This window comes from Stegostoma tigrinum, unplaced genomic scaffold (genome assembly GCF_030684315.1).
Source record: "Stegostoma tigrinum isolate sSteTig4 unplaced genomic scaffold, sSteTig4.hap1 scaffold_110, whole genome shotgun sequence".
Taxonomy (NCBI): Eukaryota; Metazoa; Chordata; class Chondrichthyes; order Orectolobiformes; family Stegostomatidae; genus Stegostoma; species Stegostoma tigrinum.
Genome location: NW_026728061.1, coordinates 558,065 through 630,153, shown reverse-complemented (window position 1 = coordinate 630,153; position 72,089 = coordinate 558,065). Strand labels below are relative to the sequence as shown.

The following is a 72,089-nucleotide window of genomic DNA, read 5'->3' as shown; positions in this document are numbered from 1 at the left end:
GGTGAAGTATAATTTCTAACGCAGACCCTTCTCTCACGTCACCCTGGTGCATACTGTGTGGTTACAACAGAGGCAGAGACAGGCTGCTCATACCCCTGCTCCCACTGCTCATGTGCTTTTGATCTCCATGTTGTACGTTTGCCAAATACTGTTTTATCTTTACCAATGTTGAAGAAACCTAAACCTGCAGATTCACTTCCAGTCAGGAACGGATCATTGATTTACGCTAATCTCTGATTTGAAGCACATTTCCAGCATTCACCGTTGTACTTCCCCTGACTCTAAACCCAGTTGGAAACGAGATTCTGTTCCGTGTCAAGGAGCTGTGAGCCATGGAAGACAGTAGCTGGGACACATTTCTTACACACAGCAGGATTAATCCACACCGTGGCTTGGTTGTCAGTGAAGAGAGACGCGAAAGATTAAAGTGCCATCTGACCCCCTCAGTGTGACCCTGAAGGATTTGCCCCGACTGAAGCTCTGTTGCTGCCATTCGATTGCCCCCCTCGCCCTCCCTCCCCCACCCTGAGATTGTCCTTTCTGAACTCCAGGTGCTGTTCAACCCTGAGGACAAATACAACAATCTACAGTGATGTGTTTGAAGCAAAGCTGATTTATTTTAAACTTTAGCCCAATTTGAGAGATTATAAACATCATCAGAAACAAACTCCAAATTTCAGAACAAAACTATCAGAAAATTACAGCACAGACTAAGACTATCTTTAAAAATGTATTTGTGAGATGTGGGTGTCGCTGGCTGGCCAGTATTATTTGGCCCATCATGTTTGTGTTCGTTGAGATTGAAACACACATGTTTACAGCTTTCTGGATTCACCATTGAGAAGAGCAATTTCAGGCTGTGAACTCTGCCCCTATTTGTTTGCATTTCTTGTTTCAATTTGTTTCCGTGTTTTCTACACACCAGGTTCCAGGCACATCATTTTTAAAACAAAAACAGTGAAATTGTTTCAACATTGAGCATTTTGTAACCCTCATTCACAAATTTGCGTCATTATAGCTAAGCTGTGATCCTTTCAGAGTCCAAAAATGTGCAGGTTAGGTGGACTAGCCACGCTAGATTGTCCCCTAGTGTGCAGGTTAGGTGGATGGGTTAACCCTGGTAAATGCTGAGTTATGGGAGTAGAGAGTCAGTGCAGTGATGGGCCGAATGACCTTCTTCTGCACTATAGGGATGAGATTCTAACCAGTTGTGATCATGGTCACATTTTCCTCATGACAGCCCACACATCACCAGGTTCATTCAGCTCAGGCTGTCATGCTGCCTTTGTGTTTTTGTGGATTGGTACTCAGACATTTTATGGTTTACACAGTCTATTTGAAGGTAAGAGTGAATTTGTAACTAAAGATCACTTGCAGATTAGGAAATATTTCTGCTGCTGGCATCACTCACAAGGATCGGGAAAATAAAGGGTCATTCACAAATCTTACAGAACGCAGGTTGTAATTACCAGGCCAGACTGAATAGCATAAAACTCTTTTCTAAAGAAAAGAGGAGGCCAAGAGTTAACCTGATACAAATTGGAAGCTTTGTCCCTGTGAAATGAAGTCATTGGATCTGAAACAAAAAATGGGAATCAGTTCTGAGGAAGAGCAATGCGACCTGAAACATTAAACATTAATTAATGTGCTGAAACATCCCTTTACCCAAATTCATCAATCAGTCAAATTCACTCATTTATCAATCCATCCAGGATTTTCCCATTTCAGCAAATTACAGAAATGTGAGCCTTAGGTCAGTAGTTGGGAAATTATTGGAGAATCTTCTTTGGGACAGAATTTACCAATTTTTGGAAAACATGTTCCCTTATTGTTGGACTAAAAAAGAACAAAATGTGAACAGTTTTTGATGTCACTTATGAATGACTTAACATTCATTTTACACATGTACAGAGCTAACAAGTGTAATGTAATTATTTCAGTGAAATCAATGTGATCATACAGTGAAAAAAATCATTAAAAACTAACTACAATGAATGAGCTGAATAATATGTGATTATTGTACCAGTTTTTGCATTGATAATTCAATCTTATTTGATGCCTGTGATATTTTATGCTATTAAGTGTAACTCCACAACAAAGTAATGAAAGGATGTCAGAAAAGGAGCTTCAGTTGCAGCTTCATGGACCGAAGGAATACTTGTACACAGAGTTGGATGATTGCACTGGAAACTGTTAAATACACAATGTCAGTGCGGACATGAAGAATAATTTCCTTTGCAAGGTGTTCCTCACTCAGAATAATTAGAAATTTATTGTGATTATGAAACTACCATTTTAAAGATAGTTACTGTGATTGACTGAAAAAAGTTAGATTTTACTTAGAAAATTAGACTAAGCAATATACAGGTTGTAAATGTGTTTATTCAACGGAATATCTAGATTGTCCCAGGAACTAATTATACATACACAACTCATAATAGCTTTAAAAACACATAGAAACAGTGATTATGAATTGAGAAAGACATGACAGTTGTATCGGGCAGTTCAAATGTCTCACTATATTGGCAACATGTTTATGTTGTTCAAACAGGCAGCATGTTTGTCAAAGCAGCAGATTTTCATTTTGGGATGTACGTCTGTTTAACTAGAATCCGTTCTGTTCTCATTGTAAGAAGCTCTTGTTGTTGTGTGCGATGGACTGTCACTAACAGTGTAATTTGCTCGATCAGCTTTCCTTTGTCTGTAAATCAGGCGGCCAGTAAACTATACACCTGCTTTTCATAGTTGAAGCACAGAATCATTTCTGAGCGAATAAGTGGCAGATCACAAAGTTATTTCACTGAGAAAAATTTCTCGCACACATCATCATCAGCATTTTCTGGTAAGATTTGCTGTACAATTCTGATCTCTACCTGTAAAACTGATGATACCTGTGTTGCTTGTCAGATTGAGGATTCAGTGCCTTTATTATGAGCTGTTTTTATACAGGAGGTTGTTTCATTATGAATCTGCCAAGTTCACATTCTCCTTTGACTGTAATTCTGTGAGATTACTGATTCAGAGAATATTTTAATCTGCAGAAAGTAATGTTCAGTCACGTGCCACTCCATAATCCCAAAATGCAATTGTGAATCTTTCTCGATCTCACTTGAAATGTGTGATGATCTCTCTCTATTCTTGTCTATCTGTGACTCTGTCTCTGTCACTGTGTCTATCTGTCTCTCTTTGTCTGTCTGTCCCTGAGACTATCTGCATCTCTCTCTTTCTCTGTCACTGATAGACAAGGACAGAGAGAGAGATCATCACACATATAAAGTGAGATCGAGAAAGATTCACAACTGCATTTAGGGATTATGGAGAGGCATACACAGGAACACACAGGGACAGAGAGCACGGGCGGGTGCACAGAGGATACAGAAGGATAGAGTGAGAACACGAGATAGAGGCAGTGTCACAAATGTAGGATGAAGACAATGACAGCCTTAGGCAGGGAGAAATGGAGAATAAGACTAAGACTGTGTGCAACACCTTTATAACTCCACCCCTCCACCATTTGTTCAGAAGGACAGAGCTGTGCATTATTTCCAATATTCCCATCAGAGATCACTTAGCACTGTTTCCATAGAATTCAGAGTATGCCTACAGTATGGAAACAGGCCCTTTGGCCCAAGAACTCCACTCCGACTCTCAGAGTATCTTACCCAGACACATCTCTCTGCAACCCAACTAATCTACACATCCCTGAACACTGTGGGCAACTTAGCTTGGCCAATCCACCCAGCCAGCACATGGGAGGAAACCAGAGCACCCGGAGGAAACCCATGCAGCCACAGGGAGAACATGCCAACTCCACACAGACAGTGTCTGTCTCTTTCTCTCTCTGTCCCTATGTCTTTATCTGTCTCCATCTTGACTGTTGTGTCCATCTGAGACTCTATCTCTCTGTTTCTGTACCTGTGTTTATCTGTCACTCTTTGCCTGTCTCCATGTGACGATATCTCCCCCCACACCCCCGGCCCTGTGCCTGTGTTGGTCCTGATGTTAATCTGTGACTGTCTGTCTCTGTCTCTGTGCCTATCTGTGTCTCTGTTTCTCTTTGTCTACTTGTGATTCTGCATGTGTCTGTCTGTCTGTCTCTCTCCCTCGCTCTGTGTTTCTTCCATTTGCTATGTGTATATCTCTCTGTCTCTATCCCTGGGTCTGAGTCTTCATGGCACCCTGTGACTATCTGTGTGTGTCTCTCCCTCCGTCACGACATAAACTGTCTCATTGATGTAATGTTTACAAGTGTAATCGTCCTCTCTCTCTCTCTCTCTCTCCTCCTTCAGAGCAGAGGGTCAGACAAGTGTCCCACAGCAAAAACAACGGAAGCCACACTACAAAACTCATTCCCAGCAACTATGTGACCCTGCCCTGCCCGCCCTACACACCCTGAGAATGACCAGGGCAACAGAAGGGCAGAGAAAGGACCCACCTCACAACAAAATGTGCCCCTGCAAGAGGCACAGCATGCTGCCTGTGAACAAGGTGAATTGTTCCTTTCCTGGCACTGTGCCCCTTCCAGGAACTACCTCCGAAATCACACTGTGGCATTCCCTCAAATAGATGGACTGCACTGGCTCAACAAAGCAGAGTGCCATCACCTTCTCGAGGGCAGGTGGGAAAGGGAAATGATAGCTGGCTCATCGAGTGTCTCTTAGATCCCATGGAGCAACTTCAGACCCGGCCTGTGATTCGCTCCCTCGCTCGCGCTCTCCGTCTCTGTGTGTATCTTTGAACCTCCCCTTGTCCTTGTGTGTTTGTCTCTCTCTCTGTCCCCCTCTTCCAGTGCCCAATATTCTTCCAGTTCCTTCATGGGATGTGAGTGGCCATTAGCCAGTGATTGAATCCTTTGCAGCCCATGCGGTGTAGCTCACCCACAGCATTGTGAGGGTGGCACTTCCTGGACTCAGTCAAGTGACAGTGTCAGAATGGGCATATCATTTGGGCCAGCGTGCACTGTGTCTGGGAGCAGAGATTGGAGATGGTCATGTTCCAGGCATGGACTGCTCTTGTCCACTCAGGAGTAGTGGGTGCTGCTTTGGAAGACCATTTCTGGAAGGAGATGCCGAATAATCCAAAGTGATCTCTGGAGGTCCTTGGAAATGAAGCACAACTCTGTCCCTCTGAATCGATGGTGAAGGGTGTTGCTCTCATTTTCATTTGTCCCTGTGTAAATCTGTCATTCTCTTCATCTTACATTTGTGACTCTTGCTCTCTATCTTGTGCTCTCTCTCTCTCTCTCTGTCCATCTGTGAATCTTTTTGGTCTCTCTCTGTCCCTGTGTGTTCCTGTACATTTCTGTCCATATCCCTGAAGGCAGCTGTGAAACTGTCTCTGTCTCAGTTCATGTGTGATGATCTCTCTCTGTCACTGGGTCAATCAATTTCCCTCTGTCTCTGTATCTCCCTCTGTCTCTCACTCAATCGTTTTGTGTGTGTGTGTGTGTGTGTTTCTCCCTTTCTGTCCCTATTTCTCTCTCTCCCTTACCACACCCTGCTGCCCCAAATATCTACAAATATCTCTCCCTCCCTCACTACATAAACTCTCTAACTGATGTGACATTTACAAGTATATTCATCCTCTCTCTCTCTTCTTCAATGCAGAGGGCCAGGATTGTGTCCCACAGCAATAACAATGGAAACAACATTCCTGCACTCGTTCCCAGCAACTATGTGACCCCTCACCACCGAAAATGACCAGGTGACAGAAGCACTTGGAATTCATCTGCCACCCACCTGCATGTGTCCCTGCAAGAGGCACAATGTCCTGACTGTGATCAAGATGGTTGCTCCTTCCCTGGCACTGTGTCTCACCCAGGAACTCCCTCCTAACTCACGCTCTGGCCTTCCCTAAACTAGTTGGACTGCTTTGTGTCAGTGAAACCAACCACCATCACCTTTCTGAGGGCAGGTAGTGAAGGGGAATGACAGCTGGCCCATCGAGTGTCCCTCAGACCCCACAGAGCAACTTCAGACCAAATCTGTGTGTGTGTCTTTCCATGTGTGCATGTCTATCTCTAGCTCTCTCTCTCTCTTCCTGAGTAGACCTGTGTCTCTCTCTGTCCCTGTGTGCATTTGTGATCCTCAGTTTCTGACATGACCTGTACTGTGTTTGTCTCTTTCTATCCCCATGTATATATTTCTCTTGTCTCTCTCACTACCGTGTCTCTGATTCTCTCTGCCCCGGTGCTTATTTATTTTAATCACATCTGGGATGGAAACATTTCTGGACAGGCCCGCATTTCTTGCCCATCACTGACTGTGCAGAGAGCTGTGGGCCTGGACTCCATGATAGGCCAAACCAGACAACGAGCATTACTGAATCAAGTGTTTTCTTTTTCGCAAACAGTGACAATGGGTTCAACATCATCGTTGCATTCTCAGCTCTGAATTCTTTAATGAACTTAAATTCCACCCTCAGTCGTAGCTGGATTTGAACCTGGGTGCCCTGGACTTCGGCTGAGTTAGTGTGTTAGCAGTATTGATCATACGATGAGGCCTATTTCTCTGTCCTTTCGGATTTCATGGTTTGCCTCTTATGTAGCTGTGTGTTTCTGTGACTGTCTCTGTCCCTGTGATTATCATGTTGTGATTGTGTTGAAGGATCTGCTGGAGACTGTGTGCTGAGAGTTCCCCTACGATTATCCAGGATTGCAGTCAATGAGCTCTTTCACTGGATTGAGGCTGTGCTTCTTATTCTGACTATTCCCCAGCATTCCTGAAAAGTGGGAACTGGGCACAATGAGACTGTGGGGGAGATGCACTCAGAAAGCGTAGCAGTGAGTCATTGGCAAGCTTTCAGCATCTGTGTCTCCTTGTCTTTGTGCCGAAATAAGGGGGAGGCCATTTCGAACAGTGTTGAGGAGAAACTTCTTCACCCAGAGAGCGGTGGATACATGGAATGCTCTGCCCCAGAAGGCAGTGGAGGCCAACTCTCTGGATACTTTCAAGAAAGAGATGCACAGAGCTCTGAAAGACAGTGGAATCAAAGGTGATGGGGATAAGGCAGGAACAGGATACTGATTGTGGATGCTCAGCCATGATCATAATGAATGGTGGTGCTGGCTTGAAGGGCCGAATGGCCTACTCCAGCACCTGTTGTCAATTGTCTATTGTCTATTGTCCATCTCCAGCGTCCAATATTCTTCTACTTCCTTCATGGGATATGAGTGACAATCAGTCAGGGTGTGAATGCTTCACAGTCCATGAGATGTAGCTCACCCACAGTGTTGTGAGGGTGGCACTTCATGGATTCAGACCCACTGACAGCATTGCAATGGGAATATCGTTCGGAGTCAGTGTTCTCTGTGTCTGGGAGCAGAGAATGGGGCTGGGGATGTTCCCAAAAGGATGAAAGCAGTCAATCCTGTGGGTGCTGTTGTGGAAGATCATTTTTGGAAGGAGATGCTGAATAATCCTGAGTGATCCCTGCAGGGACCTTTAGATGATGTACAACTCTGTGCCACTGTACTCATAGTAAAGGGGAGAGAGTGTCTGTCTCATTCTCCATTTCTCCTTGTGATAACAGTGTCATCGTTTTCATCTTAGCTTTGTCTCTTTCTCTATCTGTCTCATGCCATTTCTTTGTGAATCTGTTTGTCTGTCTCTGTTTCTGTGAATCTCACTCCATGTTGCTGAATGTAGCTGCGATGTCTCTGTGATCAGTTCATAAGTGTGATAATCTCTCTCTGCTCCATGTGTCTATCTGTGGTTCTGTTTGTGTCCCTATATATATCAGTAATCTCTCTATGTCCCTGTGAATATCTGTTTCTTTCATTCATGGATTCCCTACAGTGTGGAAACAGGCCACTCGGCCCAATAAGGCTATACTATCCTTCAGAGCCTCCCACCACAACCCCATAACCCACTTGTTATACACATTGCTGAACAAGTTAGCACGGTCAATCCACTTAGCCTGTACACCTTTGGACCGTGGAAGGAAAACTGAGCACCCGGAGGAAAGTCACACAGACTTGGAGACCATGTGCAAACTTCACACAGTCACTCAAGGATGGGAGACAACTTGGGTCCCTGGTGCTGTGAGGCAGCAGTGCTAGCCACTGAGCCATGGTGCCTATCTATCTATCTCTCTGACCCTGTCTCTATCTGTTTCTCTCGCTCTTTCTGAGTCTGTGTCTATCGATGGTTCTCCCCCCTCTCTCTCTTTCTCTCTCTGTCTTTCTTTCTCTCTCTCTCTCCCTCTCTGCATGCGTCTATCAGTGATTCTCTCTGCCCTGTCACTGTGTCTATTTGTGATTCTCTCTGTCATTGCACCTATCTGTGTCATCCTTTCTCTCTGTCTCCCTCAAAACCTGTGAAAATCTGTGTCTCTCCCACCCTCACTGTATAAATTGTCAAATTGCTGATACACTTACAAGTGTAATCATTCTCTCTCTCTCCATCTCTGTGTCTTTCTGTGTGTCTCTCTCTCTTTCTTTTTGTCCCTGTGAATAAATGTGAGTGTGTGTATGTGTGTATGTACAAGACTGTATGTGAGAGCGTCTGCACGCACGAGAGAGTGTGTGATTGAGAGTAAGGGACAGAGTATGTTTGAGACCCTTTACTGGGGCAGGGGAAGAAACACATGATTTATAGACAGCCACATAATGAAATTACAGGATGGAATCATTGACACAAACTTTGCAGTCCAATGGACACACTCACATGCATGGTCTTTCTTTCTGATGCACGCACATACACAGAGCCTCTCTTTGGGTCTCTCTCTCTCTCTCACATGCGCAAACACACGGAGACACGTGCGTGCAGACACACAGAGACACACACGCGCACAGGTACACAGAGACACACACAGACACACACGCGCAGACACACGCGTGCGCATACACACGGAGACACACATGCACATGCACATGCTCTTTACCTGGATGTTGCTGATTATGGTCGATTTGAGATACAAAGAAAGGCCGGATATATTGGAATATTTTTCACTGAAGCGTAGGCGCTTTAAAGGTGACCTGATAAGGAGTTTATAAAATAATGAGGGGTATCGATAGAGGTAATGGTAGCTGTCATTTCCCTAGGATGGGACATTTCAAGACTAGGGGACACAATTTTAAAGGCGAAAGGAGAAAGATTCAGAGAAGGCATGAGGGGCAAAGTATTTACACAGAGGGTGGTAAGTGTGTGGAATAAATATCCTGAGTAAGAGGTGTGTGTGGGCCAGGAGCAGGCAGGTCAGACTAGTTTAGTTTGGGATTATGTTCGGCATGCACTAGTTGGACCGAAGAATCTGTTGTTGTGCTGTCGGACTGTATGACATGCAGATACGCACATGCACATGCACACACTCACACACACACACACACACACACACACACACACACACACACACACACACACACACACACTCACACGTACACACGCTGACACAAACGCACATGCTCACACATGCAAACACTCACACACATGCACATGCACATACTCACATACACACACACACACGCGCACTCACACACATATGTGCGCTCACACACACACTTACACACACACACACACATGTGCTCATACACAAATGCGTGCGCTCTCAAACACATGCACACACACACACGCACCCACATGCGCGCTCACACATGCACACAAACACACACATGCACATGCACACAGGTACATGCACATACGTGCACACTCACACAAACACACACTCACACGTACATGCACATACTTGCACGCTCACACACACACACACACACACACACACACACACACACACACACACACACACACACACACACACACACACACACACACACACACGCTGACCCCTTGAGCTCAGAGCCTCACTGACTACAGCCCCTGATAAAACCTGTATAAAGTGCTCCCATGTTCTCCACAGTCCTGTGCTGGGGGCAAAGTGGGAGCGGAGATGGGGAAATGTGGGTGTTTGAGGGGCAGAGATATGATCAATGCTTTAAATTCTCAAACTCTACTGACATTTTCAGGAGGAGGAGAAGAAACAAAGTTTTGAATGTCAAGTTTGAAATGACTGTCTGTCGTGCAGGCCAGGGAGAGACAGGGGCAGAAGAGAGAAAGAGAGAGTGAGAAAGAGATAACAAAGTGGGAAGCTGGATGAGCACAGCAGGCCAAGCAGCATCTCAGGAGTTTGATTCTGGGAGCCACACTGACAGCAGAAAAATCCTGACAGATCCTCAGCAAATATCCCCATTATCTTTCTATTCCTGTCTCTTGGGGCATCTGCAGTCCGGCTCTTAGGTGCTATTATGAGACCAATGTTAAATATTTTCAAGCTGCACTGACAGAGATAACATGGCTTTAAAAAGGTTTCAAAGAACAAGGAATGGTAAATCTTTGCTGCTAGAGAATTAACATTTCAATGTCCAGGAAAATCCAACAAAAGACTCCAATCCTGGGAATTACCATCTCTATCACACAGAGGCCTCCTTAATGAGCAGACTGAGGGACATTGCAATGTGTCAGAGGTGGAGTCTGCAAACCATTCACTGAGAAATGTGTCAGATTTATCCTGACACAATGTGTAGTGAGCAGCTCTCACTGTTTGATTGAGACGGTGTGTGTGTATGTGTGTTTATTATTATTTTAAACCTCTGTTATATTACCAGCTTATGATTTATTTGGTAGTTTGATGTTGCTATGATGTTTTGTAATGCTGTGAAGGTGGTGTAGTGCAGATAAGACTGGCCTTTTGTTGTGTAATTTTGCTGCAAAATGCTGTAGCTCCCCCTTTCAAGTAATCTTTTCTGTTTTATCCCCTGGAATTTCTGGTTTGGAAAGTGACAATGTGAAGATCCAAAATGTCTGGGGCCAGGAAAGCTTTGAAAAAAAACAACTTCCAGAGGGGGACAATATTGGCCTGATGCCTGTTCCCACTGCATCCCATGAGGGGCCCATATGAGTCCTGTCTCTTTCTGACCCTGAAGTTTATATGGGTTATGGAGGAGGGCAGTGTGATTAGATGTGACAGTGAGAGAAAGATTTGAAGAATTGAGAGAGCAGGACAAACAGGAGAGCCAGGGAGAGTATTTGAGATTGTGAATTAACTGTAATGTCAGATTCTGGGGTCACAGGAAATAATTAAACTGAGCCAGCATCACAGATGGGGAAAAAAATCAGATTATCTGGCTGCTGGGACACTGCTGCATGTGGGATCTTGCTGTGTATTAATTGTCCCGGTGCCATTGTTACAGGCTGTGACTGTTTTAATCAGCTCACCCATCATTTCAAAGCTTTACGAAGGGACTGGCATGGAAACTCAACGCACCACCCTATCTGTTTGTGTTCAGATGTTGCCAAGAGATTGTCCATGTGACAGAGAGGAAATCCCACGATCTTGCTGCACTGTCTCTGCTTTGCCTTTCAACTAATGCTGTCTCTTTTTTTTCTCCAAAAGGATCAGTTATTTTTTGAAGAACCAAAGGGGAGGTTTTTGGGGCCCACAACGCATAGAACAACGGCTTTCTCCGAAGTGGGATATCATCCTGAGGCTTATTGGACAGGCTGTGCCCCAGGGTTTGAAGCTTGGGGTTAAAGTAATCGGGGCCATGGGATTTGGCACAAACATGTGTCAGGACTCCCCAAGGAGGAAATCAAAATTGTCAATGTGAAATCTCACAAAAGACATGTTCTGATGTCAGAGTAATAATGTGAGAATGTGAAGTCGACATTGGGATTGAGAGACAGACTTGCAACATGGAGAGGGGCAGAAGAAAATGGAGAGGGACGGAGTGAGAGGCATTTGAGATTCTTAAGTATCTGTCACGGTGGTGCCTGGGGAATGCAGAAAATATTTACCATTTAAATATATTTACCATTTAAATATATTTACCATTTAAAAATATTTACCATTTAACCAACATTGGGTTTATCTTGATCCTGACACATTGCTGGCAGTGGGATCTTGCTGTGCCTCATTGTCCTGCAGCAATGCGACTGTCTCGATAATCTCCTCCTTTTAACCTTGCCTGATGGGTCTGGGAACTCCCCACCTACATCCATGACACCACCCAGTCCCTCCACCTCCTCCAGAACTTCCAACTCCCCGATCCCCAACACCTCATTTTCACTATAGGCGTCCAGACCTTATACATCTGCATTCCCCATACAAATGGCTTAAAGGCCCCCTGCTTCTTCCTGTACTGCAGACCTGACCAATCCCCCTCCAACGACGCCCTCATCCGCCTAGCCGAACTCATCCTCACCCTCAACAACTTCTCTTTTGATTCCTCCCGCTTCCTACAAAGGGGGTGGCCATGGGTACCAGCATGGGCCCAAGCTATGTCTGCCTCTTTGTAGGTTACATGGAATAGTCCCTCTTCCATACTTGCACAGGCCCCAAAACCCACCTCTTCCTCCATTACATTGATGACTGCATCGGCGCCGCCTCTTGCTCCCGAGAGGAGCTCGAACAGTTCATCCACTTCACCAACAGCTTCCGCCCCAACCTCAAGTTCCCCTTCGGCCATCTCCGACACATCCCTCACCTTCCTGGACCCCTCTGTCTCTATTTCAGGCAACCACCTAGAAACCAATGTCTATTTCATCCCACAGCTACCTATAATACACCTCCTCCCACCCACTGTCCTGCAAAAATTCCATTCCCTCTTCCCAATTCCTGCACTTCTGCCGCATCTGCTCCCAGGATGAGGCATTCCACTCCTGTACATCCTAGATCTCCCCGTTCTTCAAGGACTGCAACTTCACTCCCGCCCCACCACCACCTCCCCACCCACACCCCGCAGTGGTCGAGAACGCCCTCATCCATGTCTCCCGCATTTCCCACAACTCATTCCTCACATCCCGTCCCTGCAATAACCGCCAAAGGAGAATTCCCCTAGACCTCACATACCACCCCACCAACCTCCGGATACAACGCATCATCCTCCGACACTTCCGCCATCTGCAATCCGACACCACCAACAAAGACATTTTTCCATCCCCCCGCTTGACTTCGGGAGAGACCGCTCTCTCCATGACTCGCTTGTCCGCTCCACACTCCCCTCCAACCCACCGCACCCAGCACTTACCCCTGCAACCACAGGAAGTGCTACAATTGCCCCCACACCTCCTCCCTCACCCCCATCCAAGGTCCCAAGATGACTTTCCACATTAAACAGATGTTCACCAGCACATCCGCCAATGTGCTGCATCTGCTGTACCCGTTGTGGCTTCCTCTACATTGGGGAAACCAAGCGGAGGCTTGGGGACCGCTCTGCATAAACCTATGCTCGGTTCGCAATAAAGAACTGCACCTCCCAGTCACGAACCATTTTAACTCCCGCTCCCATTCCTCAGATGACATGTCCATCGTGGGCCTCCTGCAGTACCATAATGATGCCACCCGAAAGTTCTAGGAACAGCAACTCATATTCCGCTTGGGAACCCTGTAGCCCAATGGTATCAATGTGGACTTCACCAGCTTCAAAATCTCCTCTCCCTCCACCACATCCCAAAACCAGCCCAGCTCGTCCCCGCCTCCGTAACCTTTTCTTCCTCTCACCTATCCTCTCCTCTCACCTCAAGCCGCACCTCCATTTCCTACCTACTAACCTCATCCCACCTCTTTGACCTGTCCATCTTCCCTGGACTGACCTATCCCCTCCCCACCTCCCCACCTCCCCACCTATACTCTCCTCTCCACCTTTTCTCTCCATCTTCGGTCCGCCTCCCCCTCTCTCCCTATTTATTCCAGAACCCTCTCCCCATCCCCCTCTCTGATGAAGGGTCCAGGCCCGAAACATCAGCTTTTGTGCTCCTAAGATGCTCCTTGACCTGCTGTGTTCATCCAGTTCCAGACTTTGTTATGTCAGATTCTCCAGCATCTGCAGTTTCCATTATCTCAGACAAGCCCAATAGGTCTGGCAGCATCTGTGAAGAAAAAAAGAGTTAATGTTCTGAGTCCAGTGACCCTTCCTCAGAACTTTGTTTTTGTTCTTGCTTCACAGCATCTGCAGTTCTTTCAGTTTTTATGTTTTTGTTCTTGCTTCACAGCATCTGCAGTTCTTTCAGTTTTTATGTTTTTGTTCTTGCTTCACAGCATCTGCAGTTCTTTCAGTTTTTATTTCATATTTAACTCACTGTCACATCTCTTCCAGGCATGCCCACCTTGAAGAATTTCTGCTCCTCTCTCCAATGGGATGTCTGTTCCGATCTTTCTTCTTGTCCACCGACATCAATTTCACTGTCACTCCTGGTGTTTGCCCAAGTATTTGCTAAAACTTCCTCGCACGGCCATATCACATTCTTCAGTGACTACCTCCAGCTCAGACTTCCCTCACGTGGATTCCAGCTGAAGTTTTATCCCTAATGTTTTGAATCTTCCCACTGTCATAGATCTCTGAGATGTTCAACGTTCCATAGATAGCTGCTGTTGCCGCACCCAGAGATCCACACTCACTGCCATGTGGTGCCACATACACACTCTCAACCTTTCTTTCCAATAGCATCGCATCACATGGGCTCAGGGCTGCACCACTCTGTAGTTCCACTTCATCCTCCGGCTTCTTCGTTGTGCTAATAAGAAACTTGTTTTCCTTCGAGGCATCAAGGCCCACAAGATGCAACAACTCAGAGATACCCATGACCCTTTGGAAACTTCCTCTCCTCCCTGTCCCTCAGCCTCCATCTCCTCCCCCAACTCCACCTCCTGGCGGGTATTCACCATCCTGCCTAACCTTCTGCTCTCTGATGCTGAACGCTCTGTACTCAGCAAAGGCCTCAGCTTTATTCCTCTGCGTACTCACCCAGTTCTGAGTAAGGGTCACCGGACCCGAAACACTAACTCTGTTTTTTTTTATAGATGCTGCCAGACCTCCTGAGCTTTTCCAGCAACTTTGGTTGTTCCAGAAAATCTTCAACTGCACCTTCCTGCCTTATCCCCATAACTGCTGATTCCCAAATTAAACAGAAATTTGTTTAATACCAAGTGTGCATTGCCAAAAGAGCTTTTAAATATCTGATTGCAGGGTGTGGTGTATGTGTGTGTTCTGTGGACCTGACTTGCCAAGGTGCTCACATTGACAAGAGACCATTCAGGTGTTCTCACCAAGGGAATAGCTGGAGACGATCATGGGAATTCACTGTCCATATGCAAATTCATACAGCAGGGAGAGAGCCATCATCTGTTCTGCGTGTGGCAAAGGATTCAAATCAGTCATTTACCTCATTATACAGTGACTTGCTTATTTTGATAAGAAAACTTCTCAATATTCTGTGAACAAAGTCTTAAAAGCAAAATGGACTTGCTGTCCACAAAAACCCACTGACACTGGCGGGAGATGATGGGAACTGCAGATGCTGGAGAATCCAAGATCATAAAATGTGAGGCTGGATGAACACAGCAGGCCAAGCAGCATCTCAGGAGCACAAAAGCTGACGTTTCGGGCCTAGACCCTTCATCAGACAGGGGGATGGGGTGAGGGTTCTGGAATAAATAGGGAGAGAGGGGGAGGCGGACCGAAGATGGAGAGAAAAGAAGATAGGTGGAGAGAGTATAGGTGGGGAGGTAGGGAGGGGATAGGTCAGTCCAGGGAAGACGGACAGGTCAAGGAGGTGGGATGAGGTTAGTAGGTAGATGGGGGTGCGGCTTGGGGTGGGAAGAAGGGATGGGTGAGAGGAAGAACAGGTTAGGGAAGCAGAGACAGGTTGGACTGGTTTTGGGATGCAGTGGGTGGAGGGGAAGAGCTGGGCTGGTTGTGTGGTGCAGTGGGGGGAGGGGACAAATTGGGCTGGTTTAGGGATGCGGTGGGGGAAGGGGAGATTTTGAAACTGGTGAAGTCCACATTGATACCATTAGGCTGAGGGTTCCCAAGCGGAATATGAGTTGCTGTTCCTGCAACCTTCGGGTGGCATCATTGTGGCACTGCAGGAGGCCCATGATGGACATGTCATCTAAAGGGTGGGAGGGGGAGTGGAAATTGTTTGCGACTGGGAGGTGCAGTTGCTTGTTGCGAACTGAGCGGAGGTGTTCTGCAAAGCGGTCCCCAAGCCTCCGCTTGGTTTCCCCAATGTAGAGGAAGCCACACCGGGTACAGTGGATGCAGTATACCACATTGGCAGATGTGCAGGTGAACCTCTGCTTAATGTGGAAAGTCATCTTGGGGCCTGGGATAGGGGGTGAGGGAGGAGGTGTGGGGGCAAGTGTAGCATTTCCTGCGGTTGCAGGGCAAGGTGCCAGGTGTGGTGGGGTCGGAGGGCAGTGTAGAGCGAACAAGGGAGTCACAGAGAGAGTGGTCTCTCCAGAAAGCAGACAGGGGTGGGGATGGAAAAATGTCTTGGGTGGTGGGGTCGGATTGTGGATGGCAGAAGTGTCGGAGGAACACACTGGTGAGAAGCGGGTCACCCGCTTCTTGTGTGGGCCAATAGTCACTCAGTCATCTCACCAACTGAGACACTTGTGAGTTCGCCAGTGGCTGCAGGGGTTTAGATCCTCCAGTTAATCACATCCTGGAGTAAATAATGTTCTGATCACTGGGTTTTGCTTTTGCTCATATTGACAATTCTTGGTATTCTAGATACGTGGTTAACAATTCAGTTTTACTGAATTAAAAACATTGTTGTTGATATTCTTTCCCATCTCAGTGTTTAACATCATCTGCTGGAGCTCAAAGGATAATCTGGAGAGGGATCATTGGTAGGAACAGAACCTTAGCCTGGACACACTCCTCGGGGTCACACTGGGAGAGGCAAATAGCACATTGCTCTTTCCCATCTTTCTGTTCTCACAGTAAATTCCCCACGTGGGTTAACAGTGAGGTGTGCTGGAAATGTTTTCCAGCGGTACTTTTTAATGGTTCCAACTCCTAGACACAGAACAGAAGCCACTTTATAAGTCTGTTTCGAGTCAGGAACAACGTTACTGAATCCCAGAAATGTGTGTCAGTTCAGATACTGGTGTCAAACTGTGAACTGTTCCAGAATGAAAGTAAACAGGTTGAAATTTCTAATCTGAAATTGACTTTTGCCATCACAATGTAACCATGCCTGGTGCTAACTTTTAAAACAGACCTGTTGAAATAAGTTGTTCAAAGTCTGCATTAAAATAGCTGGAGGAGAATGTTAACCTCAGACACGATGATACAATTGTCATTTCATCTGCCAGGTGAGCAAGGACTTCTAGTATCTTTCTAGGATTTCTCTGTTTTATTTTGTTAAAATACCAGAATAAAGAAATATACATTAAAAGAATTACAAGTCATAGCAACACGGGAGTAGACTATTCGGCCCATCAGATGGCTCTGCACATGGGCTTTCGTAAACAATGGCGCTTGTCTGAAATGGTATTACGTCCTGTCCAGTCTGTCCAAGGGTCTCAGAAACTGATATTCAGACTTTGAGGCACACGGTGACTACACCTAGAGAAATGGTGGTTAGTAGCAAGAAAACGCCTGAGGTGAAGATCAGCAGCAGGACAGCAGTAAGTGAAGGGCTCAGAGGTGAAACCGAGCAATCAGACTGGAGGGAGGACTGTGGTGAGGACAGCCCTGACTAGACGAGAGAACACCTCGAGATTTGACCTTATTTATTTACTGCCATATGTACGGTGTAAAACCTTGTCTTGTGACCACTACAGGCAAACCATAGTAAGCAAGGATATACAGGTCATAGGATGCTGGCACAGAGTGAGGTGTGTAGCTTACGTCACACAGGAGATGTGCAGAGCAAGATCAACATTTTAACATGATTTGAAGTTAGATAGTCCATTCATCAGTCTAATAATGTCTGGAAAGAAGCTGTTCTTGAACCTGCTGGTGCGTGTGTTCAAGCTACTGTATCTTCTGCCTGATGGAAGAGGTTGTGGGAGAGCATTACACAGTGGGAGGGGTCTTTTATGATGTTGGTAGTCTTTCTTTGTAGGCATGTAGTCCATGGGTGGAAGGTTGGCTTCCATGATGGTGTGGCCTGCGCACACCGTCTTCTACAGTTTGTACAGTCGTGGGCAGAGCAGTTGCCGTACCAGGGCATTTTGAACCTGGGCAGTATGCTTTCAGTGGTGCATCTGTAAAAGTTGGTGATGGTCCTTATGGACTTGGCAAATTTCCTAAGGCGCCTGCAGAAGAAGAGACGTCGTTGTGCCTTCTTGACAATCACATCTAACTGATAAGTCCAGGCCAGTTTGTTGATTATCATCACTCCTAGAAACTTAGCTGTCAATTTCCACTCTGTTGACTTAGATGGGAATGTGTTCTCCTCCATTCTTCCTGAAGTCAATGATTCGTTCTTTTGTGTTGCTGACATTGAGAGAGAGGTTATCATTGCATCATGACACCACGCCTCCAGTCTCCTTTCTGTAGGACACAAACCTCAATTCAAGTGGGCAATATTTTTACACTTCGCCACTGAGCAACTTTCCAGAAGGTCGTGGGCCCAAACAGGCCAAGTAAGGGCAGGGCAACAGGAACGTTTTCAGGCCATTCAGCTCAGAGGCTGCAGAACAGAAATTGTACTGCAGTAGTTACAGGGAATTGCTGAACAAGCACTAACCTCCTTTCAACAGTGCCCCAAATGTACGCTGCAGAGGGAAATTGATACCAGTTAACAGTCTGCACTGGAGGGTTTATTATTGAGGGAGTGGGGGATGGAAGCTGATGGTGGTGCTGGTGCTGGTGCCTGAGTCTCAAATCAGCAATTGTCAATCCTTCAGCTACTTCCTGTAACATTTGGGTGACCACCTGACTGAGAAATTCATCCAGTGGCAATCTCCTCTTGTAAATCTCCAGTAAATCTGCCTCTACCACCCTCTCTGGCTGCACATTTCAGATAATAACCTTCCCCATTATTTAAGATTTTACTTTGACATTCTAGCCCTTGTGTGAAACAATGTGGAACGGAATGTTTGTCAGTGTTGACATGGCGACCTGTCTGCAGTGACATGACTGGGTTTCAAACTTCACCCTCTCCGCCGCTGCCTCCTCAATCAGCCTGAAACTATTTTCTTTCAAGCACTTGTCCAATTTCCTTTTGATTGTTCCTGAACCTGGGCATTGGAAAGATTTCTCGCCAGCGTAGATACTGGTGTACTAGCAGCTTGGATGAATTAATGAATCCCTTCCCACACACAAGAGCATGTGAAAGCTCTCCCCCCAGTGTGAATTCACTGATGTATCGACAGGCTGGATGATCGCCTGAATTTCTTGCTGCAGTAAGAGCTTTGGAATGGGGAGTATCCAATGGGAATGTGCTGGTTCTCCCTCAGTCCACACGGACATTTAAAGCTCTTATCCCAGTCACAGCAATGACACTGTCTCAATTTTGCAAATAAAAATATGTACCTCTTCCCACACACAGAAAAGTTAAATGGCCTCTCTCCAGTGTGAACCTGCTAGGCCATCAGCAAGGTGGATGAATGAAAAAATGCTTCACCACATTCACTGCAACAGAACAACCTCTCTCCTGGATGACTGCGTCAATGATATTCCAGCTCATATGAATAATTGAATACATTCTCACAGTCCCTACATTTATATGGTTTCTCCCCAATGTGACTCTGCTTGTGTTTTTGCAATCCAGATGATCAACTGCAGCCTCATCCACATCCACAACGTGCTGCAGTTTCTTCACTCTGTGAATGGGGTGCTTTCTGTTTCCAGGAATCAAGCATCACTGTCAGATCCTGATGTGATATTTGAGTTTTCCACTTGTACATATTCTCCATCCAATATCTGCTGAAACAAATTGAAAAAAGGGAATGAGAGAGAGAGGGAGAGAGAGAGAGAAACAACAAAAATACAAAATAAAAACTGAAAGAACTGTGGATGCTGTAAATCAGGAACAAAACTGGAAGTTGCTGGGAAAGGTCAGCAAGTCTGGCAGCGTCTGTGAAGATAAATCAAAGTTAATGTTTTGGGTCCAGTGACCCTTCCTCTGAACATCCGGGTCACCAGACCTGAAATGTTAACTTTGATTTTTCTTCACAGAAGTTGTCAGATTTGCTGAGCCTTTCCAGCAACTTCTGGTTTTTAAACAAAAATTCAAAGCAAGATTGTGAAATTGAGCTGAATAAAGCTGCTCTTTCATGGGGTCAGCAGGTGAAAGGGAGAGTCTGAAAGCTGCCAGATTTTACCAACTTACATAAGTGTCCATCAGGAAATGCAACCTACCACCAGGTTTTGGCCAACACAAGAGAAGTTGGGAAGTTAGCAAGGAAGGATTTCTACACTTGCATCTCAATGTGATGTTTGATGGAAACTGTCACCTCCACAAGTTGGAAAGCCAAGAGCAGCAGATCTGTGTAAACATTATCTCCAAATTCCCTTCAAGTCACATTCTGATTTGGACATAAGTTGCTGTTCCTGAATTGTTGCTGATGAAGATTCTATAAATCTTTATCAGAAAGCTTATGGTTGTACCTTCACCACCTTGTCTGCAACAGTTCAACAACAGGAAAACTATCGCCTTCTCAGTGGGGAACTTGGATTAGACAGATCTCCTCAAGTTCCATTTATTGCAATTTTTCTTTGGATTTTGGTTAGTAAGCAGTGTGTTTCCTGTGCATCTGAAATTAATAATTATCTCGTATTACTGTAGCCACAGCAGTTTATTTTAAAACAGGTTTTTGAGGCCTGGCTGTAAATTGGATATCTTTGCGAGCACCACTAACGGATTTTTTGTTCTTCTTAGATTATCTTCTAACCCGATAAGGAAAATAATGGGGCCTCAAGGTTTGATATTTACAAAACTTTCTTTTAAACAGTTGAGCAAAATGCCCATAGCTCAGAGAGAGAGACTTCAGCTTTCACTTTCACTTTGAGTTTTGAGTGGACTTCTGAGGTTATTGGAATAGGAATTCCCTGCAGTTCAGTTCTCTAAATAGTGAAGGAGATATCGTGAACTAGATAACCTTAGAATGAGGAGTTAGAGTTTGCCCCACACCAGACATGTTGTAACTAAACTTTAAAGCTGCTGAGCATATTTAAGCTCGAGTATATAATAGCTCCAGGGAGAAGCTCTAGCATTAAAGCATTAAAGCCAAAAGTGTGTTAAACCTGCAAAGGTGCAGACACAGAGGCTCTGGTGTGAGTACTTCATAACTCTTGGATACAGGCTAGGCCATTTAGGACTGAAATGAAAAACACTTATTCATTGAAAGGGTAGTGAACCTGTAGAATTTTCTCCCGTAGAAGGCTGTGAAGCCAAGTCTGAACATATTCAACAAGCAGATGGATTTTTTTTAGATTTTAAAGGTGTCAAGAAGTGCAGGGCAAAAGCAGGAATGGTGTACTGAGATGAGGATCAGTCACGATCACAATGAATGGCAAGGCAGGCTCAAATGCTGAATGGTCTATTCCTGCTCCCAGTTACTATGTTTCAATGAGTGCTGTATTGGGTAATGTACAAAAGCTATTTTGTTTCTTTTTAATTTATGACTGGGTTTTTGCAATTTGTGTAGTTATATGTTTACTGTGTTTTTAAAAATAATTTTTTTCAAATTGTACTATAAGTAAATGGTTTGTTTTATTCTATTTTAATATTCATCTCTTTTGCTAGTTAGTTTCTATTTAATTGTTAAAGCAAAATCTGCAGCACTATATGCTTATGTTTTAGTGAGAGATAACATTGTTAATCTATTAGATTTCTGCCTGGCTTGTCTAACAATGACTTCAGCTGGGATCATAACATGTGGAGGGTCATGGGGTCTCTTGATGGGATTTTGGAGTTCCTTAGCTCTAAAAACGATCTGTGTCTTTCTTGTCCAAATAACAACTACAGAATAGTTCCAGGGCATAAAGCAGAGTGTAGTGGGCATGTTCGTTGCACAAAACCTAACAATGGTTTAGATGTGGCTAAGAGTTTTCCGGAAGTGAAAGATAATTCACTGATCAATCTAAAATCTTTGAAAACTAAACCGAGAGAATTAGCAAATAAATTGAAGGTAGAAGTACAAGTAGGATCTTGTGAGGATGAGAAACTTCAAGTCATTTTACAACATTTAGAGTTGGAAGAAAGGAAACTTTGAAGCAGGATATCACAGTTGGAATTGGCTGATATATAGTTATAAATGAAAAGAGACAGGACTTTGAGAAAAATATAAATACCTGAAATTATAGAAAATGAAAAATAGAGAGTAATGAAATTAGAAGGCAAAGTGAACAGGGAATAATGGAGACAGAAAAGCAAGGAGAAATGCAAAAGGAGGTGGATTTTAAAAATCAAACTCCAAAGAGATAAAGAATTGGAGAACATGAGTTTGTCAAGGAAAAGGTGAGAATAGAGAAGTAAGAAACAGGTAATACCCTGAAGGGTAATAATGATTCCACTGAGGGAATTGATATACCCAAGAATCTATGCTTTGTATCTAAATTAACAAGGATGGAGCCAAGACATGCTTTACCTCATTTAAGAAGGTAGTTGCACAGATTAAATGACTAAAAGTGATTTGGACTCCCATGTTACAAAGTATTTTGGCACGCTATGACAGTATACACCAGCTTCCCAGGAGAACAGTCTGCAATGTAGGAAATTTTCTAAGTGACAACAATGAATGCTTATCTGCTCGTCTCTAAAGCTTATGAATTGAGGGTGACATTTACTGATACCCCCCTGAAACCTCCATTAGTGTACATGCGCAAAACACACACGTGCAGTACACCAGCTTGTACTGCCAATGAATTCTTACCAACCGGTTGTTAATCTTCAAGCTTACTTGGGCCCCACCGCATTTTGTTTTGTAACTAGTAGGGTTTTCACAAAGTCTGCACGAGTAGAGCTTTCTGCATTGCGTATGTCAGGAAACTCAGCTTTAGTTGAAGTTAGAGAAACATTTTGAGAAGTTATGGGAAATTACCATCATGAAATAATTCAAATAGCAGTCTTTCAAATTTATAAACTTATTTTGATAAGCACCAAGTGTTCATGACCAGTGAAGCAGCAAATCTGGCAGATACTGTTACTATCTCACACAGACACATATGTGGAGAAATGAATGTATGGCGATATTTCATCTCACCTGATTTTATGTCACTGGAGATGTTCTTTTCTCTCTCTTTCTCAGTCAATTCTTGTTGGAACCAAAAAGAATGTAGTATTTCCTCAGCATGAGGAAATCCTTCTAACACACAGCCAGTATGTTATCACACCCAAAGTGATGGTACAGGATTTAGATGATTGGCACACATAAGAAATGTGAGAATTCAAACAGTGTGAAAAAGGTAGTATTTGCAAACAAGAACAAGGGAAGGTCTAAGACTTGAGAGAATGAGGTTTATGGACTGTCATAGAGTCAGATACACAAATGGACTGAAGTTGAAGCGCAAAATGCAGCTTCGATGGTTTGACAGTGACATCACAGGCAGTCTGGCCAGAAGGTGGCCATAACTGGGTGTTAAATATCACAAGTTACAATGAATTTGAAATGAAAATAAAGGATGCAGCAACTGGATAGAAGGAAGACTGGTGCACTGGTACAAAAGAACTGTAGATAATCAAAGCAGTATGGAGATTTCATTTCAATAAAACAAACCCCTGTGAACATTGGAAATTTTAAACTAAAACAGAAATCGGACAAACACAGCAGGTCTGGTAGCATCTGGTGAGGAAGAATAGTTAACATTTCAAACCCTGAGAATGTAGTCCTGTATTCTTTGTTTCCAATTATGCAACGTCTGCAACATTTTGCTTTTATTGGTGGCATGAGGCTTTTCTCCTTGGAGAAGGGAAGTTAACTTGAGATCTGATTTGTGTGTGCAGAATCCTGAGATATCAGAACAGAGTCGATAGTGAGACATTGTTCACTGTGTTGGTGAAATCAGAAGCAGAGGATACCAGTTCAATGAGACTAACAAAGGAATTCTCATATGAGGAGGGTGAAACATCTTTCCCATTGCAAGTGGGAGAATGCATTGTCAGGTTCATTCAGCCCCTTTAGAAGAGAATTGGACAATTACGTGAATGAAAACGATGAGGGATTGGGACACGATGTGGTGCTCATGCACAGACACTGGGGGTCAAATTCTGTCCTTCGATTCTGTAACAAGATGCAGGGAATTCTGGGACTGCATGTGGCTCTCATAACCTCCCCCATCCCCAAACATTCAAATCAGATTAGAGAAATGAATGTGTGCATCACAGGCTGGTGAGAACAAGTGGGTTCAGGGCTGTGTGGGACCAGCACCAGCACCAGCACCAGCACCAGCATGGTGGGAAATGAGGAATTTAAACTGCACCTAAACTGGAAAAATCAGATGCGCTAATGTAGCCTTGATGAAGAGTTCATAAAATGTTCTCAAAATAGTCGCTTTGAACAGCATATTCTAAAGCTGACCAGAGAGCCAGTTGTACTGGACTTGATGTTGTGCAATGACAGAGGTTTAATTAACAACCTCACAGTGAAGGCACTCAGAGGTAGCAGTGACCCTAATCTGATGGAATTTTACAACCATTTTCGGGGACAGGAGTGGGTATCAGACTATTATTTTAAACTTAAATTAGGGCAGTCATGTGGGTGTGAAATCAGAGCTAGAGTGAAGTGGCAATTTAGCTTCAGAGGTCGGTTGAGATACAATGGCAAATAATTAAGGGGATACATCAGTATACACCCATCAGATACATTTGAGTGAGAAAGAAAAGTTCCAAGTCAATAAGTATGCTCCAGTAATCATCACACAGATATGGTGACAGGATGACATGGATTTGGAGCAGGATATTGAAGGATTCATGACATTGGAGGATTGGAAACTGGGAAAAAATGGAGGAAATATTACATCATCTGCGGGTAACTATAAAATGCATTTAAGATGATGTCAACTACAAAGAAGAAGCATACAATTGCTGAAGTATGGGTGGCAGATTAGACAAAGCAGAAGGTATAAAATGGCAAAGAATGACTACAAGATTAATAAGGAGAGAAAAAAAAAGTAGGAGACAAAGTTAGCCAAAATACGAAGACAGTTTAGCAGTTTCCCTGCATATTTAAAACAAAGTTCATAAAGGAAGCATCTGTACTAAAGGAGAAAAGTCTGACGAATTACTAATAGAAAACAAACAGATGGCAGGTGAATTGAACGGGTATTTTTCATTGGCCTTATTCAATAAGCAGGAATTAATCAGGAAATGGAGGAACTGAAGAAAATTACAATCACCAGAGAAACATATTGAGTGAATTGTCGGAACTACATGCTGAGACACGCTGAGTCCTGATGGACAGTATCCTGGAATTTAAAGGAAATGACCAGAGAGTTGATGTGTTGGTTTTGGTTTTGGATTTGGATTTGAAAATTCCCTAGATTTGGGGAAGATTCAGAGATTGGGAAACAAAGAAATTTAAATCCTTTATTCAAATGGGTATAGACATAGAATGCAGGTAACTGCGCACCAATTAACTTATAACGTATTCCCTGTGATGGATGTTATGATCAAAGATGACTTAGCAGGGCATGAAGCAAATTTTAAGGTGAGCAGTCCGTGGTTCGGTAAGAAATCAACTTTAAACAATTTATTGTCATTCTTTCAGGAAGTAACACATTCTTGATGAAAGGGAACCAATGGAGCATAATGGCACAGGTTTCTTGGGATAATTCAAGAGACACTGCAGAAATTCATTCCAAGGAAGAAGAAACTTGCTAAGGTGAGGATGAGACATTCACTACTGCACGGGATGGTGGGTAAAGATATTCCCATTGGTGAGATTGTTAGCTATGATGTGAGAGTGAATTGGGATGGCAATCAATGTAACTTAGAACCAAATAGTACGGAAATAAGTGTAAATGACAAGAATTCCTAAATATTTTCAGGGAACTGTTCAACAGCATTGTTTTATTTATTCATGGATTTGCACTTTATTAACTGGGCTAAGTTTTGCTGCCTGTCCTCAAATGACCTTGACATGGTGGCAGTGAGCTTGTGTGCGTTTGGTTTGGAGACACCCACAATGCTGTAAATGAGGATTTTAATCCAAAATATGTTTTCAGTCCAGCGAGAAAGGATGTACGACTAGACTTGGTTTTTGGAAATGAGGCGGGCTAAGATTATGCAAGGGACCTAGCATTAATCCCAATGGTACACCACTGGACACTGGCCTCCAGTCACACAAACAGCCTCCTCCCATCACCCACTGTCTCATCAGTCAGCCAATTTTGTATCCAACTTATCAAGTTATCCTAGATCCCCTGTACTTTGATCTTTAATTTTATCATGTGGACTTTCCTGTTTGGTCTCACCGGTGAGCTCCTTTTAATGGTTTAAATGTTACTTTACCGTCCATAAATAATATAAGGATTGGGTGGTTGTCCCTGGTGTATTAAAATGTGTAACACAATCTTTTCCACTGCCTGTACCAGGGACCATGCGGAGGTTTTTTGGAGGGTTGAAGAAACAGATCTGATGATCCTGAGTCTGATGAGTAGCGAAAGGGAGTGGGATCCCAGTCATGGGAACAATCTGATTTGGCCAAATTGTCTTGAGCAGTGACAAGAGAGTGAACAGGAGTGGAGAGCTTGATGATGAGCGCGGCAGGCAAGACAGTGATCTTGACCATATCAACAGCTCCCTGTCAACCATCTGACTGGAGTTTAAGTGTTTAGAGATGTACAAATGTTGCATTTCTTCCGCTGTTGCATTATTTCTGAGTTAACTTGGCCCCACGTTAATAATGTCATGGCAGGATATGGGATGTGAAGATTTACTGAATTAAACTTTGAGGTACTCTGTCCTGAAATAAACAGTGAATACTGAACATATGTTGAGTACACGGAGGTATTTGTCAATCTATGGGGTTAACTAGGTCTGAAAAGTAACCAACTGGAAAACCTTTCCCAATCACTTCTTGCACTACTAGAGCAGATAGGCCTTGTGTTGACAGCAAATCAATTGTACTACAATTGTAGAAGCAGTTTAAACACACTGTATGTTTAACATATTTGAATGATTTGACTTTTATTGAGGATATTAATCCCTATAACTGGGATGAGATTTATCCAATATTATCAGAAACAGACCTCAATGAACACTGTTCATCTCCAAATGTGCTTAGCAGCAAATCTCTGTCACGCAAGTAACTTGTGAATTGGCTGGTATCTTAGCAGATTGGATGAGTGAGTGAATCTCTTTCCAAACTTACACCAAATGACAAACGAGAAGCTATCACATTCCAAACTCAGAAGTGCCCTGTGTACCTCAGATTACTCTGAAATGGCAAGGTATCTTAAATTTTTGAGCATTAAATGAAACCAGCTGATTCAAACTGCTACTGCCATTCAGAATTACAGGATTGGTGTTCAACAGTACTGGAATGCTGCTGTCCAACCAAAAAATGTTCTGCCAATCACATAAATGTGTAATATGGGATATGTGTGATGCTAGGCATGTCTGCCATAATCCCAAAGACTGGCTGATCGTATCAAACAGCATTTCCTTTTGAATGTTTGCAATGGCAAGGTACTGACCATACTCAACTAGTCCATGCTTGTAAAATGCAAACGACAGCATTAGATGTAATTCTGCAATTTGACAACATTTTCAAAGTATTTCATAGTTATGAATTACAGTTGCTAATTGCTAAGAATTACACTGACAATCAATTTAGAGTTGTCAGTCCAGCTCACAGTGTGGTCCATTTGCATGCACTGGAATCCATGTGTGTTAGTACACAAGACCCTGTTATTTGTTGAAAGGCAAAACATATACAGATGCCGTACCTGTTTCAACTCAAAAAAATATAGGCATCAGCCATTAGGTGGTTAATTTTTCAGGTCAATGCCAATCACAGGCAATCTGCCTGGTTTAAAGTGTAAACAAAGCTTTGAAATGTCTGCTCCAGCCGCACAGGGTTTAAAATCACAAACAGTTTCCAAGTGAGGCAGAGTTTCAGCCAATAGGGGAGCTCCAGATCCAGTCCCACTCCTCAGACACCCCAAAAGGTTGGAGGAACGGCTGTTCATGCTCAGTCCTCCAACTAAACAAGAGTGTCATGAACACTTGGTATGGGAGTTGGAAAAAAATTTCTTTCCCAATCCTTCCAAATTAATGGGAAAATAAATTATAATTGGCGTTTTCCGCTATTTCTTAAATTCTCCCATTTCTTAGAGTTTTAATACTCAATTGTTTAGTGATAATTAACTGAGCTTTTAAAACTTTTCACTTCTAAGTGACTAAGCATAGTTCGCAAATATTAAGAGTTCACTAGATAGTTAAGTACACAGAGTACTGGGAGGTGTTTCATTCAATAATTCTGTTCTATTTTTAATCTTTCATGAGCTGTGTGCTCACAGTCAAGTTGGGGATGTCCTTACTTTCCAGGTGTTTGTTTTGCTGAGCTCTTCTCATTCTCAGCAGTTATGTTTGTATTTCCTCTGTCACTGATGCACACATTCAGTTCCGCATTTTTAAAAATATAAACTCTATTCACTGAGGTGTATGGGTTTGATTTAAAATGTTAGCGGGATAAAACAGCAGAAAGATCTAAAAGATGCAAGAGAAAAATTGGTTTTCTTTTTTAGTGGAATGTGCTTCGCTAATAAATGCTTGTTGGTTGATCGACAACAGACTAACAGCAAACTCCTATGGTTAAGTGGTTAAGCCAACAGACACAGAGAGAATGATGTAAATATAAATATTCCAATCTGAACCCCTCAGATCTGAAACATTTCTGAATGTGTCGTAATTCGCAAAGGCTAGGAAAGTAAAAGTTCAACCACAAATATCACATGAAGGAATAGGTTATACTCACTAGGAAAGCCTGAAGATCTTTTCCTTGGAAAAGAGAAGGCTGAGAGATGCCATATTAGCAATGGAAGGTTTTGTTCCAGTTTTGTGTTTACTAATGTAGGGAAAGCAGAAATGTGCCCATTAACTTCCAGCCAGGAAAGGTCATCGTTCTACATAAATTTTGATTTGATAGCACATTTCCAGCTTTCATCATTGTTATTTCTGACTTTATACACAATTGTAAAAGGGTTTTCTGATCAAGGGCTAGGATTTCTGTGCCATGGAAGAAAATGGCTTGAACGCACTTCTTGCTCTCCTCAAGATCAACTTGCTAGTTCAGTCCTGGCTGTAATGACCAGCAGCAATACTGTCAGAATCTGACTCCCAGTCAGTTGTGAACTCGCTGATGTTGCAGCAGATTGGATGACTCAGTGAATCCCTTCCCACAAACAGAGCAAGTAAATGGCCTGTCCTCTGTATGAGTGCGTTGGTGTTTCAGAAGGTGAGATGCACATGTGAATTTCTTTACACACATGGAGCAGGTGAATGGTCGCTCCCCAGTGTGAATTCGCTGGTGTGTGACCAGGGTCGATGATCGTGTAAATGCTTTCCCACACACAGAGCAGGTGAATGGCTTCTCTCCAGTGTGAGTGCGTTGGTGTCTCAGCAGGTTATTGCTACTTTTAAAAGTCTCCTCACAGTCAGAACATTTAAAAGTTCTCTTCGCAGAATGAACTCGCTGGTGTCTCAACAGGTTGGATGAATTAATGAATCCCTTCCTGCATGCAGAGCAGGTATATGGCCTCTCCCCAGTGTGGGTGCGCTGATGTACACAGAGTTCAGATGATTTTCTGACTCTAGTCTTGCAGTGAGAGCACCTGAAAGGTTTCTCATTGGTGTGAACACGTTTATGGGACATCAGGTCACCAGAACATTTGTAGCACTTTCCACAGTCTGAACATTTAAAAGGTCTGTCATTAGTGTGAACCCGCTGGTGAGCAAGCAGGTTGGATGACTCTCTGAATCCTCTTCCACACTTGGAGCAGGTGAACGGCCTGTCCCCCGTGTGAGTGCGTCCATGTATTTCCAGCTGGGATGGCCAACTGAATCTCTTCCCACAGTACTCACATTTCCATGGTTTGTCCATGGTGCTGGTGTCTTTGTGTCTCTCCAGGTTGGATGATTTGCTGAAACCTCTTTTACATAAAAAAACGTGTAATTTCTCTGGGTTGAGAATGGTGGAATGCTTATTCAGGCATCGTAATTGGTTAAAGCTCTTTACACAGTCAGTGCACGGTAACATTCTCATTTGGGTGTTTCTGTGTCTCACGATGAAGTTTTCCCCAACAGACAGAAGAGGCAAGCATTTCTATTTCCACATTGAAAAGCTGATGATAATCAGATCCTGACTAGTGATGTTTACTTTGCATTTGCCATTCACAAATCAGCTTCTCCCAATCCTCTGTAAAAGAAATACAGAATGTCAGTATTTTGCAATGATTTGTAGCTCAGGTCGTGGGTGAGATTGTTGACTTGCTCACCTTGAAAACAAAAACAAGCCAGCTCGGTGAGCAAGTCAACAACCTCAATGCCAGAATCATGATCAGTCCATTGATGGCAATTTAGAGTAAATAATTCTAGCTTCTCAGTCAGTCAGATTGATATTGTGAAGAGCCAGTGCAGACACGGCTGGTCAAAAGGTCTCCTTCCACACTGTAATATTTCTGTGACAGAATGTTCTTTCCACTCAAACTAATAAAAGCAAAAATAAAGAACAAAGTCATGAGGAAATTCCCAGCGTCAATGAGACTTTTTTTTACTCCATATTCCTTCCTGGGATGAGGGCACCGCTGGCTAGGCCAACACTTATTGCCCATCCCTAATTGCCCAGACGGCAGTTACGAGTCAACCACATTGCTGTGGGCCTCGAGTCACATGTAGGCCAGACCAGGTAAGGATGGCAATTTCCATCCCTGAAGAACTTTAGTGAGCCAGATGATTTTTCCAACAATCGACAATGGATTCACGGTCATCATTAGACTCTTAATTCTAGCTATTTATTGAAATCAATTTCCACCATCTGCCGTGGCAAGATTCAAACCCAGGTCCCCAGAACAACACCTGGGTCTCTGGATTAACAGGCCAGTGAGAATACCACGAGATGATTGCCTCCCCTTATGCTGACATGTTACCATTGTGGAAGGTATCAAATGTAATGGTTAGCAGTGTGTGCCCAGGGACAGCTGGGCATGGAAGACACTTCTCATGGAGGGCAGGCAGGAAAGTAGAATTAAAGTAACAATCTGATCAGCCATGATCTTACCAGAATGATAGAGAAAGCTCGCTGCGCTGACGACTGTTCCAGTTTCTTAAATAAGAATGCTCAGTAATAATACAAAGGAGGCTAAGAGGGCATTTAATAGAGATATCCAAGATGATCAGAGGATTAGATAGGGTGGACAGTGAGAGTCTTTTTCCGAGGATGATGACTTCAGCTTGTATAAGGGGGCATAGCTACAAATTGAGGGGTGATAGATTTAAGACAGATGTCAGAGGCAGGTTCTTTACTCAGAGAGTGGTAAGGGCGTGGAACGCCCTGCCTGCCAATGTAGTGAACTCAGCCACATTAGGGGCATTTAAACAGTCCTTGGATAAGCATATGGATAATGATGGGATAGTGTAGGGGGAGGTGCTTAGATTAATTCACAGGTCAGCGCAACATTGAGGGCTGAAGGGCCTGTTCTGTGCTGTATTGTTCTATATGTTCTATATTACACAATGCTGTTTTAGCCAGAATTCCCTGACTCACCAACTCTTCTCCAGGTTGAGCAGCCACAGATGAGAAATCAGGGCTGAAGTGACACAAAACGAGAAGTTCAGCTCTTCTACGTATCAGGAGTTGCAGCCACAGCCACTCAACTGAATGTATCCAAGGCCCATGGCAACTCGAGGCTGCATAGGTCAGCTGTGGCTGGGAATGGGTGAAGCTGCTAAAAACCCCATTGTTAATTACGGTTACACGCCTGGCGCTAGGACCCAGCTGAGACCGTTCGAACCCCACTCACGATAGGAACCCAGTCAAGATGGCGACCACTAAACCGGAACCGCTTTTTGGGCAAGGGCCTGGATCTGGAAATACAGCACCTGTAGATTCATTTTTAGTTTTCATTGCCTTCCAGAGGTGTTTAGAAACCCCTCCCGGGCCTCTGTGGTTTCCATCGCTCCCGTCGCACTTTCAACCTTTACCGACTGCGAATATGACAAAAGAACGTCTTTCCCCGTCGCCATTACTCTCAGCGCACACATTCCAAAGAATTCAACGGCATGACGCTTGCGCAGTGCTGTCCTGTAATGTTAATCAGGGACCTTTATCAGCGCGGGGACTGCTGGGTAGAGGCACTGCCATTGAAAACCCTCAATCAATAAAAATTTTACTGTGATGCAGCAGATGGAGAACGGTGCAGGACAAAAAAACGATACAGCACAGAAGCAGGCTCTTCAGTCCTCCAAGCATGCGCTGACAGGTTTTGCCCTTGCATATTAAAACTGTGTTCTCTTACATCCCTCTGTTCCCTTCCTATTCATAGACAATGTATACATAATATTTACTTTTTCAATATTTCAAGTCTGAATCTATAAATAAGATAATTTTGTTAATTTATTGCAGAAAGATGTAAAAGGAACCTAAGGGGCATTTTTTTTTCATGTCGAGGGTAGTGCGTGTATGGAATGAGCTACCAGAGGAAGTGGTAGGGGCTGGTACAATTACAACATTTAAAAGGTATCTAGATGGGTGCGTGAACAGGAAGAGTTTGCAGGGGTGTGGGCCAAATGGTATTAAATGGGACCACATTAATTAGGATACCTGGTTGGCTTGGACGCATTGGACCAAAGATTCTGAATCCATGCTGTGCAACTCTGTGGCTCTAAGTTGGAGAGTGGCAGAGTTGCTTCTGAGACTAAGATCCTGAATTTAAAAAGAGGAAACCATGATGGCATGGCACACAAACCGGCCATAATAAATTGGGGAGTATTACTTCAGGGGATAGAAGTGGATAGGCTAGTGAAAACACTTAAAGAAAATATTGGGAACTGCAACAGTTGTTCATTCCTTTCTGGCACAAAAATGAAATGAGAAATGTGGCCTAGCCATGACTCGGAGGGAAATTAAGAATAGTGATATAGAGTCTTAGGAAATAAGAACATCAGGTGCCGGTGTTGGACTAGGGTGGACAAGGTCACAAATCACACAACACCAGCTTATTAGTCCAACAGGTTTATTTGAAAACACAAGCTCTCGGAACCTCAGATAATAAAATGTGTGGCTGGATGAACACAGCAGGCCAAGCAGCATCAGAGAGCCTCTCTGATGAAGGGTCTAGGCCCGAAACATCAGCTTTTGTGCTCCTGAGATGCTGCTTGGCCTGCTGTGTTCATCCAGCCTCACATTTTATTATCTTGGATTCTCCAGCATCTGCAGTTCCTATTATCTCTCGGAACCTCAGACCTTCTTCAGGAACAGATCGCTCTTTCGCCCTTGAGACTGTTCTGCCATTCATGCTGATATTGCTGATCTAAAACTCAGTACCCTCTCACGTTCAACACCCTTTGATCCCTTTGTCACTCGAAACAATAAGCTAAACCTTCTTCACAACGTTCAATATTTTGCCACAACCACTTTCGTTGGTAATTGAACTCCACAGATTCACTCCTCTCTGAATGAGGAAACCCTCTTCCCGGAATCAGTCTGGTATATCTCCATAGCACTGTGTCTACAAAGACAGTCTATCATTCCTTAGATAAGGAGAACAATACTGCACAGAACACTGTGGCAGCGGTTGCCCTGGTGTCACGCAGTGTTGTTCAGTTCACCGAGTGTGGGTTACATTGGCTCCGCCCCAGCACTGTGACACTTGGAACGAGTTTCAGCCAATGAGGAAGAGCTACATAAACTCTCGCCCGTCATTCACTCCGATTGGTGGGAGGATCGCCCGTGCTTTGTTGGTCACTCCTGTGTCCTCCCACCCAACCTTCACATTGACAGCAGCTCGAGACCAATCACATGGGCCGAGTTGTGACCCGGAACATGCGCAGTGCGGGCTTTGCAGCAGATCGTAGGTGGTGCCAAATCGGAGGAGAGGCGTCACATTTTTAGAAGCTCTCCAGGCCCAAGCAACAAAATCCCTGTCCTGCTCTCGAGGCAGGGTAGGAATAGAAACCATCGGGGGTTGTTGCCTGGGCAGTTTATAATCGCGTGAGGGAGGCCTGGGGACCCGAGTACCAGGCCCACGGATCACTAACCGCCATCTTGGCTAGGTTGGGGACGGGAATTCTCTCCAGATACTTGGCCACCATCTTCGTAAAGGGAAGCCACGTCCGACTTGGGGAGAAATCGATGAGGCTGTGACTAGGAAAGAAACCCTAGACGTGTGTGGGGAGGATTCACCAACACCTGCTGGAGACTCAAATCCTGAATCAGACTCATTGGTTTGATTTTCAGTCAGCAGACAGGAGTTGGGAACTTTATCCAGAGAGGAGAGGACGGAGAAAGGGAGAAAACTGGAAGAGGAGAACAGAGATAGGGGGATAGATCTGGATTTCCTCTGGAAGGAGGGTACAGCCAGGAATTTACAGATTTGAGAAATAAGAGAGGAGAATAATGGACTTGTCTGTTCTGAATTTCTAGCCTGCAATGACAGTAAATGTCTTTTGTAAACTCCTTTTGCAGGATATTAGAAAAGAAGGGTTTGCAGATATTAAACACAAATCAAAATTCCTGCTGAGACTGGTTGACTCATGCAATTTACAAGGACCTGAGTACCTTCAGCCTCTGAATATGGAAGGAGAAATGTTTGACCTGCATGTAGGTGATACACACAATATTCAGCTGAGAGAGTGTTGCAGCGAGTGGACTGCATAAAAGATTTACCCTGTTGCATGTCCCAAGTGGGAGCATTCCAGTGAATTTCCAGTGGAGAGAAATTGAACCAATCAAGCAGGTTGGGAAAACATTTACACCATTCACAGTGGGGAGATACTGTGCTCGATCAGTGTGCTGTCAAGGCTTCAGTTGATCAACCATTCTGAAGTAATACAAAGGTGACAGCACTGTGGAAATATGAGGAGTGTAGTAAAAAGATTCAATTACCCATCCCAGCTGGAAATCTATCAATGAATTCACACCAGGAAGAAGCCATTTACCTGCTGTGTGTGGGGGAAGGAACTTAATCAAAACAAACAAACTCATGTCACACCAGAGAATTCACACTGGGGAGAGACTGTTCACCTGTTCAGAGTGTGGGAAGAGATTTACACAAACATCCTAGCTCATGTGACATCAGTGGATTCACACTGAGGAGAGGCCCTTCAGCTGAATTTACTGTGTTAAAAGGCTCATATCTTCATCTGACCCGAATATACACCAGCTAGTTCATACGGGGGAGAAGCCATTCAGTTGTTCTGTGCATGGGAAAAGATTCCCTCATTCATCTGGCCTTCAATCACACCAGCAAACTCATACCGAGCAGAAACTATTTGGCTGCACCTCCTATGGAAAGAAGTTCAGACATGCATCTGCCCTCATTGGACACCAGGGAGTTCACGCTAGGGAAAAGCCATTCATCTGCTCTGTATGTGGGAAGGGGTACAGTCAATCATCCAGCTTGCTGAGACACCAGTGAGTTTACCCTGGAGAAAAGCTGTTCAGCTGCACTGCCTGTGAGATAGATTTTTGGCAGTCATCCACCCTGTTTGCACACTGGCAAAAAACCGTTCACTTGCACTGTGTGTGGAAAGGGATTCTTCATTTTGTCCACAATCGAGTATCACCGGCTCATTCACACGCAGGAGAAGCCATTTGGCTGTACTTCCTGTGGGAGTAGTTTCAGGTGTTTATCCTCTCTCTGCTCGCCAGCGAGTTCACACCAGAGAATGGCCTTTTATCTGCATGTGCGGGAAGGGATTCATTCAGTCCTTCAACCTAGTGATACATAAGTGAACCTCAATAACCTTTATTGTTCAACAAGGAAACTCACCATCATCTTCTCCAGGGCGACTAATGATGGCCCAGCCAGAGATTTCTGTATCTTATGAAAGATTTGAATTCTGCTGTTATTGATCACTTCCAAAATTAACAGTCTGACAATATTAGATTTGTTTCAACTGATGTTAACACACCTAAAACTGGCTGCAGTTTGGTAATCTGGATATATTGCTGATGGTTTGGACAAGTGTCCCTTTTAAAAGCACCAACGGTCATTCTAATTCAAGATTGTGTTTGGAGAAAGAAACAGATGCCTTGTGGAAGGGAAAGCACAAAAATCATCAATTTGTAGAAAGAAAGCTGACAAAGTGATGGCTTAAAAAGCTTTGTTCATCAATGCTTCCAGGGCCAACTGCTCCTTTCATTGCCCTGTATTGCACAGATTAACAGCATCACATCTGAGAGGTCCAGGGTAAAGAATGAAGGGAAACTGGGCTGTGTCGGAACCCCAACTTTGTTTCACATTTTCTTCTTCATTCTCTCAGCCTTGACATTCCCCTCTGAAATGAAGAAGTCTACCTGTATACCTGGTCAGGCAGCGAGCTCGACTCTCAATCCAGACTGAACACAAAAGACAAAAATAAAGCTTGTCTTCAAATCTCTACCGTACACTGATGACAGTGCACTGGTCCACTCAACTTTCTTTACCACCTTATCCAACTGTGTTCAGGGAGCTATATGGAATTGGACCCCAAGATCCCCCTTTATACCAATGATCTTAACGGTCCTGTCATTTACTGTATACTTTCCTCTTGCATTTAGCCTCCCAAACTGCATTACTTCACTCTTCTCTGAATTAAAGTCCATCTGCCATTTCTCCATCCAACTTTCCGATTGATCTACACTCTGCTGTGTCCTCTGACAACCAATCTCATGATCCTCAGCTGCACCAATTTTCACTGCATTAGCAATCCTATTAAACAGACAACTTAGATTTTCATCCAAATCTTTTAAAAAAATTACAAACCTTGTGGAACACCACTGGTCACAGATCTCCAGTCAAATGCTTAGGTAGAGTACATGCAGACAACATCCACTGTGCTGCCTTCAATCATCTTCGTCAGTTGTTCAAAAAACTCAATCCAGTTTGTGAGACATGACCTTCTCTGCAGGAAGCCGAGATGCATGTTATCCACATGAAGTTTAGCAAGGCCTTTGACAAGGTCCCTCATGGCAGGCTGATAGAGAAGTTTAAGTAACCTAGGTTACACTGAGTTGGGTACAGAACTGGCTTTGTCATAGAAGATGAAGAGTAGCTATAGATCTGTGACCAGTGCCTTTCTGTAGGAATCAGACCCCTGTCGTTAACATATTTATTACAAAAAAAATTTGGAGGAGAATGTAGGTGATCAAATTAGTAAATATTTGAATGACAAATATCTGGGGAGCTGTGAGGAGTGAGGAGGAATGCCAGAGGATACAGCAGGATATAAATTGACTGGAGACTTGTATGGAAAAATGGCAGGTGGTATTTAATCCGGACAAATGTGAGGTGATGCATTTTGGACGGTCTAATGAAGGAGCAAAGTGTACAGTAAATGGCAGAATTCTGAGAAGCACAATCATAGAGCAGTATCTAGGTATACAGTTTCACAGTTCCCTGAAAATGGCAACCGTAGTGGAGATGATGGTCAGGGCAAAGTGCATAAAAATTGGGCATGTTGCAGCTCACTAGAACTTTAGTGCGGCTACATTTGCAATGCTGCGTACAGTTCTACTTGCCAAACCACCATAAGGATGTGTGGCTTTGCAAAGGGTACGGAAACAGGTTACCAGGATGTCACCTTGTTTGGAGGATATTAGTTATGAGGAGATGTTGGATAAATTTGGTTTATTTTCTTTTGAACATCAGAGGCTGAGGGGCAATCCGGTAGAAATTTACAAAACTGAGAGAGACATGGATAGTTGGCATCTAGAGTAGAAATGACAGTTTGTGTAGGGGACATAAGCTGAAAGTAAAAGGGAAAAATGTACAGGAGGTGTGAAATGTAAGTTTTTACACACAGGACAGCATGTGCCAAGAATGCATTGCCAGAGGAAGTGGGACAAACAGATACAATCACAATGCTAAAAGGACATCTTGATGGATTCGTGAACTGGCAGGGAACACAGAGATACAAACTGTGCAAGGGAAAGAAAGAGATTTCATGATTAGAAAATCATGTGTTAATGGAGGCTTGTGAGCTAAAGGGACTGTTCCTGTTCTAGTGTTCTTTGAGGCCTCAGTTTTTCAAATACAGACTGGAACATTGGTAGAGTAACAGGCAGTGACGGTAAGTTTTCCTGGATTGTATGCACGATAAATCTACGAAAACAGTGCATTCAGTTCAAAAAGAAAGAGCGCTCGTTTGGTCCTACTTCTTGGGAATGATGGGGGCCAAGTAGATCAAGTGTCAGTGGCAGACCATTCAGGAGACCATGATCACGTGTAGGAAGGTGCAGAATAATGTCAGATAATACCCAGCATTAATTCAGGATAAGAAAGCTCAGTTAATGGAGAGTTGTCTTCGACAGAGCAAGGTCAACGCTGGACAGCAATGACTGAGTGGCAGGTTGATGGGACAAAGTATAAATAATAATAAGGGCTACTTTCAAAGAGAAGATGGCTCAAGTACACTCAAAAAGGAAGGGAAGGGCAAATATTCAGGGCTGCTTGTATGACAAATAGAATTTAAGATAAGAAGAAAAGCACTTATGATAGGTGTCAAGGAGAAAAGTCCAAATTGACAGTCACAAGGAATACAGAAGGTTCAGAAGTTGGGGCAAGCAGATGAAAAAGCACACAAGGAAGGGAGACAGTTAGGAGAAAAGGTTGGCAGCCAGTTGAGAGGGGCTGATAACACACTGGCTATAACAATGTAGGAGAGAAACATGCAGGTTCTGGTATCAGACACAGGGCAAAATTTAGGAGCCCCTTGGCCTCATCAGAAGCAGCAGAGGCAATGGATTGATTGTCACCATGAGTGAGACAATGAAGCTCTTTGAGCTCCTCAGTTGTTGTTGTAGGTGAGGATGGAGGATACATGGGGGAGGGGGAGAGATCTTCAATGAGAACAAACTTGTATTCGAGATATCATAAATAAAAAACATACTGCAGGTCACACAGAAAGCTGTTTGATTTGACTCTTATGCTAAATATAAAGACTGAGAACTGGAGTTATTCAAACCAGTGGAAACAGATTCCGTTCAAACGGTTCGGTACTGACTGTGATTGAAAGCAAAGTCCAAACATCCAACAGCTACCTACAAACTCACTTCTGTGTCAGCAACTGAGATAAATGAGTGAATCCCTTCCCACCCTCCTTCCATGTTCAAAATCTGATAATGTTCTGTTCACAATAAACTGAGGGGTCCATAAGACCCTGGGATTATGCCTGGTGTCAATTTCCCTTTGAATACTCTGCAAAATCAATTTAAAACAGAACAATGCGAGTAAGAGAGAGTCCACACAAACACCAGGCTGCCTCTGAACAGCTGGTAATGAATTTGGTAGTTTGTAGGATTAATGATGCACTATGAAAAAGTGACCACAAAAGCCAAGTGGTTCACTATGTCGATTCAGGGAATGGAACCTGCCACCTGGTCTGGACTTACAAGACTCTGGCCTCTTTGTGAGTGGTCAGACGAAGAAAGAATGTGGAGAAAGAGGTGAAATACAGGTATTGACTAAATCCACATCTCAAATCAGGACTTTGACATCATGTCACAAACCCTTAATCTTCACTATTGTGAATGTCCAGTGTGGAAGATCTATATGGAATGCCATCACCATGAGGACCCCCTCCAAGTCACATATCATCCTGACTTGTCCGAATCCAGTGCAGGATGAACAGCAATTTCCTCCAATTAAACACAGACAGCTTCTACACTGACTCCAACCTTCTGTCTAGTAACTGTGTGAAGCTGAACCAGACTGTTCACAACTCTGATGAAATACTTCACATTAAGATGAGCTTTCAACCACATCATCACCAAACCAACTGTTTCCATCTCAGTAACCTCACCTGACTCCATCCACGTCTCAGCTCATCTGCTGCTGAAACTCTATCCATTCTTTGTTACGTCTAGATTTAACTGCCCTGACACTGACCGGTCCCCCACATTCAACCTTCCTGTAATGTTGGAGTGATTCAAATCTCTGCTCTCTCAGTTCGTGTTATTGGCCCAAAGTGCATCACAGGTGCTGAAAAATAAGTCAGCAGATCTGTTAAAAGACTATCCAATTTAGCATCGTGATAGTACCATGCAGCATGAGAAGTTTTTCTCAAAGTGAGAATGGGACCTACTTTCCACAAGACAGTGCAATGGTTACTCTCACCGAATGCTGAGGATGAGGTAACATAGGTTTTCCCCTCCCTCTCTCCCACTGTTCTTCCTCATCCCTGCTGTACCTATTTTGTTTCTACGTCTCCTGTACACTCAAACATATCTGTGTAGCTCCTTGAAAAATAACTTTAATAGAACTTCAAGTATATCTCTTTTTTTTTCTTCACGCAGCAAATTATGCATATTGTCTCCTCTTTTCTGACACACAGCAAAATCCTGTGGAGAAGAAAATGCCACTTGCTCAAGGGACATTCACAGCAGTGAGATTCAAACCCACATCAATGAAAAGACTGGAGTCTTAATTCAGCACCTTAGACTGTTCAGCCACAGTAACTGACAAGTCGTGGTCATCCTTATTGTCTTCGATGATAATGACTCTGCACCAAATTTGAGTCATGGAGCAGGAGGCCTCGAGACTGCATTACCATTTCTCAAATCTCTAATGGGTTCCCAACCTCAACACCAATTTTGCCTCAAATCCCTGCAAAGTCTTCAATTTCTCTCAGGTCACCTCTCAAGCTTTTCTCTTCTCAAGAAAAGAACTTTTTGCTGTTTAACAGAAAGTGCTATAGAAACATAGTAGGTCTGGCAATGTCTAAGACAAGTGAAATCATGTTAGTTTCAAGATCTTACCACTATTTCTCTCTCTCACACCCTCTCTCTGCAGGAATGGCTTCACTACATCCTACACAGTTGTTACAATTTTTAACAATTATGTAGCAATTAAAGTTAAAATTCTATTTTCTTTCTTTATCATTTGCAGCACCAGCAAAGGACTTTAGACCCTTTTCTGTCCTTTTCCATACCAATCCTGAATCAAAAAGAGCTATAATAACTAACTGAGAGACCTGCTGCATTTATCCAGCACTTTTTTTTGGACAATTTGTGTTTCTAAATTAATTCCCCTCAACGTGTCAAATGCCTTAAATACTTGCTCACAAGGTCTTGGTGTCTGTTGTTTGAACACTGCACTGTGAAGACTTCAAAGCCATTTTATAAGAAGCAAGCACACAGAAACTGAAGTCTACACTTAAAAATACAAAAATATATTTCCTTCCTAATCTTTTGCCTGTTTATTTCTTTGTACTGCTTAGCAGTAAGTCATACAACTGCACCAGAAACCTCTGATCCTTAGAATCTTTTTAACCAGTGTCTGAACATGTAGTCCATAACATGAGAATTGGCAAAAGTTGTAGACACACAGAACAAAGAAAATGTTGTGTGAGACTCAGCAAATAAAGGAACATTTCTTATACCGTAGCTGAAAAGAATTGGTTTATTGAAACAGTTTTATTCACCATTTGACCGAGTGACTGGAGTCATACAGGCTGCTTAAAGATGAGGGCAACAACATCACCAAATTAATTTTGAATTTAAATCATGGAGCAAGTACTGAAAATGGATTGCAATGTGAATGAGAAGAATACATTGGAACCTTGGGATTTTCTGAAGCAAACAACTTTTACTTCCTTGGACTGTGTGGCGTCAGTGAAAAACCCATTCATCATCTTATAAAGCAGGATTTGAACACTGACTGTGGGAGGCCAATTTAGCTGAGTTGTCAGAACATATGCTGCTTAAGTGCAGGGTTGTGAATATGAGCCCAACACTGGGCACCACCTATTTATTATTCAGTATTTCCCCTCTGCAAATTCCCTTCCTCCAGCTATTCATGATAGGCTAACCCTTTCATCCCATGAATCAGCTTAGTGAAGCTCTTTTGCACTGCATTCAACGCCAGCATATCCTTTCTTAAATACAAGCACCAAAACTGTAAATAATATACCAGTATGGCTTCACCAACATCCAATTCAGTTGTCACAAGATGTCCTTATCCTCAAACACCAACACCTCGCAATTAAGGCCAAAATTCCATTTACTTTCTTCATAACTTCAGCAGCAGTTTAGGACTTAAGACCCGTCCTTGTCCTTTTCTTACAAATCCTGAATCGAAAAGTTATAATAACTACCTGCAAAATGCCATCCCACTGAAACTTCAACCACTTGCTCGACTTTGTAACCTAAAGTTAAGTCCAGGACCTTCCCCTTCCTTGTTGGGACTTCTACTTAGTGGCTGAAAAAAATGCTGTCCTGGATGTATTTTAAAAATTCTGATAAATCCTTCACACTGTGATGACTACATTAATGTCGAGGAAGTTGAAAGCTCCTGCTACTTTTACACTTGCTCAAAATTTGCCTCCTTATTTATTTGTAGAGTTTTCAAAGATGCCACCCCTCCTTATTGCTGTAATCGATTCCCTAAACAAAATAACAATATCTCCTCCTCCTTTACCACCTCCACTGCCTTGCATGAAGACCCTGTATCCTGGAAGACTGAGCTGCTAACCATGTCCAAGTGACAGCAATGTCTTTATGGCCCCATTAATTTGTATCCTTGAATCATCTGCCTTATTCATCTGACTCCAAGCATTAAATACCATTCACCCTTAAACTCCCTGATACCTTAAACTGGCCTGTGACAATGCCTTCCAGACTCTCGTCTCTCCTCTTTTTGGCCCTTATTATTATTTTGAACATTCTCTCTGGATTTCAGCCCACTGCTAAGTGATTTACAAGACCCTCAACAGTACTGGAAACGCACCCCCACCCCCCACAAGGATGCAGGTCCCATTCTGGTTTAGGTGTAACCGCTGTGTGTAATTCTAGTCTTCCTGCTAAAGGAAGGGTGTTGTAAAACTTGAAAAGGTTTGGAAAAGAATTGTAATGGTTATTATTGTAATAGTGTACCATTAGTACACTAAGTTTCAAGCATTATGGGATGACCCTGTTCCCAATTGCTCATATGAAGTGTACTGACTGTCATTCTGAGTGAAAAATAAAAACCACAGGTTCCTCGCACATGTTGGAGGTGAGGATGGAGGAGTTAGGGGAGATGGAGAGCCTTTCAAAATAAACTAGTCTGCTTTTGAGATGAAGACTCAATGCACAGTAGTTTTATTAAAAGGTTGACTTATATTGTTTTTTTTCTCCCAACTAGGTAACCAGACACGTGGTGTTTTCAAACATCATGAGAAACATGCCCAGATAACATGACGTGGACACAGATAATAGGAGCAACAACAAAAATTCCTACAGATTCTTGGGAACTCATTGGTGGTTATCCACAGTGGCTCAGCGGTTAGCACTGCTGCCTCTCAATGCCAGGGACCCAGATTTGATTCCACCCTTGGGCAACTGAGTGTGTGGAGTTGGCATGTTCTCCCTGTGGCTACGTGGGTTTCCTCTGGGTGCTCTGGTTTCCTCCCATGTGTTGGTTAGGTGGATTGGCCAAGCTAAATTGCCCAGAGTGTTCAGGGATGTGTAGATTAGGTGGGCTACGGGGAGATGTGTCTGGGTGGGATGCTCTGAGGTTTTCTGTGGAATTCTTGGGCCAAATGGCCTGTTTCCATACTGTAGGAATACTCTGAATTCTATAAAAACCAGTCCTAATGAACTAGGAAATCCCTTTTCACAGTGTGCAGGTGGATTGTCTTTACCCAGTGTGAATGTGTTGATATACAGCAAAAAAAGTCATCATTTTCCAAACCGACCCTACAGTTACATAATTGTTATTAAGATTAATGTAAAAGGACTAATAAATTAGACACCATTTATTTCAATGCCAGAGGCCTAACAGCTCAGGCAGATGAACTCAGGGCAAGGTTGGAAACATGGAACTGGGTTATCATTGCAATTACAGAGACAAGGCTCAAGGATGGACAGGGCTGCCAGCTTAATGTTCTAAGATATAGATCCTATAGAAACGATAGAAAGTCAAAAGCGGGAGGGGAAAGCAAAGCAAGAGAGGAGTGAAAAGTGGCTTTTTTGAGCAAGGGTAACATTATGGCTTTACTTAGGCAGGATATATCTGAGAACACATCCAGGGAAGTTATTTGGGTGGAACTGAGAAATAAGAGAGGGATGATCACTTTATGGGGATTACACTATAGGCCTCCCAATAGTCAGCAGGAATGTGACAAACAATTTTGAAAGAAGATCTCAGTTATCTGTAAGAATAACAGGGTTGTTATGGAATGGATTTTAACTTTCCAAACACAGACTGGGAATTCCATGGTGTAAAAGGTTTGAATGGAGAGGAATTTGCTGGGAGTGTGCAGGAAAATGTTGATTCAGTATGTGATGTACCGACTAGAGAAAGTGCAAAACTTGACCTGCTCTTGGCAAATAAAGCAGGACAGCTGACTAGGGTATCAGCATGGGAGGGCGTTGGGGCCAGTGACCATAATACTATTAGTTTTAAAATAGTGATGGAAAAGAGTAGACCAGGTCTGAAAGTTAAAATTCTATATTGGAGGAAGGCCAATTTTAATGGTATTACACAACAGCTTTCAAAAGTTGATTGGGACAGATATTTGCAGGTAAAACGGAAAGGTTCAGAAGTGGGAAGCCTTCAAAAAATAAGATAACGAGAGTTCAGGGACAGTATGTTCCTGTTTGGGTGAAGGACAAGGCTGGTAGGTGTAGGGAATTCTGGATGACTACAGAAATCAAGGTTTTGGTCAAGAAAAAGGACGGACATGTCAGGTATAGACAGCAGAGATTGTCATTATACTCTTATAAGAATTCACTCAATGGTATACTTAAGAGGGAAATTAGGAGGGCAAAAAGGGGACATGAGGTAGCTTCGGCAAATAGCATGAAGGAAAATCCAGAGGGATTCTACAAATAGATTAAGAACAAAAGGATAACTATGGAGAGATAGGGCCCCTTAAAAAGCAGCAATGCCGCCTATGTGTGGAATTGCAAGAAATGGGGAATATAATAAAACAAGTATTATGCATCAGTATTTACTACTGAAAAGGATATGGAAGATATAGACTGTGGGGAAATAAATAGCAACATCTTGAAAATTAGCCATATTTCAGAGGTAGTGACGCCGAACGGCTTAAAATGCATAAAAGTGGATAAATTCCTGGGACCTGATCAAGTGTATCAGAGAACTTGGAGGGAAGCTGGGCAAGTGATTGCTGGGCCCCTTGCTGAGATATTTGTATCAATCGATAGCCACAGGTGAGGGACCAGAAGTTGGCTAATGTGGTGCCACTATTTAAGAAAGGTGGTAAGGAAAAACCACGGAACTATAGGCCAGTGAGCCTGATATTAGTGGTGGGCAAGTCGTTGCAGGGAATCCTGAGGGATAGTACTTGAAATATTTGGAAAGGGAAGGACTGATTAGGGATAGTCAACGTAGCTGTGTGTGGGAAATCATGTCTCACTGACGATTTTTTTTTAAGAAGGAACAAAGAGGATTGATTAGGGCAAAGCAGTGGATGTGTTCTATATGGATGTCAGTAAGGCAGTTGACAAGGTTCCTCATGACTGATTAGCAAGGTCAGATCACATGGAATACAGAGAGAACCAGTCATTTGGATACAGATCTGACTTGAAGGTAGGAGACAGAGTGCTGGTGGAGGGTTGCTTTGTAGACTGGAGGTGTGTGACCAGTGGTGTGCCGCAAGGATCAGAGCTGGGTCCACTCATTTCTGTCATTTATAAAGATGATTTGGATGTGAATGTAGGAGTTATAGTTACTAAGTACCAATCCTTGCAGCATACTGCAGGTCAAAGGCCTTTCCAAATGGCCAGCTCTCCCTGGATTCCATGTGATCTAACCTTGTTAATCAGGCTACCATGCGGAATTTTACTTACTGAAATCCATAATCGAAAACATCCACCGCTCTGCCATCAATCTTCTTTGTAACTTCTTCAAAAAGAAAACTCAATCAAGTTAGTAAGACATAATTTCCTACGGACAAAGCCATCTTGACTATCCCCATTCAGTCCACGCTTTCCAAATACATGTAAATCCTATCCCTCAGAATTCCCTCCAACTACTTACCCACAACTGACGTCAGGCTCACCAAAAGTATTGTTCCCTGGTTTTATGTTACCACCTTTCTTAAACAATGGCACCACATTAGGCAACCCCCAGTCTAACAGCTCACCTATAACTGTCAATGGTGCAAATATCTGAGCAAGGGGCCCAATCGCAAGCCTAACTTCCCGCAAAGTTCGACAGTACACCTGAAGAGGTCCTGGGATTTATCCACCTTTATGCTCTGTAAGGCATCCAGCACCACCTCCTCTATAATATGGAACTTTAAGATACACATTCATTTCTAAGGTCTCTAGCTTTCATATCCTTTTCCACAGTAAATACTGATGTAAAATACTTGTTTTGCATCTCACCCATCTCATGCATTCCCACACATAGGCGGTCTTACTGTGCTTTGAAGGGGTATAATCGTGTCAAAGTTGGCCTTCGTCCCATTTAAAACTTTAACTTTTAGACCAAGTCTATCATTCTCCATAAATATTTTAAAACTAATAGAACTATGATCATAGGCCCCAAAATATTTTCCCCACTAACCCTTCAGTCACCTGCCCTACCTTATTTCCCAAGAGAAGATCAAGTTTTGAGCAGGGACTAGTGACACAAGTACAAACAGCCCAACGATCAAAGTTCATTCCTTGATTTAAGAGCAAAATCCTTCAAATGTGGTTGTGGTGAACTTGCTGGTGTGTTAACAGTTTGCATGATTGAGTGAATCCCTTTCCACACATAGAACAAGTGAATGGTCTGTCCCCAGAGTGAACTCGCTGGTGTCTCAGCAGGTTGATTGAGTGAGTAAATCCCTTCCCACACTCGGAACAGGTGAACGGTTTCTCTCCAGTGTGAACTCGCTGGTGTATCAGCAGGTGAACTGTCTGAGTGAATGCTTTTCCACACTCCGAACAGGTGAATGGTCTCTCTCCAGTATGAAGTCGCTGATGTGTCGGCAGGTTGGATGAGTGAGTAAATCCCTTCCCACACTCGGAACAGGTGAACGGTTTCTCTCCAGTGTGAACTCGCTGGTGTATCAGCAGGTGAACTGTCTGAGTGAATGCTTTTCCACACTCCGAACAGGTGAATGGTCTCTCTCCAGTATGAAGTCGCTGATGTGTCGGCAGGTTGGATGAGTGAGTAAATCCCTTCCCACACTCGGAACAGGTGAAAGGTTTCTCTCCAGTGTGAACTTGCTGGTGTCTCAGCAGGTTAGTTGACGAAATGAATCCTTTCCCACACAGAGCAGGTGAACAGTCTGTCCCCATTGTGAATTCGCTGATGTGTCAACAGGCTGCATGACAAAGCAAATTTTTTCCCCACATACAGAGCAAGTGAATGGCCTCTCTCCTGTGTGAATTCACTGGTGTTTCAGCAGGTGAGATGTCTGCGCAAATCCTTTCCCACACAGAGCAGGCAAACGGTCTCTCCCCACTGTGAACTCGCTGGTGTATCAGCAGGTTGTTTGACTGAGTAAATCCCAGCCCACAATCAGAGCAAATGAATGGTTTCTCCCCAGTGTGACTGCGTTGGTGCATTTCCAGCTCGGATGGGTAAATAAATCCCTTCCCACAGTCTCTCCCCAGTGTGACTGCGCTGGTGTTTGGACATTTCAGATGAATCTTCACAGACTCTTCGACACACAAACAATACGCATTTCTCCCTGGTGTGAACAGTGCTTCTTCCTTCAATGTTCAAAATCCTGAGATAATTAGGTTATGACAAACAGATTGAGTGTCAGATCTGGGTGTGGTTTTGTTTGATTTCTCTGAATGCAATCAAAATTTCAAACAGAAAAGCAGAGAGAGAAACCAGAAGAACACACATAAAGATTGTGAAACTCAGAAATAAATCTGGTCAATTGTGGATCCAACACTTAGGGCCACAGCTGGATTATCAGTAAAACTGAACTGGTTCATTAAATGTCCTTCAGGGAAGGGAAACATTCAGCGTTTGCCCAAAACTACAAAAAGAGATAGAGTTTGGACAGACATGCATTTTATACATCTGAAAATGAATCCAATTCCTGTTTTCTCCCCATACCCTTTGATGCTTCTGAAGGACTAAGATGCAGCAAAATACCTGAAATCTGAAATAAAAACAGAAAAAGATGGAGATACACAGCAGATCTGGCAGCATCTGAAATGGTGATAGATGCAGGAACCATTGCAATCTTGAAGAAGTGTTGAGATGATCATCCATTGCACCATAATACAGGTTACATACCAAGTGCCAGAAAATGGGCCTAGCTTCAATAGGTGCTTGATGGCCAGCACCGATACAATGGGGACATGGTGTTCAACAATTTTACCTGAGTGTCTGACCCCATTTAGTTCCGTGTTTCTCTCCTGTTCTCTTTTAGAAAACAGGCAGCAGCAAGTAGTGAAGAATGCAAATGATATTTCGGCCTTCATTGAGAGGATTCGAGTACAGGAAGAGGGATATCTTTCTATAAGGGCCTTGGTGAGACCACACCTGGAGTCGTGTGCACCTTTGTTCTCCTTTCCAGAGGAAGGATGCCCTGGCTACTGAATGATCGTAAAGAAGGTTCACCAGACCAATTCCTGGGATCACAGGACTGATGTATGAAAAGCGATTTGATCTTGATTAATCCTTCTTTCTTTTAATCTTTCAGCCACCGAAAACATCATGAACTAATTTCACGTCCCATTTGCTGATTTGAGTCTTTTACTGCTAAAGGTATACTTTGGTTCCCATTCCCCTGTCATACGAGTTTAAATCCTCACCAGTGGAACTAGCAAAAGCATCAACAAGAATATCTGTCCCAGCTCTGCCCAGGACAATTGTTCAAGCTTGTGCATGTCCCACCTTCCCCAGAAACAAACAAAGTCTCAATGCCTCAGGAATCCAAACCTTTTAAGTTATAGCTCCAGCCATGCACTCATCTCATCTGTCCTCTTATGCTTTTACTAGCACGTGCATTGTAGCAGCTCACACTGTTACTGGATTAGATCACAAAAGGTCCTGTGGGGGTATAAAAGAGTCCTGTTGAGAAGGAACATTAGGGAATTTACTTGGGTTTCTGTAAACAGACAGTTCAAAACACATAAGCATTTTAACAAGAGGCAGTTTTTAAAGGCCTGGTTCAGCCACAATCACAAGTTTGTTACTTAATAAAAAGTAGAAGCAAAAGTCTGATCCTACAGCATTCTGAACTGTTTAGGTAATTGTAACCAGAAATGCAAACAACCAATTAACGTGAAATGGTTAGTTGAATTCCTTGAGCAAATGTTTGTCAGCAATAAAAGCAGCTCACTGTATCATTATGGAAGGCAAAGCAATAAATGGTGTAAACACAACCTCTAAAAGACCAACAACATAGGAAGGGGCAAAGAAAGGTTATAAAGAGAGAAGTCAGGGCTGCAGAGATAAAACAATTGAAATGTAGATATGGATAATTTGAATAAGTTCTTACATCCAAAGATCAAGGGAAGAGTGACAAAGATGGATTACAAAATCCAAAATGAAGATATGGTTAGTGCCTTAGTTATTTGTGAAATCTAAACAAGTTCTCTTTCATAGATAATGGGAACTGCAGATGCTGGAGATTCCAAGATAATAAAATGTGAGGCTGGATGAACACAGCAGGCCAAGCAGCATCTCAGGAGCACAAAAGCTGACGTTTCGGGCCTAGACCCTTCATCAGAGAGGGGGATGGGGGGAGGGAACTGGAATAAATAGGGAGAGAGGGGGAGGCGGACCGAAGATGGAGAGTAAAGAAGATAGGTGGAGAGGGTGTAGGTGGGGAGGTAGGGAGGGGATAGGTCAGTCCAGGGAAGACGGACAGGTCAAGGAGGTGGGATGAGGTTAGTAGGTAGCTGGGGGTGCGGCTTGGGGTGGGAGGAAGGGATGGGTGAGAGGAAGAACCGGTTAGGGAGGCAGAGACAGGTTGGACTGGTTTTGGGATGCAGTGGGTCGGGGGGGGAAGAGCTGGGCTGGTTGTGTGGTGCAGTGGGGGGAGGGGATGAACTGGGCTGGTTGAGGGATGCAGTGGGGGAAGGGGAGATTTTGAAACTGGTGAAGTCCACATTGATACCATATGGCTGCAGGGTTCCCAGGCGGAATATGAGTTGCTGTTCCTGCAACCTTCGGGTGGCATCATTGTGGCAGTGCAGGAGGCCCATGATGGACATGTCATCAAGAGAATGGGAGGGGGAGTGGAAATGGTTTGCGACTGGGAGGTGCAGTTGTTTGTTGCGAACTGAGCGGAGGTGTTCTGCAAAGCGGTCCCCAAGCCTCCGCTTGGTTTCCCCAATGTAGAGAAAGCCGCACCGGGTACAGTGGATGCAGTATACCACATTGGCAGATGTGCAGGTGAACCTCTGCTTAATGTGGAATGTCATCTTGGGGCCTGGGATGGGGGTGAGGGAGGAGGTGTGGGGACAAGTGTAGCATTTCCTGCGGTTGCAGGGGAAGGTGCCGGGTGTGGTGGGGTTGGAGGGCAGTGTGGAGCGAACAAGGGAGTCACGGAGAGAGTGGTCTCTCCGGAAAGCAGACAGGGGTGGGGATGGAAAAATGTCTTGGGTGGTGGGGTCGGATTGTAAATGGCGGAAGTGTCGGAGGATAATGCGTTGTATCCGGAGGTTGGTAGGGTGGTGTGAGAGAACGAGGGGGATCCTCTTGGGGCGGTTGTGGCGGGGGCGGGGTGTGAGGGATGTGTCGCGGGAAATGCGGGAGACGCGGTCAAGGGCGTTCTCAATCACCGTGGGGGGGAAGTTGCGGTCCTTAAAGAACTTGGACATCTGGGATGTGCGGGAGTGGAATGTCTTATCGTGGGAGCAGATGCGGCGGAGGCGGAGGAATTGGGAATAGGGGATGGAATTTTTGCAGGAGGGTGGGTGGGAGGAGGTGTATTCTAGGTAGCTGTGGGAGTCGGTGGGTTTGTAATGGACATCATTGGGGAAACCAAGCGGAGGCTTGGGGACCGCTTTGCAGAACACCTCCGCTCAGTTCGCAACAAACAACTGCACCTCCCAGTCGCAAACCATTTCCACTCCCCCTCCCATTCTCTTGATGACATGTCCATCATGGGCCTCCTGCACTGCCACAATGATGCCACCCGAAGGTTGCAGGAACAGCAACTCATATTCCGCCTGGGAACCCTGCAGCCATATGGTATCAATGTGGACTTCACCAGTTTCAAAATCTCCCCTTCCCCCACTGCATCCCTCAACCAGCCCAGTTCATCCCCTCCCCCCACTGCACCACACAACCAGCCCAGCTCTTCCCCCCCCGACCCACTGCATCCCAAAACCAGTCCAACCTGTCTCTGCCTCCCTAACCGGTTCTTCCTCTCACCCATCCCTTCCTCCCACCCCAAGCCGCACCCCCAGCTACCTACTAACCTCATCCCACCTCCTTGACCTGTCCGTCTTCCCTGGACTGACCTATCCCCTCCCTACCTCCCCACCTACACCCTCTCCACCTATCTTCTTTACTCTCCATCTTCGGTCCGCCTCCCCCTCTCTCCCTATTTATTCCAGTTCCCTCCCCCCATCCCCCTCTCTGATGAAGGGTCTAGGCCCGAAACGTCAGCTTTTGTGCTCCTGAGATGCTGCTTGGCCTGCTGTGTTCATCCAGCCTCACATTTTATTATCTAAGTTCTCTTTCATGGCTTGGTAAAGCTCTAAAGGTGACTGAATTTCACCCTCGGTGGAATTTGAATAGATGCTTTTTATTAAAACAAGAAAGTAATAATGGAAAGCGCTTAGAGTAGAAAATGAAACTTCAGTTTAAAAATCATTTACAGAATGCAAATCGTTGGGATTGTAAACTGCAGCAAGTCAGAAACACTGTTTGATCTCTTAAGCTGAAGTGAGAGAGGGATTTTTCCACAATTTGTATTACAAAATTGTAACTTTATATCAGAGTTGAGTTTAAAAGACTTAATCACAATTCCTAACAATCCACATTACAGTTAGTAGAGAATTTGGAAAAGTTCTTAGTGAGAAGCTACTATTTTGGTTTTGGCAAAAAATGTGGTGCAGCTGGCAAATGTCTGAGGAGGGATGTAACTGTCAAAAGCATTGCCAGGTCCCAAAGACAGACGAAGTAGTTTTCTAGATAACCTCAGGAGATTATAGGAGGGTTTAGGACTGAACATAGTGTTGTCCACAATTGTTTGAACATAGAACATAGAACATTACAGCACAGTACAGGCCCTTCGGCCCTCGATGTTGTGCCGACCTGTCATACCGATCTCAAGCCCATCTAACCTACACTATTCCATGTACGTCCATATGCTTGTCCAATGACGAGTTAAATGTACCTAAAGTTGGCAAATCTACTCCCGTTGCAGGCAAAGCGTTCCATTCCCTTACTACTCTGAGTAAAGAAACTACCTCTGGCATCTGTCCTATATCTTTCACCCCTCAATTTAAAGCTATGCCCCCTCCTACTCGCCGTCACCATCCTAGGAAAATGGTTTGCTTACTGGATTGGGTATATTGATTTGGGGTGTGTGGCTAACAATGACAACAATATTGCATGTAAATAACACCTAGCGAATGGAATAAAAATATCACAATCAGCCAGGGAAAGTTTGAGTGTCACTGTCCACTCTTCCAATCTGAGCTGTATTTAAGAGGGGAATTAGGCCTCATGTGAAAGCCAGGTTTGGAGCGGACTCTGGCCTCTCCCACACATGCGGTAACAGAGCTCTGAATAAAGGTCACTTGTACAACTGAACACAACACAAACTTCTCCCGACAACAATGTGGCACTGGGTGTAAGCTTGACAATACTACATTTGAGATCTCGTATTTTAGTGTATCTCTTAACTTCCTATCTTCAGCTTTCAGGTCCTCCTCCCTTGGTTTTCCTATGTCACTGGTACAATCGGATGTTCATCCTCCCACTCCAGAATGTCCTGAAGCTGCTCCATGTCATTGCTAATCCTGGCACCAGGGAGGCAACATACCATCCTGGATTCATGTCTCTCTCTATCCCTTACTATCGAATCCCCTGTCTCTACAGTCATATTCATCGTTTCCCTCCCCTTCTATGCAGCGGAGTTACTCCGAGTGCCATGAACCCGACTGATGCTGCTTCCCAAGTGGCCACCCCAACATCACCCCCACCCCCGGACAGTACCCAAAACAGTATATCTATTTGAGGGGGATGACTCAAGCACTTCCTTTCTGAGCCTTTTACTGGTCTGATGGTCACCCATTCCCTTGCTGTCTGTGTAATCTTCACCTGCTGCGTGACCAATCTGTTGAGAATGCGACCACAACCTTCGCAGTTACCATGGATGCTCCATACTGACTGCACCCACAGCTCAAGCTCTGAAAAGCAGTTAACCAGTAGCTGCAGATGGACACACTTCCTGCGCAAATAGCCAATAGGGACACTGGTAATGTCCCGGAGTTTAATGCGGAAAACTGTGAGGTGATTCACGTTGGAAGGAGTAACAGGAATACAGAGTACTGGGCGAATGGTAAGATTCTTGGTAGTGTGGATGAGCAAAGAGATCTCCGTGTCCATGTACATAGATCCCTGAAAGTTTCCACAAGTTGATAGGGTTGTTAAGAAGGTGTACAATGTGTTCGTTTTTACTGATCGAGGGATTGAGTTTCAGAACCATGAGGTCATATTGCAGCCGTACGAAACTCTGGTGCGGCCGCACTTGGAGTTCTGGTCACCGCATCGCAGGAAGGATGTGCAAGCATTGGAAAGGGTGCACAGGAGATTTACCAGAATGTTGCCTGGTATCAAGGGAAGGTCTTATGAGGAAAGGTTGAGGGACTTTAGGCTGTTTTCGTTAAAGAGAAGGTTCAGAGGTGACCTAATAGAGACATACAAGATGATATGAGGATTAGATAGGGTGGACACTGAGATCCTTTTTCCTCAGATGGAGCTGGCTAGCACGAGGGGATATAGCTTTAGATTGACGGGTCATAGATATCGTACAGATGTCAGACATAGGTTCTGTACTCAGAGTAATAAGGGCGTGCAATGCCCTGCCTGCAACAGTAGTCAACTCGCCAAGTTTAAGGGCATTTAAGTAGTCATTGGATAAACATATGGATGATAATGGAATAGTGTAGGTTAAATGGGCTTCAGTGTGGTTTCACAGGTCGACACAACATCAAGAGCCTATGTTCTATTGTGCAAGAGGAGCACACCACAGATGAGATGTCTTCTGTTATGACTTCTCTCCAGATTAAACCAGTTTCTGCCTTAAAAAGAATTTAGTTAAGCTAGGTCCTCCCCCTTAATTTCAAACATTACTATTATAAACCTAAAGCCCCTAACTTCATTTAAGCTAATACATACTTTAAAAACTGTAAGAAAGTTCTTTACGGTATCAAATATCAATTTGAGAGACTTTCTGAACTGCCCAAACTGAGACTGAGCATCACACTCAATCTTTCAGTTTCACTTTCTGTTTCACCCAACTCCAAAGCACTCTCACTTAGCCAAGCAGTACTCACAGTGCAGCCTTTTCATTTTCATTGTCTGCTCACACCCACTCTGATCTCAGCCTCCCATACTGTTTCAACACAGCTCAATGGAAGCTCAGGGAACAGCATCTTCACATTAAATGCAGTAATTTATAACCCTCAGGAATCAACACAGACTTCAGTTTCAGGATCAATGGAGTTGTCAGGAAATGGAAGATTCCACCTGGAGGGGTGCTGGAATTTGTGCCCACAAGGAATTTTAAAAGGAAGTTTGCAGGTATTCAAGAATGAAAAATGTATAGATTAAAATCATGAAGTAGGCGATTGGGACTAAATATGGCAGTTCTTTCAAAGAGACGAGGTGTTGTTTGGACAAATCTACCCCTCTCAGGCCAATATCTCCTTTCTCAGCTGCAGGATATAGAACTGAACACTTGTCCCAGGGGTGATCAAACCAAAAATTTGAATATCCTGCTTTCAAGTTACAAACTTACCAGGAATATTCTCCCACGCATAGAATGGTTAAACCTCTTCCCTTTCCCAGTTAAGTGTCAATGATACTCAGATCCTGATCACTCCGCTTAATGGAGAACTTGCTTTGTGATCCTGGTCTGCAAATTATTCTCAATAAATATCCTGCAAAGCAAATCCACAAGAGACAAATAACAGTCAGCCCTGGACAGAAATCCAGAAAAAACAACAAGATTGTCTGGAAAAGGCAAACATTTCTCTTGGTTTCTGTTAGTTATGTATAAATCCTCCTCTTCAAAGCACCCTGCTCCCCCACACAGAAAAATGCAGAGGTAAAATACACCCATTATTAGAGACTGAGGAAGTCAGACATTAATAAATTTGACCAGGGAGCACAAGGGGACTCAGAGCACTTTCAGTGATTTGATCCCAATCATATGAATACTGGGCAAACGGATATGCTTTAATAGATCATAATATTTAAAGCAGGACTTCCTACAGTGAGAGTGCAACAGGTAACATGAAGTTCTAAGCAAGGGTTAGCGGATCCGAAACGTTATTTTTTTTTCTTTCACAGATGCTACCAAACCTACTGAGCTTTTCCAGCAACTTTGTTTTTGAACATGCAGTTCTGAACGCGTTTTCGGCATTTCTCCTCCATTAAATATCTAACGTATAACTTGCAGCAATTTATACTGCCTGAAGCCAGTACTCCGCCAGTGTCAAAAGTCCTTCCCAGGAAATACACGCCATGTCCCACAGTCTGGGAAAGAAGTCCAGAAAAACAAAAACAAACATTTCTCTTGTCTTAATCTCCCCCTCCCAAACAAGAAAGGCTGCGCTTGCGTTCCACTGCAGATTGCCACCTATAAATATGGCGATCCGGCATGAGTCCCGAAGATCATTGCCCCTAATAAAGATGGTGGCAATTACCTCTGCCTATCGCAGCCTCAGGTCCGCAGCAGTTTTTCCGTTTCCTGCAAAACACGGGGCCGGCATGTTAAAATTTGTTTTCTGACATGCATCAACGGCTATTAAAGCCTCTCAGTCAATACCGAAAGTATTTCCCTCCCGTTTTTTTGCAGCTTTCCTTTTTGTCCCGTGTACTGTACTTTCGGCAAGCAGCTAACCTTCAGTCGCAGGGATATTGCGTCTCCGGACAAAGACGATCACGTGATTTTCAGACAAACATCTCACTCGCTCTCTGATGAAGGGTCTAGGCCCGAAACGTCAGCTTTTGTGCTCCTGAGATGCTGCTTGTCCTGCTGTGTTCATCCAGCCTCACATTTTATTATCTTGGAATCTCCAGCATCTGCAGTTCCCATTATCTCTCACTCGCTCTGATTGGTTGGAGGGTAGGCCGCTTCCATTGGGTCCTCCAAGCCCTGTCCCGTGCTCCTATTGAACCAAAGCTGACATCGCTCACAGGGAGACAGCAATAGCTGCAGGTGTTGGAGTCACAGATGACACAGTGTGGAGCTGGAGGAACACAGTGAGCCAGGCACCATCAGAGGAGCAGGAAAGTTGATGGTTCAGGACCTTTCTTCAGAAGTGGGGGAGGGGATGGGAGCTGAGACATAAACAGAGTGGGGGCTGGGGAAGGTAGGTGGGAAGGTGATAGGTGAGTGCAGGTAGTCAGTGGTGAAGATTTTTCCTGCTGTTCATTAGCTCTGTGAGTGATGGTGAGGGTTCATCCCGAGATGGGGAAAAAAAGGGCCACTCCTGATTCTCCTAATGTACGGCAAAACAGCTTGTATTTTGTGGAAACTTTTACTCTGTCATTTTCCTCGATGTTTTGGCTGTTTCAGAGACTTGGATAGAGCAGGGTCAGGAATGGATGTTGCAAGTTCCAGGGTTTAGATCTTTCATTGAGGTCAGGGAAGATGGTAAAAGAGGGGGAGGTGTGGCTTTGTTAGCCAAGGACAGTACAACGGTGGCTGAAAGAACTTTTGATGAGGTGGTATGGGCTGAGGTCAGAAACAGGAGAGGAGAGGTCACACTGCTGGGAGTTTTTTATAGGCCCCCGCAAAGTTCCAGGGATGTGGAGGAGTGGATTGGCAAAATGATTCTGGGCAGGAGTGAAAAGAACAGGGTGGTCATTATGGCAGATATTAACTTCCCTAACATTGAATGGAAATGCTATAACTCTAGTATGTTGGATGCGTCAGTTTTTGTCCAATGTGTGCAGGAGGGTTTCCTGACTTGGTATGTCGAAGGGCCGACAAGAGGGGAGGCCACACTGGATCTGGTACTTGGTAATGAACCAGGCCAGGTGTTTGATTTAGTGGTAGGTGAGCACTTTGGACAGAGTGACCATAATTTGGTTATGTTTACTGTAGCAATGGAAAGGTTTAGGAGTATGCCACAGGGCAAGAGTTATAGATGGGGGAAGGGCAATTATAATGCGATTAGGCAAGACTTAGGAGGCATAGAATGGGTTAGCAAAATGCAAGGGATGGGGACAATCGAAATGTGGAGCTGGTTGATGGAACAGATATTGCTGTCCTTAATAAGTATGTCCCTGTCAGGCAGGGAGGAAGCGATAAGGTAAGGGAACTGTGGTTTACGAAAGAAATTGTATCTCTTGTTAAGCAGAAGAGGGAGGCATATGTGACGATGAGACAAGATGGTTCAGATGAGGCGATGGAGAGTTACAGATTAGCTAGTAAGGATTTAAAGAGAGAGTTAAGAAGAGCAAGGAAGGGACATGAGCAGACATTGGCAGGTAGAATAAAGGAGAACCCTAAAGCGTTCTATAGGTATGTGAGGAATAAGACGATGTCTCGGGGAGGAATAGGGCCAGTCAAAGACAGAAGTGGGAAGTTGTGTGTGGACCCTGTGGAGATTGGAGAGGTGCTAAATGATTATTTCTCATCTGTTTTCACTGAGAAACAGGAGAATATTGTAGAGGAGGTTACTGAGTTACAGGCTACTAGAATTGAAAGGATTAAGGTTAGTAAGGAGGAGGTGTGATCAATTCTAGAAGGTGTGAAGTAGATAAATCCCCTGGGCCAGATGGGATTTTTCTGAGGATTGTCTGGGAAGCCAGAGAGGAGGTGGCGGAGTCTTTGGCCTTGATCTTTGAGTCCTCATTATCTACAGGTTCAGTACCAGAGGTCTGGAGGATTGCAAATGTTGTGCCCTTGTTCAAGAAGGGCAGTGGGGCTGACCCAGGTAATTATAGACGTGTGAGCCTTACATCTGTTGTAGGAAACATTTTGGGAAGGATTATAAGAGATAGGATTTATTATCATCTAGCAAGCAACAATTTGATTGGAGATAGTCAGCATGGATTCGTCAAGGGCAGGTTGTGACTCCCAAAACTCATTGAGTTTTTTGAGAAGGTGACCAAGCATGTGGATGAGGGAAGGGCAGTTGACGTGGTGTACATGGACTTCAGTAAAGCCTTTGATAAGGTTCCACATGGTAGGATATTGAAGAGAATACAGAGACACGGGATTGAGGGAGAATTAGCAGTTTGGATTAGAAACTCGCGTTCTGTAAGAAGGCAACGAGTGGTGGTTGATGGAAAATATTCAGCCTGGAGTCCAGTTACTAGTGGTGTGCCTCAAGGATTTGTTTTGGGACCACTGCTGTTTGTCATTTTTATAAATGACTTGGACGCAGGCACAGGTGGATGGGTTAGTAAATTTGCAGATGACACTAAAGTCAGTGGAGTGGTGGACAGTGTGGAAGAATGTTGCGGGTTGCAGGGAGACTTGGATAAACTGCAGAATTGGGCTGGAAGGTGGCAAATGGAGTTTAATATGGATTAAATGTGAGGTGATTCACTTTGGCAAGAATAATAGGAAGGCAGAATACCGGGTCAACGGAAAGATTCTTGGTAGTGTGGCTGTGCAGAGGGATCTTGGTGCCCATGTACTAAGATCCCTGAAAGTTGCCACCCAGGTTGATCGTGCTGTTAAGAAGGCTTACGGTGTATTAGGTTTTTTTGGTAGAGGGACTGAGTTCCGGAGCCATGATGTCATGCTGCAACTGTAGAAAATGCTAGTGTGGCCTCGTTTCGAATATTGCGTGCAATTCTGGTCGCCCCATTACAGGAAGGATGTGGAAGCATTGGAAAAGGTGCAGAGGAGATTTACCAGGATGTTGCCTGGTCTGGAGCGTAGACCCTATGAAGAAAGGCTGAGGGACTTGGGTCTGTTCTCTCATTGTAGAGAAGGAGGCTAAGAGGGGATTTAATAGAGACATACAAGATGTTCAGAGGATTAAATAGGGTGGACAGTGAGAGCCTTTTTCCGAGGATGATGACTTCAGCTTGTACAAGGGGACATAGCTACAAATTGAGGGGTGTTAGATTTAAGACAGATGTCAGAGGCAGGTTCTTTACTCAGAGAGTGGTAAGGGCATGGAACACCCTGCCTGCCAGTGTAGTTAACTCAGCCACATTAGGGACATTTAAACAGTCCTTGGATAAGCATATGGATAATGATGGGGTAGCATAGGGCAAGGGGCTTAGATTAGTTCACAAGTCGGCGCAACATCGAGGGCCGAAAGGTCTGTTCTGTGCTGCATTGTTCTACGTTCTATGTTCGAGGTGCTTCACAGATGAGCAAAACATCGATTAAAGATATCAATTTTACGATGTATCAGAAAGAATAAGAGAGAGGTTTAGGGAGGAAATTCCGTAGTTTGGGTTGTCAGCAGCTCCAACCCTGGAGTGTTGTAAGTGGGGTGGGTCAGAAAAATATCTGGAAAGGGGAATTGCAGGAGTGCAAAAAACACATATGGCCTTAATGATGGCAAAGGTTTCAGAGACTGTCATTGGAGAGTACGGATGTCGCATGGAACTTAAGGCATTACTCTGCACTCAATCCATTACAAGTCATGACCACAAAGGTACAGAAGATTTCTGATGCCTTAATCAGGCTGATCAATATTTGTATCGATGGGCTTGCAAAATGTCAGTAATCGCCTCTACCTCAGAGTCATGGTTTTGTTGGGATGCTGCTACAGAAGAGGAGACTGGGAGCAAGGAATGTCACATAAAATGCTCTCCTCTTCTCACTATTTTCACTGCAAAACCAAGGGAGCACCTAACATACCACCTCTATCTCCCGTCACAACACTTTGCCCCACAATAACTGTGTCTGCCCCTGCACAAGGAGAAGTGGGAGTCTTTTCCAGGACCATGTGGCGCCCTGAAACTCTGAGTGAAGACCAAAAGCATCGGAGCGGTGAGAGCAAAGATTTGAGAAGACTGTCTGCACCTTTGCTGAAACTTACAGGAGCACCAGGTCAAAGCAATAGGCAGCATGTGGAGTACAAACTGGAATTGATTAAGTGTGCATCTGTACAAATTTGGACAGGCCGGGGGTTTGGGACACTTGACAAAATTTTCAGTTTCCTTTTTGAATAGTCACCTGAAATGTCTTTTTGGAACCACTTCTAACCCTTATCCTTGCTCAGATCTGGAGGGCCAGGTCACTCTTGCTCTGGTTTCATCCTGCAATTTTATGAAGTCAGCAACAAGATGAGTTTCAACATTGACTTTGAAGATTATTGAAAGCTCACATCGATTGCCATTAGAATGTTTTGATTTTGATTTATGTTGTCTCGTGTACCGAAGTACAGTGAAGTGTTTTTGAGAGCGGTGCAGGCAGATCATAGCAAACAATGATTTACAGATCAAAGTGTGCATAGACAGAGCAAGGCATGCAAGGTTATGCCTGCATAGGAGGTGTGCAAAGCAAGATCAACACTATTTGGAGTTACAGAGTCCATTCATCAGTCGAATAATGGCAGAGAAGAAGCTGTTCTTCAACCCCTTGATGGGTGTGTTCAATCTTCTGCCCAATGGAAGAAGTTGGATGAGAGCATTACCGAGATGGGACGGGTCATTGATGATGTTGGCAGCCTTTCTGCAGCAAAGAGAAGTGTAAATGAAGTCCATGGCTGTTGCCGTTGTGGCCTCCTCTACATTGGGGAAACCAAGCGGAGGCTTGAAGACTGCTTTTCAGAACACCTACGCTTGGTTCACACTAAACAACTGCACCTTCCAGTTGCAAACCATTTTAACTCCCCCTCCCATTCCTCAGACGACATATCCATCCTGGGCCTCCCGCAGTGCCACAACGATGCCACCCGAAGGTTGCAGGAACGGCAACTCCTATTCCGCTTGGGAAGCCTGCAGCCCAAAACGTATCAATGTGGACTTCACCAGCTTCAAAATCTCCCCTCCCCCCACTGCATCCCAAAACCATCCCAGCTTGTCCCTGCCTCCCTAACCTGTCCTTCCTCCCACCTATCCCCTCCTCCCACCTCAAGCCCCACCCCCATCTCCTACCTACTAACCTCACCCTGCCCCCTTGCCCTGTCCATCCTCCCTGGACTGACCTATCTCCTCCCTATCTCCCCACCTATACTCACCTTTACAGGCTCCATCCTCGCCTCTTTGACCTGTCTCCTATCCACCTATCATCTCCTCTATCCATCTTCAATCCGCCTCCCCCTCTCTCCCTATTTATTTCAGAACTCCCTTTCCCTCCCCCATTTCTGAAGAAGGGTCTAGACCCGAAATGTCAGCTTTCGAGCTCCTATGATGCTGCTTGGCCTGCTGTGTTCATCCAGCTCTACACCTGTTATTCTCTGGATAAGAGTTTGGCTTCTGTGATGATTCGTGCTGTGCACACAACTTTCTGCAGTTTCTTATGCCCTTGGGCTGAGCAGTTGTTGCACCAGGCCATGATGCACCCGATAGGATGCTTTGTATGGTGCATCTGTAAAGGTTGGTGAGGTCTTCATGGACATGCAGGACAGTAGATAAACAAAACATAAAAAGTAAAAGTTCAAAAAGATGCCAAGTTAGACATGCTGGGACTTTAAGTCAGATTTGAAACTGTTTTGTGTAGGTAACAGTTAAAGAAAGCTCTTGCAGTTCTTTTGTCAGTGAGTACAGAAGTGCTGGTGAAATAAAGGATTATAGATGTAGCAGCCCTGAGTTAAGAGGAAAACAGCACAGGCATAAATATGCAGAAGATCACGAGGTTGACTAAGGTCAGTGTTGCTTATATGAACTGTGACTGGGCACAGTGGGGAGTTAATCAGATAAGAACCAGGATAAAATAGATCTGTGTCTGTGCAGTGGAGACCAACCAGAATCAGAAGATGAAGGCCCAAGACAGACACTTTGAAGATCAAGGCTGCAAAAACTACCAGAAGTCCTTTTAACACTGTTGTTTAGCCACTGACAGGAACAGTACAACTGTTTGAGTGTAAGTTGTTGTCTGCATTTATCACTGCAGTTTGCCTGACAGCAGATCACCTTCTACTGACTCTGTCTCAATGAAGTTGATTGTTGCTTCACAGCCCAGCTCTGCTGCCAAGCCTGCTCCTGCCTGACAAGTGTAATCACAAAAGAAGATAATGCTTATTGCCAGTCCAGGCAGGCTGTGATTGTGGATGAGTGGGGAGGATGTTCGACAGAATGGGAAATGTTCATTCTGAAGAGATTGACCTGAAACAGTGACCATTAGTCTACTACTTTGCTGCTATGCCTTTCCCCATGTTTGATATGTCAGTTCAAACTGTGGTGGTTTTGCTGAGTGTTCAGATCACAAGACCATAATGCATCCGAACAGAATTGTGCCATTCCGTCATGACTGAATGGTGTGCAGTTCTGGTCTCACTGCTATAGGAAGGATGTTGTGAAAGGGCTGAGGATTGACAAGGATGTTGCCAGAGTTGGAGGGTTAGCGACTCGCTTGTCAAATTGACTTTATTTCTGTGTATTACAATTGTTGTTCTGCTCCAGTTCATATTTTAATCAGATGTCGATAATAATGCCCAGACATACAAGGCAGAAAACGATCTATCTCCATCAGCAGGGTATCAACCCCCTAAAATTTTGAATAAGTTTTTTTTTAATCTCATCTGCTGTCTGGTTGCATATCTCTTTCTGTTTTCTTTTTGTTTTCTTTTACGCCACTTCGTCACTTTACAGCCTGGAGGAACATTGAAATCTATAACTGAACTGACCACATGATATCTGTTCTCCTTCTGTCTTCCACCTTCCACGCACCTTCCTTCCATTGATAATAAAATGTGAGGCTGGATGAACACAGCAGGCCAAGCAGCATATCAGGAGAACAAAAGCTGATGTTTCGGGCCTAGACCCTTCATCAGAGAGGGGGATGGGGTGAGGGTTCTGGAATAAATAGGGAGAGAGGGGGAGGCGGACCAAAGATGGAAAGAAAAGAAGATAGCTGGAGAGGAGAGTATAGGTGGGGAGGTGGGGAGGGGATAGGTCAGTCCAGGGAAGACGGACAGGTCAAGGAGGTGGGATGAGGTTAGTAGGTAGAAAGGGGTGCGGCTTGGGGTGGGAGGAAGGGATGGGTGAGAGGAAGAACAGGTTAGGGAGGCAGAGACAGGTTGGACTGGTTTTGGGATGCAGTGGGTGGAGGGGAAGAGCTGGGCTGGTTGTGTGGTGCAGTGGGGGGAGGGGACGAACTGGGCTGGTTTGGGGATGCGGTGGGGGAAGGGGAGATTTTGAAACTGGTGAAGTCCACATTGATACCATTAGGCTGCAGGGTTCCCAGGCGGAATATGAGTTGCTGTTCCTGCAATCTTCGGGTGGCATCATTGTGGCACTGCAGGAGGCCCATGATGGACATGTCATCTAAAGAATGGGAGGGGGAGTGGAAATGGTTTGCGACTGGGAGGTGCAGTTGTTTGTTGCGAACTGAGCGGAGGTATTCTGCAAAGCGGTCCCCAAGCCTCCGCTTGGTTTCCCCAATGTAGAGGTAGCCACACCGGGTACAGTGGATGCAGTATACCACATTGGCAGATGTACAGTGGATGCAGTCCTTCCATTGATGTTTTGTGAGGATTTCATCAGTGCCAGCAGCCGTGATCGAATCGGAGGAACAGGTTACATTGCAATTACATTTAAATCCTCCCCCAACTGAAAAATCCCTCGAAAATTGAACACAATTTCAAGGAAGTTATAAAACACATATGGAGCAATGAATTGAATTGTTAATAATGTTTAATCGGTGTGACAGGATTATAGAACGAAAAAACACTGCTGATGGTTCGAAGCTGAAAGACTAACAGTGAAATGCAAGAGACACTTAGCAAGGCGGGACACAGTCTGACGCACACACACTACAAGATAACCAGGGGAATGGGGAGGGAATTTGTTGGTTATACCGGGATACAGGGTCAACAGCGAAAAGTGGGAGTCACTGGATTGGGAATCGCGGGATAAAGACACGTAACTGGGTCAGAGAATGGGGACAGCACAGCGAGGCTCCCTGTGGTACTCGCCTTGGACCGCCCCGCTTTTGGGCAGGTCTGAGTTCAGTTTCCGGAAACTGCAAGTTCTGTGAAGTGGGCGGGACTAAATTTGTGATTGACAGGTAGGGGGTGTTTTTCAGTCCAGAAACAGCCTCTGCTCCGCCTTTCCTTGGTGAATGTTTCCCTGCAGTCGAGTTGGTGAGTGTTTAGAACTCTGTCGGTTTCCCGGTAATGTAGGTGAACTGTAGGTCACTGTGTGTTAGATCATATCGCCGACCCTCTCTCATCCCCTTTCTCCCAATCCCCAGTTACACGCTGCTGGCTCAGGGAGCTCTGGCGGATGCGGGGCTGTGGTCAATCTCGGCGCTGGTTTCGGTTCACAGAAGACGGTTTAGTTTTTGAGGTAATGACAGATCATTCTGCCCAGCAGGACAGATTCTAATGTTGTCAGCAGGGACCATACAGCCCTCACAGACTGGGGTTAGTTTCTTTCCAGCAGAACAGACCGAGGAAGGGTCATCGGACCCGAAACGCTATATCTTCTTCCCAGATGCTGCCAGACCTGCTGAACTTTTCCAGCAACTTCCGTTTTGTTGTAGACTAAGGGGGGGACATGACTGACATGTATAAATTTATGAGGGAAATAGAGAAAACAAGAACAAATCTTTCTGCTTAGTGGTGGAATCAGTATCGGGCGACATGGATTGATGGTAAGCGGCGGGAAGTTTTGATGAGTTGAGCGGATTTTTTTCACTCAGATAATGGGGGGAAACTGAAACTCACTGCCTGGCAGCCTGGTCGAGCTAGAAATGGTCATAACATTTCCGGAACTATTGAGATGTATAAAATAAACACGGAAAGAACTGGGATGCTGTAAATCAGAAACAAAAAAGAAATTGTTGACAACATTCTGCAGATCTGGCAGCATCTTGGAGAGAAGTCAGAGCTCAAGTTTCGGATCGAGTTTTTGAAGCCAGGATGTAGAAACCCCAATGAGGAAAGAGGGGACCTAACTTCAGACAACCAACGCGGACAAGTGCTTGAAGTATCAGCGGGGAGAATTTTGCAGGCAGTTATCAGAACTCTTTTGAAAAGATTTGGGATTGTTATGGAAAAGGACAAGGATGGACCTGTAATCAAAGTTCTAACTTGGTTGATTTTAATAAGATATGATTTGGCCATAGTGCACAGGAAGTAGATACTTTCAGGTACATGTGCAAGAGGGAACATAAATGGAGAGATAAGGAGAGCTCTAAGGGAAATATGAATTGATACTGCCAAGTGAAATGAAGCAAAATGCTCTGTTGTTTTACAGGTAGACATATGGTTAAAGGATAAGGGGGAATGTGTAAGGTCCATTAAGGACCACAGAGGTATCTGTGCGTAGAACTAGAGAGTGTTGGCCTGGGTCGAAATGAATACTTTGTGTCAGTGCTCACTAGTGAAATAGATGAATCAGGGAGAAGGTCTGTGATAGAATGTGAAGAAACTATCACAGAGAGAGAGAGGAAGTACTGAGTAGTCTGGAAGGTTTAAATGCAGGTCAGTATCCAAGGTCAAGTGAAATGTCTCCTGTGATGTTAGGATGAAATAGCAGGGTGCTTGCAAGGTTCTTAATTCCCCACTAACCACAAAGGGACCCTTCTGAAGGGCCACCGGACCCAAAACGTTAACTCTGTTTTCTCCTTCGCAGTTGCTGCAAGAAGTGCTGAGCTTTTCCAGCAACTTTGTTTTTGTTCCCAATACTTTTATTTAATCTCTTTGGACATCAGCAAGGCTTTTGGGAGACTGAAAGCAAAGCTAAGTGCGCATAGAATCCATTGAAATTTAGCAAATTGGATCCACAATTGGCTGAGGTTCAGGAAGCAGAGAGGTGGGTTTTTTCTTGTTTCTAACCGCAAATCTGTGCACATTGGTGTGGCAGAGTGGCCAATGTTGGGCCCTTATTTTTGTTGTAGGTAAATGCCTTAGATTTGAATGTATGAAGGTTGATCAGTTAGTTCAGATGATGCAAAAGTAATAGATGGTAAATAATGAGATGGATAGCCTTAGTTTACAGACAGGCTGATCAGTGGTAAATGGAATTTGATCTAGATTCGTGAATAGCAATACATGGACAAGTTATCCTGTCCTTGAATTCATTTGTTAATCAAACAGTTTGTGATTAGTTGACTAGCCAGGGGAGGAAGGCTATTTCCTTTTCCCATCAACATACACCATGACACAGTCCTGGATTGTAAATGGGGATTTTGGCTGTAAGACAATTTTGCTACATGTTGCTCACTCCACAGTTAGACCTCAAATGAGAGGCTCTAATGTATGGTGCTGCAAATTATGAGGAACGAAAATCACATTTTGGCTTTTATTGCTCATCAATTTGCTGTCCCCTAAATCTTGATCATCTCTAATAGAAATCATGCAAACATGAACATGAGGAAAGAGGCCACCATTTTAGCAGGAAAACAAATGTGTAAAGCTAAGAGAGCAAATGATGACAGTAAATTTAAGAGACGTACCAGAACCAACATTTGCAGTGTCGGCACCCTCCCTGGATTCACTCCCTGTCCCTTCCTTTGCTGCAAGTGAACAATTTCCCCACCCTACCACTCAGGAAGACGAAAGAAATGGAAAGGAAGGAGACATTGCTTTGCTCCCAGATGTTGCACAGAGGAAGAGGTTTCACTGGAAAGACAACATCTGCATTGTGAGCCCATAACTGAAGCAGCCAATAGGAATTGCTGTGCTCCGTGGTGATGTCTCAGGTTTCAGGCACGTGGACACGGGAGCCCCGCCCCCACCTGTTGTTCCCCTCCTGCTGCCAAGGTTTCCGGGGCAACCAGCGGGCGGCTCGAATCAGAGCGAGAAGCTGCTCGGGATCTGCCCCTCCCCCTCCCTCCGGCGGCAATTGCTGAATCAGAAGGTGACCATGATCAGCCTCTGACTGTTCTGTCTGTTTATGGTTTGCCTGTTCTGTCTGTGGGGAAAGGTATGGACCATGTGGAAGCAAAGAAGGAAGACCATGGAGGAATTTGAAAATAAGGATGGGTCTGAACAGCGGGCCTTAGATTGTTTGTTATGAAATGTTTGTTGGTGAGATGTGGCCAGTGCTGCCTGGATCAGCATTTATTGCCCATCTCGGGTGCTGTGGAGAAAGAGCTGCCATGGACCATGTCTATAATCTTTGACTGCCTATTATGCTGGGGACCAGGCAAGTCAGCGTTTCTACTGGACCTGAAGCCTGTCAATTTCGGATGGGTAAATCATGTTAGCAAATCTACAAAAGTGTTTTTTGAAAATGTAACTGATAGAACCCAGTGGATGGGGTCATTTGGATTTTCTCAAAGCTGCTGATCAAGTTCCGCTTAAGAGGTTAGTGTGCAAAATCAAAGTTCATAAGATTGTTGGGAATTTACTGGTGTCGATTGTGAATTGGTTAGCAGACAGGAAACAGTAGAAATAAATGATCTTTTTTCAGTGTCTAAGGCTTTGACAATTTGGACACCACAAAGATCAGTGCCCTTGGACCTCATGTGTTCAAAGTGTACATCAATGATTTGGATGTGCGAATCCAATGTACTATTTCTAGGTTTGTTGACACAAAAGAAGGGGGATTGTGAGTGAGCAGGACATAAAGAGACTTCAGAGTAATTTAGATGATTTGAGTGAGTAGCAAATGCATAGCAGATGCAGTATCAATGTGAATTTATCCACTTTGGTACCAAATTCAGAATGGCAGAGTATAATTCAAGTGGTGGTCGATTTGGAAATGTTCATGCACAAAGGGACCTGGGTGTGCTTGTACACCAGTCATTCAATACAAGCTTGTAGGTGCAGCAAGCAGTTAGGAAGTCAAATGGAACTTTCTCCTTCATTTCAAAAGGGTTTGAGTATGGCAGCAAGGTGGTCTTACAGCAGCTGTGTTGGGTTTTGTGAGGCCACATTGAAATCTATGAGCAAGTTTGGTCTCCAAAACAAAGAAACATTATTCTTGCTGCAGGCAAACAGCAATTTCTTGTGTTGCTGAGTGAGGGACAAAAGTTATCACTGACCATGAATCAAGAAGAAGCTCCAGTTGCTGTCTTGGTTTCAAGTCAGATTTGGAGTTGATGTCACTTGTTGACAACACTTTAAAGCATTTCCCAAAGCGGGAAGTGGGTGATGTTCCCTCACTTTTGCTTCATTTCCCTCCGGCAAAACAAGACAGATTCTGAGGCACTGTTTGGTTTAGGCATACCCACTGCAGGGCTCTGCTCCCCACCCCACCACCTCCCCCTGCTACACACACTAAGAAAGGGATGATGTGGACAAAGTAATCCAAAAGGTGCAGTGTGAAATACAAGACAAAATAGAGAGAGGTAGTGTTAGAGGAGCTGGAATCATTGAAAGTGGATGGGTCACCAGGCCCAGATAGATAGTTCCCTGGCGTGTTGAAGGAAATAGCAGATGTTGTGAGGATTAATTTTCAATCTTCACTTGACTCAGGTGAGGTGCCAAGGGGCTGGAGGAATGCAAATGTGGTGTTGTTGTTTAAAACAAGTACAAAGGAAATGCCAGACAACTATAGGCCAGTCAATCTTACTTTGGTGGTGGGCAAACTGTAAGAATCAATCCTGAGAGATCAGAGAAACTGTCAATTAGAAATGCATGAACTTGTCCGGGATAGTCAGCATTGCTTTGATGAGGGAAGGTCATACTTAAGCAATTTGACTGAATTCTTTGAGAAATTGGTAAGGAGTCTCAGTGTGGGTAGTGAAGTGGATATTGTTTTCATAGATTTTGTCAGGATATTTGACAAGATCCCACACAGCAAACTGGTCAAAAGTAAAAACCCATGGATAACAGGGTAATGTGTTGAATTGGATCCTCTGTTTACAGTGCTCTGACATATTTCCAGTCGCAAGTTCCAGCAGGAGACTGTAATATAGGAAGCAGTGAAATTGTTTCAGAGCTGAGCATTATGGACTATTCAGCAAATTTTGAGCTGGTACTGCTGTGTTCTGTTATCTGTGAGAGTTTGCATGGTCCAGGGCTGATGTGACTCCTTTAATCTGGATCTGAATTCATGTTCACCATTGCTGTATTTCATCTCTACTGTCCTAGATCTTCTGTCTGCAATTGTCTCACTTCTGTCCCTGCATTTTAGCTCTGTTTTGTGTTTTACTGTTACATCTGCTAATTGTGCCTAAATTAGACTTCCACCACTGCCTATCCCCTGACCGTGTGCTTTTGACTGACCAACTTGATGTTCCCACAGAATTGTTAATAGTCAGAAATTGTTTTCAGTGCTCTGCTATCAACTTCTACTCTGCAAATTACAAGATTCATCCAGTTCACATTTTATAACCTACCATTTTGATTTCATGGTTTCTGTCTCACTCTCCTTGTTTCGTCCAAATCAGCTGAACACAGTTTTCAGAAGAGGAGATTTTGCAGTGAACAAACTGAAACCAAACGTCACTCAGGATCTGAGAGAGTTACCAAACGTATCACAACCTGAATACAACAGAATGCGTGGACATGGAAGGAGAAAGCACTGTTCCCAGTGGGGAGAAACTGGTTCTGTTTTTGGGCAAAGCTTCAATCAATCATCTGGCTTATCAGAATGTAAACACACTCATAATGATTAGAAGCCATGGAGATGAGGGGATTGTGGTAAAGACTTCTTTCATCCATCAGTACTGAAAAATCATCAGCGTAGTTACACCAGGAAGAGGCCATTCACCTGTTCTGAGTGTGGAGAGAGACTCACTCAAATCATCCACCCTGCTGACACACCAGAGTGTGGCAAGAGGCTGTTCACCCCCACAGAGTGTGGAAAGAGATTTATCAATTCTTCAAACCTGGTGACACACCGGCAAGTTCACACTGATGAGTGACCTTTTAAATGCCCAGTCTGCAGGAAGTGCTATGAAAGGTCTGGGGAACGAATGCTCCATCAATGTGCTCACACTGAAAGAGACTGTTTGGGTGTTCTGACTGTGGGACAGCATTTCAGTGATCATCTCGCCTCACTGTATACCATTACATTCACGTTAGGGAGAAGCCCTTTACCTGCTCTGACCGTGGGAGGGAAGTCAGTCAGTCACCCCATCTGCTGAGGCACCAGCACATTCACACTGTGCAGTGACCATTCACCTGCCCCAGCTGTGGGAAGGGAATCACACAGGTGTCATATCTGCTGAGTGACCAGAGAGTTCACAAGAAACTGCAGTGATTGGGCTTTACTATTAACCGCGTTCAGGAATTAACCAGGTTCATTGTGATCTGTTTCTGCTGATATTAATAACCACCTGTTCAGGTATATGTTTGTGTAGATACGTATCAAATAAACCAGTTTTGTGTAAAATACAATGTTTCATCTTCTTATTGTCTCTAACACAGGGGATTCCCTTTCAATTGCTGTCCCACTCCCCTCCACCCTCACCTTTAACAAGAAGTATGAAAGCTCCATTGTCACTGAGATGAAGACCATCTGATCAGTTACCTCTGCCCAGACTGGGAAAATTGCTCTGTAAAATGGGTCTGATTTTCCACCAATGTATTTACTCACAGAGGAAAGACCATTCAGGTGCTCTTATTGCAGGACTGGCCTCAGGCAATCGTCTGTCTCACTGCGCATCAGTGTGTTCACACAATAGGGAAGCTGTTCACTTGGTCTGAGCATGAGAAGATTCACTCAGATCTTTCAGCTTCTGAGACGCCAGTGAGTTCATTAGTGACTACAGGAGTTGGATTTCCTGTTAATCAGATGCTAGACACATTCATTTTCTCATTTTGTCTTTTTTCTACTGGTGTTAATAAATTCCAGAAGTTTTAAATGCAAATATTCAGAATAAAAACTCACATGAATTAGCTTAGTGTTAAACCCAGTGTGTTGAGTCTTTTTCGTAGCTCGAACACAAGTGAGTCCCTTTTGAAGGCTTTCCCTCTTTCTTCTCATGACACGGGTGAGACGTTCAAGGAGCTGAGACCCCAGTACAATTGAGACAATCTGATTGGCTGCCTCTGCTGCTCCCCTCCCTTCCACGAGCTCATTGGGTCAAACTGCTTGTCAAGTGCTTCTAGCCTGACCCCGGATCCCCAACTTTCTCCAGTTTCTCTCCTGTCAGAGCTTGTCTTGCCCATGAGGCCCATGTTTGTTCCACTGACCGATTCTCACTAAACATATTTGCTAATAATGTTAAAGTTCACTGTCCCTTAAAATTTCATCTTCCCAATTTTTTTTGAAAAGCTTGGATTTCATGGTATTTGCAAAGACTTGAACTTGGTGTTCACCAAAGAGCTGTTCTTGGTCCCTCCTATTTCTCGCCGACACGCTGCCACTTTTTAAACATCATCCAGAAGCATCTTGTTAGTTTTCACATGGTCACTGACAACGACCAGTCTAACTCATCACCAGCCCTGCCCATTCCTCTATTGTTATTCAATGATCCCACATCTATTACTGGAAAAGCTGAAATGTCCTTCAGGGAAACATTTGAAAGAACAATCCATTTTCTTCAGTTACTGCTACACATTCCATTCTCAAAATCTGAACCTGTAGCTCTTTCCTGAGAGTAAGGCTGAACTACACTGCTCATAGTCTCAGTCACAGATTTGACATGAAGATGAATTTTCAATCACAAAACCATCCTTTCACTCACACCAGATCTTCTAATTTCCATAAAGTCAGCCATCTCCACCTCAGCCCAGCTCATCTGATCCTGAAACCCTTGTCTGTGCCCATGTTAAACTTGATAATTGCAATGCATTCCTGATCACCTTCTCACGTTCACCCCAGACCCGTGTGGAAATGTGAGGTCTCCCAAAATCTGTGTTCTGCAATTCCTGTTGACATTCCCGCTAAACTGTGTGAGTGCAGTCACTCCAAGCTTAAGTGGTCTGACTGAGGCATTGACTTCCAGTTTTGGAAGTCATGAGCGTGCACCATCCCTGGAGGCCTGCACAACTGGAATGAAAATGAGCGGGAATTCTGGTCCTGTTCACCCAACACCCTCTTTGTTCCCTGAGAGTGTTGCTGCTCATTTCCCTTGCTGTGTTGAACTCTCAGGTCTGCATGCAGCAGCAGCAGTGTTTGCTCGTGGGACCTT

The 72,089-nt window shown here is 44.2% G+C and overlaps 1 protein-coding gene across 4 annotated transcripts; it reads right to left on the bottom strand.

The window, feature by feature from the left end:
- Positions 1 to 17,499: 17,499 nt before the first annotated feature.
- Positions 17,500 to 56,034, bottom strand: LOC132207606 (gastrula zinc finger protein XlCGF17.1-like). 4 transcript variants are annotated; one of them, XM_059643554.1, is made up of 5 exons: positions 55,872 to 56,034; positions 55,675 to 55,718; positions 54,765 to 54,906; positions 28,654 to 30,093; positions 17,500 to 19,654 (listed from the first exon to the last, which is right to left on the bottom strand). In XM_059643554.1, exon 4 carries the CDS (start codon positions 29,938 to 29,940, stop codon positions 29,020 to 29,022), a length of 921 nt encoding a protein of 306 aa, XP_059499537.1. In that variant the 5' UTR covers positions 29,941 to 30,093; positions 54,765 to 54,906; positions 55,675 to 55,718; positions 55,872 to 56,034; the 3' UTR covers positions 17,500 to 19,654; positions 28,654 to 29,019. The 4 variants fall into 4 exon arrangements, with proteins under 4 accessions (XP_059499537.1, XP_059499536.1, XP_059499538.1 ...); XM_059643553.1 differs by having other exon boundaries at positions 55,675 to 56,034; XM_059643555.1 differs by lacking the exons at positions 55,675 to 55,718; positions 55,872 to 56,034 and adding an exon at positions 55,335 to 55,586.
- Positions 56,035 to 72,089: the final 16,055 nt, after the last annotated feature.

Bases quoted from the DNA above. Each gene is read 5' to 3' on its own strand.
- LOC132207606 (XM_059643553.1), bottom strand. From the start codon at position 29,940: ATGAGAATGTTACCGTGCACTGACTGTGTAAAGAGCTTTAACCAATTA.